Source organism: Silurus meridionalis, chromosome 5 (assembly GCF_014805685.1).
Source record: "Silurus meridionalis isolate SWU-2019-XX chromosome 5, ASM1480568v1, whole genome shotgun sequence".
Lineage (NCBI taxonomy): Eukaryota > Metazoa > Chordata > Actinopteri > Siluriformes > Siluridae > Silurus > Silurus meridionalis.
In genome coordinates this window covers 13577577-13649665 of record NC_060888.1, presented here as the reverse complement: position 1 = coordinate 13649665, position 72089 = coordinate 13577577, and the positions used below count along the sequence as shown (strand labels likewise).

Below are 72089 nucleotides of genomic sequence, written 5' to 3'. Positions count from 1 at the left end.
TAAAAAAGTAACTAAAACGTTACTTTTAACAGTAATGCATTACTTTTTGGTGTAAGTATTCAACAAAGTAATTGAGTTACTTTTAAGTATTTTGAGTAACTAGTAACTGTAACTAGTTACTATTTCTTAGTAACTGGCACAACACTGGTTATTATTTTCTTAAGATTTTGTTATATTTGGTTCTTGAGTCCCACTGTGTGTTCTAAAATACATTAATACATTGAAATGTATTTGCAATTTAAGAGTTTCTACATGGAAAGTAAGGGGTTTGTTGGTAAATTTAAAATCTGGAAGGTCTAAGAAAGGCTAAGAAAAGAGTGGGGTTGATTTAGCCTTGTTGCATGAGACCCATATGAATGACTGGGAGCACTCTAATCTTAGACATAAGTGGATTCGTCACATTTATTTTTCTTCCATTACCACGAGTAGTATGGGGTACTTATCCTTGTAAATAGAAATGTACATTTTAGGTTTGTGCATATTATTGTTCGGGGGTTTTTGAATAGAGAGGAGATAACCCTTTTAAATATATATTTTTTCCGCCAAAATTTGCTCCTGAGCTTCTTACTAAGGCTTTTTCCGATTTGTTAGATATTGCATCTGGCACAGTGATTATAGGGGGGATTTTAATTGTTTGCTTTATTGGACTCCCTTCTAAGCAATACAAAATGTTATCTGCTCTGTGTGAAGAGTTAGGCTATGCTAATGTCTCCTTGTAAGTCATATTCTAGGATTGAAAATCTTTTTTATTTCCTAGTGCAATTCTGCAATATGTCTCCAGATGTACTATAAGCAACATTGTTGTTTCCTACTACTGAGAACTGGAGACTCAGCACATTATTGCATAAAGCTAACAAGATTCTTTCATTTCTTAATTCTGACTTCAAGGTATTTTTTGTTCATTAATTCAGATTCGATCAACGATTCATCCTTGTTATGAGAGACTTGTAAAGCCTACATCAGAGGACTAGCAATATCTTATTCTATTCCAAATAAAACGGAAATAAGTATTTATCATACTTAGTAAAGAATAAATTTAGTCCACAATTCATTTCCTCTATTATGAATAAAAAATAAATATTAAACTAAATATTCTCCTGAAAAAGATACTGCTAAGATTTTTTGACAGATTAGCAATCCCTAGTATATCTGACGAACAAAGGAAGGTCTTAAATGACCCATTTCAAAAGACAAAAGCAGTGACAAAATACATGAAGCACTTTGGGTTCATCACGTCAGAAAGAACCCAGAGCAAACTCTGCCCAGATGTTTTATATTGTTCTTCCTTTTGAAGTGTAGGCCGGAGTTATCCTTTAAATGTAAATTAGATGTAGGACATGCATGAGGGAACAACTGGCTGGGTGATTGAGACGGAGGTCACTGTTGTTTACACCTTTGCTGGTGCCCGGCCCCCCAGCAGGTCAGGATAGGGTATTGTTTAAATGATAATCATGGTCTCAGACACCTTTTGGTTAGAGATGGTCCTTGATGGCTTGCTGTCTCTCCCAGACTGATTCGATTGAGACCATGAATAGGATTGATACAACTGAAATTCTATGTCAAACTACATTACTACTTTTGTGAAATTTAAGCCGTTTTGCGGATGAGCTTAATTTGATATAACGTGGGGTGGAATCTGGGTTGAGGCAGTCTGTAATTCTTACAATAGGTTACAAGCCGGTAATTCTCCTGGTCCAAATGGCCTAGGTAGCGAAGTTTATAAAGAATTTGAACACAGGCTAATAGAGCCCTTATTAGCTATGTATGACCATTCTCTTATGATAAATAATTTGCCTCAGTCACTTAGAGAGGCCAATAATCGCTTGTGTTAAAAAAGGGATTAAAAAAATCACAACAAGGGATCAGGAATACTTCCAGAAAACATTGTCAGTGAACACAATCCACTGTGCCATTCGCCATTGCCGGCTAAAACTCTATAGGTCAAAAAAGAAGCCATATCTAAACATGATCCACAACCGCAGGCGTTTTCTCTGGGCCAAGGCTCATTTAAAATGGACTGTGGCAAAGTAGAAAACAGTTCTGTGGTTAGACGAATCAAAATTTAACGTTCTTTTGGGAAAACTGGGACGCCATGTCTTCCGGACTAAAGAGAATAAGGACAACCCAAGTTGTTAGCAGCGCTCAGTTCAGAAGCCTGCATCTCTGATCATATGGCATGTGGCATGGGCAGCATACACATCTGGAACGGCACCATCAATGCTGAAAGTTATATCCAAGTTCTAGAACCACATATGCTCCCATCCAGACATCGTCTCTTTCAGGGAAGACCTTGCATTTTCCAACATGACAATGCCAGAGCACATACTGCATCAATTACAACATCATGGCTGCGTAAAAGAAGGATCCAGGTACTGATATGGCCAGCCTGCAGTCCAGATCTTTCACCCATAGAAAACATTTGGCGGATCATAAAGAGGAAGATGCGACAAAGAAGACCTAAGACATTTGAGCAACTAGAAGCCTGTATTAGACAAGAATGGGGACAACATTCCTATTTCTAAACGTGAGCAACTTGTCTCCTCAGTCCCCAGACGTTTGCAGACTGATTTAAAAAGAAGAGGGGATGCCACACATTGGTAAACATGGCCTTGTCCCATCTTTTTTTTTTTAGATGTGTTGATGCCAAATTAACTTATTTTTCCTTAAAATGATACATTTTCATAGTTTAAACATTTGATATGTCATCAATATTTTAGTCTGAATAAAATATTGAAATTTGAAACTTCCACATCATTGCATTCTGTTTTTATTCACAATTAGTTGTGTCCCAACTTTTGGAATCGGGGTTGTATAATTGGACGAAACGGTTCACTAAAGGTAGAAGTTCTAGTAACAATATTAGACGGCTTCGTAATGTCCTTTAGCTTTCTCATAATTGCAATATTGACACCCTGCTCTAAAAAGATGGCACAAGAATTTTAAGCAAATGATTCCCATAGAATTCTTAACTTGTGTTACTCATATGTCTACTGAAGCTTTGCATCAAGTCTGGTCTCCATACCTGGATGTCTCTCTAAGCAATATCTTGAATCTGTAAAACTGTTCTTTTTTCTCATTATCTCATTGTAAAAGATAGGTTTTGTTTGTTGGTTGTTTTGTCTTTGTTTGATATAAGAGGTTGAAATGTTCACAAAAAGATAATTCCTTTTAAAAAAAAGTGATGTGTAAAGGTTTGGAAAGACTTTCTCTATAAAATTGATCAGAATTTATGCTGCTTAACTGATTTGGTTCTTAAGTTCATATCACTAATCCAATGAACTTGTCACTGTTTAAGCCCATGTCTGCATTTCTTTCTGGAGCTGTTGTGTGAAACTTATTACTCACTCAGTTTATAATAATCCAGACAGTGTTTCAGTTGACGATACAATGGTGTCAAATCCTTTACTGTATACAGTATGCATAATTTCATTTCATTTAATAAACTGTTCAAATGTATTTATTGTCTCTTTCTGTATATGCAATAATTGTTATGATTATTGATAATGATTGTTGTTACATGTACTGTAGCTATTAGGGTTGCACAAGCCAGTGCATTCTTAGTGCTGGTCCCAAGCCCCGATAAATAAGGAAGGTTACTTTAGGAAGGGCATCCAGCATAAACATGTGCCAAATCATATATGTGGATCACGAATCAGAATTTCATAACGGATCGGTCGAGGCCCGGGTTACCAACGACCGCCACAGGTATTGTTAGCCAACAGGGTACTGGTTGAAATTGGGCTACTGTTGGCCGAAGAAGGAGAAGAGGAAGACATCTACAGAGACAGCAGGAAAAGAGGGAGGGCAGTGGAGTTGTGCAGTTGCAGGGAGCAAAGGTGATGAAGGTGGATGTACCTGGGGTCGACAGTGCAAAGTAATGGAGAGTGTGTTAGAGAAGTGAAGAAAAGTGTGCAGGCAGGGTGGAGTGAGTGGAAAAGAGTGGAAGGAGTGATATGTAATAGAAGGGTATCTGCAAGAGTGAAAGGGAACTTTTATATGATTTTGGTGACACCTGCTATGTTGTATGCTTTAGAGACAGTGGAATAGACAAAAAGACAGGAGTTGGAGCTGGAGGTAGCAGAGCTGAAGATGCTGAAATTTTAATTGGGAGTGACGAGGATAGACAGGATTAGAAATGAGTGTATTAAAGGGACAGTGCATGTAGGATGTTTTGGAGACAAAGAGAGGGAGGTGCGATCGACAAGGTTTGGACATGTGCAGAGGAGTGACACGGGGTATATCGGTAGGAGAATGCTGAGGATGGAGCTGCCAGGAAGGAGTAAAAGAGGAGGAGGCCAAGGAGGAGGTTTTTGAATATGGTGAGGGAATGCAGGTGGTTTGTTTTGAAAGAAACAGATGTAAAGTAGAGGGTAGTGAGGAGACTGATGATCTGCTGTGGTGACCCCTAACAGGAGCAGCCGAAAGGAGAACAACAATCCTTTACTTGTACTTAAATACAATTACATAAATGAAATTTTACTTAAATAAAGTATTTTATTACTCTTTCCATCTCTGGTGCAAATCAAATCAATTTTATTTGTCACATACACATACATCCAGAGTACAACATGCAGTGAAATGCTTTTTATGCTTAAATGTTGGACAGTCATACAAAAGAAATAGAATTTGAGGATAAAAATATAAAGTAAATAAATAAAGTATTGCGGATTGCCCGCTGTTACTGGTGATTGTTATTGACCACCGCAGAACTCTGGTCAGGGAGTTGGAGTCATCAGATAAAATTTAGCCATTTATTGCACAAGAATAACACTACACACAGCGTCATGTGTGCGAGGTAGTTTTTAGGAATGAAATAAAGAAACAACCGCTTAACAGACACCAAACAGGAAGCAATAGTCTTAACTATCAATAAGTAGCTGAGACAACATACTGCATAGTGCACTGAATTATTAAGAAATAGATGCTTAATACAAATCACAAATAAACCATCACAGTAGTTACCGAACACCATTGCACAAATGTTACATGCCGATGGAAAAAAACTGGTAGCATGTTTAGGCATATAGCAGTGGAGGCATATCCTAGTGGTTTTGAATTGAGGATCCCCTCCACCTCCACTAGAACCGTAAAAAAAAACATCCTCAGTCACTGCCTGACCACCTACAGCTACCTGAAGAGCACTCTTCACTGAGCGGACCTCCCATTCCCATACACCACCAAAATGTGGAGCACCTGATGGGTTGAACCTGAAGCTGATTTGGTAGTCTGCGAGGTGGTTCTGGGGTTCTGACTCCATCCTAGAAAAGGCTTCCAGTAATTCTCGTTCTGCTCCACAGAAGTTGGTGCCACAGTCTGACCGGATCTCCTTTGGTCGACCCCTCCTGGTTATAAACCTATGGAGTGCAAGAAGGAAGGCATCCACATATAGTGCATTCAGGAGCTCAATGTGAACTGCTCTTGTCGTGAAACACTTAAAGATAAGGCCCCAGCGCTTCTCATTACACCTTTCTATTTTAGTCAGGTATGGGCGGAAGCAGTCCACTCCTGTTGAGTAAAATGGTGGACAGAGCAGTCGGAGGCATTCTGGTGGCAAATCAGCCATTTTTAGGACCTTCAGTTGGGCTCTCTATCGCTGGCAGGCCAGACAGGTAAGTTGATGATGCTTGATCGCCTGATGTCCCTTGAGAATCCAATACTGTCTTTGTATCTCAGCAAAGACTTTCTCGGCACCTGAATGTAATAGCCGCTCATCAAAGTCTTTAATAAGGAGCTTTGTGGTTGGTTGTTTAGGGTCCAGCACAATGGGGTGAATTTGTACCAGTTCTAAGTTGGCCAGCCTCTGTAGTCTCCCCACAACCCTGATCAGCAAGTCCCAGTCAGGAGCAAGTTTTACCAGACAACTGTGCCTGGGAACAGGTTTCTGGGCTTCCAAAGCTGCTCCTGCTTCTGGAAAGCTCTGAGCTTGGCATGATCTCAGCAGAAAAACTTCAGCTTTCCTGCTAGTCATAGGTACATCACTGGATGTGGTCAGCCCCTGACAGGTCTGTTGATTTGCCTTCAGCAATTACCACCAGGTTCTGAATTGGGTTGCATCTGGACGACTAGAGTTAGCATCAACTGCCATTATGTAACTTTGTGTAACATTACTGCAATTAGTAACAAGATGAGCCTTTCAGTTCAGACACCACTTTAGAATGGGTGACTTCTGGTCTCTTAGGCCAGTGTACTGGGTCCTGCTTCAGAAATGAAGGGCCTCAGCTCAACTGGGTTCTGACAGTCCTTGGAGAGTTTTACCCCTTGTTATGTCATCTGCAGGGTTATCCTGTGTATTAACATATCTCCATGACCTGTGGTCTGTTAGTTCCTGTATCTCAGAGACTCGTGTCCCCACAAACACCTTGTACCGGCAGGAGTCTGATTGAATCCACTCCAAGACAGTCATAGAGTCTGTCCATAAGATTGTCTGATCGATGGAGAGCGCCAGCTCCTCCCTCGCCACTTTACATGCCGTTTGTTGCTGATCTCCGGGACTTGCTCTATTTGCACAATATTCTGTTAATCCCTTGGTCACTGATCACTTTATCTTGATTGCTGCTACCATATTTTTTACACTATTATAGAATTGCAAAATTCTGTTTATATTTGTTTACATTTCTGCTACTGTGCACCTTATCCTGTCACGACAGGTTTTACTGGCGGAGCTACTGCTGCTTTTATTTTTATATTTTGTGTATTGTGTATTGTCCTACACTGTCCTGTGTTGTCTTGCACTGTCTTGTGTTGTCTCTTGCACTGTTTGCACCAGTTGCACACATGCACTTTATGTGGCGAGGATCTTAGTTCCTGGCCCTGTGTTCTTCTGTTCTGTGACTGTTGTTTTATGTTGTTTTATGTAGCACCTGGGTTCAGGAAAAACGTTGTTTCATTTCACTGTATACTGCATCAGCTATATATGGTTGAAATGACAATAAAAGCTTCTTGACTTGACTCTTCTTGACTTTGGCTAGTTGAGCCCCAGCTAAGGAAGCACAAAGCTCCAAGCGTGGTATGGACTGCTGCCTCTTAGGAGCAACTTGAGATCTGGCCATTATAAAGGAGACATGAGTGTCACTGTCCAGGTTAACCATCAAATATGCCACTGCCCCATATGCCCTTTCTGAAGCATCACAGAACATAAGGAGAGAACTGGGCTGCACCACTGCAGCTAGGCATGCTGGTGAGTAACAGCGAGGAATGGATACCATACTGAGATGTACAAGTTCACTCTCCCAGTTAGTCCAGGCGGTCCGAAGGTTTGGCGGTAGGTCTGGATTGTCCCAATCTCTCTTTTTAGCCCATAACTGCTGAATGATTACTTTTGCTCTGGTGGTAAATGGTAGGATAAATCCCAGTAAATCATACTGGGATGCCAACACCTGATAGGCGGCTCTCATTGTCAGTGCTTTGTGATTAATAGGCCGATAATGGTAGCCGAGAGTATCAGCTGCACAGTTCTACCTGAGGCCTAATGCAGGCTCCAGCGGGTCATTGTGGGTTTGCAACAACCACTGCTCTGTAGCAGAAGACCGTGCATCAGATGGAAGATGAGCTACCACCCAATCCTCCCTCTGCTAACATGCTGCGTAAATGAATCACCGCCTGCTTGGCCGCGGAGGCCGTAGGGAACCTGGTCATGCAATTATCCACGTAGAAGCTTTGATGCACTCTCTGTTGCAAACCTGGATATTTGGCTTCCGAATTGTATGCATGATGCTGCAAGATCACACAGCATGGACTGCTCGTTGTGCCGAATGGCAGAACCTGTCTGGAGTGTTTTCACTTTGCAGGTCTCTCCAAATGAAACAGAGAAAGGGTCTATCTGTAAGCAGTAGACGGACCTGATGAAACATGCCTTTGATGTCTAAACTCACTGCAACCGGATGTTGTCTGAACCTTATAAATACTCCTAACATTTATGGTCCAAGGGTGGGACCAGACAGGAGTTGATCATTCAGGGACAGAAGACCAATCAGAACTTATTGTTATGACACACCAGGTGATGTGGCAAGTACCATGCCAGCTGTGCTGCTTCCCTCTGGTCAAGTTTAAATACACACCCTGCCTTATGTGTTTAGTTATTTCTTCTGAGTAGATTGAGGCCTTCTCAGGATCCTTACGGAGTCTTCTTTCTATACTTCTCAGATTTGCAAGCACGTAGTGCATAGACCCTTCAGGTTTCGGTGCACCCTGTTTCAATAGAAGAGGGGTGGCATAACGTTGTATTCCATCTACCGTGACTCAAAACTCTAAATTCGGGACTCCAGCAGCTGCATTGCCTCCTTGTCTTGCCTAGACCGGATAGCCAATTTCTCATTGTGAAATGGCAGCACATCCAGCTGCCATAATCTTTCCACATTCCTGTAAAGAAGATCATCTGGGTGTGTAGTAGAGTTGAAGAAACACTGCTGCACTGGTGCATGGTCTGTGATATCCATTTCCGCCCCTGTAAGTGCCCTTGATTTTTTTATTTGTTATAACCGTTGTTAATGTGCAAGGTGTGTGTGTAGGCGGAACCTGTGTTCGGGATCAGATTAATCGGAGGAATTTTTCGATGATGCGCACGTTCACAGCATGTGCCTTTTTTTTGGTTAGCTGTTAGTTTTTGTCTCTGCATGCATTTTGAGAAATAGCGTGGATTACATTTTTGTAAGTTTTCATTTTTGAACACTGGTACTGGATTGTCGGAGTTTAGCAAAGTTTGGTAATGTTTTGCACCCTTGGTAAAGCGGAGCGAGGTATGTTTTTGTTTTAATGTGAATCTGGCTTTGATAGCTTAAAGCTTATCACTGTTAAGTTTATGATTTTTAATGAGTGAATGTCCTTTGTTTACATTTGAATATTTGTGTATTTTTCTTTCTTTAATTTAAGTTTCACGGTGGTGATTGGTGTTGAACGGTGATCGATGGATGCTTCATGTTAAAGAGTACGAACTGAAGACGTGTTCCAATAAACGATCTACACCCGTATAGAGACTCTCTGTTCATTTATCGATGCCAAGGGCTGCTACAGTGAAACTCGACGCTACGCGTGGCTAAAGTAAAGGTCGTCGCTACACGTCGTGCCAGTGCCATTCAGTAAGCAGTATACAACCTGTTGTCCACCACGCTATCGTTTTGGTCACTCAGCTGCAGAGACTTCGGAGAACACACGTTAATGCTGATGCGAGCTGCAACGTTGAGTATACAACGAGTTACCGTAAGTCAAGGTCATTGTCATCTCATGAGGCCTTAAAAAACCCATTTTAGCAAATTGTCTGATTTTACATTGTTTCTGTGTTGATTTCTGACATTTTCTGTTGTTCCTACTTGCTTACTTCTGTGTTTTCCTGATGTGTAAATGTCTGATGTGAGTGGTAATATATAGTTTTAAGGATACGTTAAGGTCACCACTTCTCAAATTAGAGTTCCGACATACACTTTGTTTCATAGTATAAGCAAAGTACAGAGCAACAAGATGTCGTGTGTTGACCAATCAGACAGTTCTTCCGAAGGAAAACAACTCAGATCCAGTTCTCGTGAACGAAATCTAACTGAGAAGGGCCAAGAGATGCATGAACAGCAAGCAGCCAAAAATGAAAAGGCATTCCACAAGGCCTATGATCTTTGGAAGCAGACAGCAAAAGAGATTAGAACAAGATTGAAAACTTTCTGCTCAGCTGAAGAACTTGAAGGAAGCCAAAGGGACATGGGATCTAAACAAGCCACAGTGAAACAACATTACGAAGCCATTCAACGCAACCATAGTACTACGTCTAACATTGTTAAGAAAATGGATGCATGTGTCACTTTGACTGCAGGTGTCTGTGATCTTGTCAGTAAAAGACTAGAGAACATAGAAGAAGAAGTGAGAATGGTACTTAATAAGGATGAGTACGAGTCTGTCTTTGGGAAAACAGATACTGAAACGGTAATCTCAGAGTTAAGGTCAGACCACTCAAATGCCACCTCCTGGTCTTCCAACAAACATGCAGATGCTAAAGCAGACCTGGCTGCCAAACAAGAACAAGCAAAGGTTATGCAGTTACTACATGCACAACAAGCAAGAGTTGATCAACTGGAGAGCGAATGGAAACTCAAAGAAACACAAATGCTGGCAGAGATCAAGAAAGGTGAAGCCGAAACAAAATCAAAACTTGAGCAGGAAAAAACTAAGTTACAGCAGCTACAAGCAGATGTTGAAGTAAAGGTAGCAGCAGCTCGTGTAAGAGCATACAATAATTTTGGTGCCATTAAAGGGGGAGAAACAGATCTTAAGTTCCTGTCTGATTACCAAACCAATGAACCTCCATCCTCGTTGGACCCACAAGCTATACCATTCCTGCCACGTCCTGCATCACCATCTATGTCAGCAACCCAGGAAGAGGTCAATCTGGCCAAGGCAATTGCAAGCTCATTCACTCTGAGCCGACTACCAGTCCCAGAGCCAACAAAATTCTCTGGCGAACCTTTAGAGTTTATGGATTGGAAGACATCCTTTAATGCCCTCATTGGCCATAAGGTGCTCCCTGCTAATGAAAAATTGCTCTATCTTAAGAGTTATCTTGCAGGTGAAGCACGCAAAGCAGTAGAGGGATTCTTCTACCAAAACTCGGAAGAAGCATACAGGAGTGCTTGGACAGTTCTTGAAGATCGGTATGGAAGTTCATTCATAGTACAAAGAGCCTTTCGAGACAAACTTGGGAAGTGGCCAAAGATAGCAGCAAATGACCTGATTGCACTGAGAGAGTTCACTGATTTCCTACAGGGATGTGCTGCAGCTATACCTTATGTTAAAGGATTGGCGATTTTGAATGACTGTGAAGAAAATCACAAGCTCCTTAAGAAACTGCCTGAATGGGTGGTGCGCAGGTGGAGTCGTATAGTTGTGGATAAATTAGATCATTTCGGTGAATATCCAAGTTTTGCAGACTTCACAAAGTTCATGGAAAAGGAAGCTCGTGTAGTATGTAATTCAGTAGCCTCTCCTTTCCTAATTAACACCAAACCCACAGATGAGAGGGTGCCAAAGAGAGCCAAAGCACTTAACACAAGCACTCACGTAAGAAATCCTATACCAGCGTCACCTGAAAAGCTAAAGCCACCTTGCTTAAGTTGCAAGGATGAAACACATGGTGTTGCAAGATGTCCAACCTTTGCAGCAAAGACTGCAGATGAGAAAAAGGCCTTCATTTATGAGCATCATCTTTGTTTTGGATGCCTAAGAAAGGGACACATAACCAAAGAGTGTAAAAGGCGCCACACCTGCAGCACATGTGGTAAACGTCATCCAACCTGTCTACACATAGAGAGAAACGTAAAACCTGAGCAAACTGCAAGTAAAAATCCCACAACTTCAGGACATGGTGCAAGTGAAGAAACCCACAAGGTTATGACCCGCGTATTGACACGGAACGTTTCTGCTACCTCTAGCATTGTCCCTGTTTTTGTGTCATCAACATCAGAACCTCAGAAAGAAATTCTCACATATGCTCTTCTCGACACCCAAAGTGATTCAACCTTCATCTTGGAGGACTTAGCCTCAGAACTAAATGTGAACATGCAGTCAGTACAACTCAAGCTCAGTACTATGACAGCTGTCAACTCAGTCATAGCAAGTAAAACTGTTAGTGGTTTACAAGTTCGGGGACTGAACACCAATGCACATGTCAAACTGCAGCAAGCTTATGCACGAGATTTTATTCCAGTAGATAGGTCTCATATCCCCACCAATAGCACAGCACTTCAGTGGTCTCATTTGAGACACCTGCAAAATAAGTTACCCTCATTGCAAGATTGCGATGTAGGATTGTTAATTGGCTATGACTGTCCATCAGCACTAGCTCCCCTAGAGGTCATCATAGGTCATGAAACCGAGCCTTTTGCTCAAAGAACTGCACTAGGCTGGAGCATTATAGGAACAGTTAACCCTCTCTTAGATAGACAGGGAAGACAGAGTTTTGTTCATCGAATTGCTGTGAAAGAGATACCTGTGCCAGCTGCTGCTGATGTGCTGAAGATCTTAGAGTCAGATTTTAATGAGAGGAGTTATGAGGAAAAGTATGCATCCCAAGACGACATCTGTTTCATACAACTCCTAAGCGACAAAATAAGACAGAAGGAGAATGGACATTATGAGATGCCACTTCCTTTTAAAGGCAGTAGTCCACCTTCACTTCCGAACAATAAAAGGCTAGCCACTGTTCGGCTGCAACACCTGAAGAAAAGGTTAAAGGCTAACAGACAGTATTATGACCATTACATGACCTTCATGGATGAAATAATCAAAAGGGGTGATGCAGAGCTAGCACCTCCAGCATCCGAAGGCGACACTGTTTGGTACATCCCACATCATGGAGTGTACCACCCAAGGAAGCCAGATAAGCTAAGAGTAGTCTTTGACTGCTCAGCTAAATTCTGTGGAATCTCTCTAAACGACACCCTACTGACGGTCCAGACCTTATTAACTCACTTGTGGGAGTCCTGTGTCGCTTTAGAAGGCAAGCAGTAGCTGTGACATGTGACATCGAAAGGATGTTCCACCAGTTCTACGTCTCTCCTGAAGGTCGCAATTACTTGAGATTTCTCTGGTGGAAGGACGGACAGTTGGAAACTGAACCTCAGGAGTATAGGATGACAGTCCACCTTTTTGGCGCTGCATCTTCCCCAGGGTGTGCCAACTTTGGCCTTAAGTATTTAGCGCGACAACACAAGGCTAACTACCCTTTAGCCTCAGGGTTTGTAGAGAAAAACTTTTACGTGGATGATGGATTAACTAGTGTTTCAACAGTGCAGGAAGCTAAGGACCTGATCCTCCAGACACAACAATTGTGCGAAGTGGCAGGCCTACATCTGCACAAGTTCAATTCAAATCAAATTGACGTCCTCTCTTGTGTAGCTCCCTCAGAAAGGGCAGTGTTCACCGATTCCTTTAATCTCCATCTAGATGTGATACCAGACAGACATGTGCTTGGCATCCAATGGTTAATAGAAAGTGACTCCTTCACTTTCAATCTAGATACAAAGGACCACCCTTCAACTCGCCGTGGCCTCCTATCGGTTATTGCCTCTCTGTTCGATCCACTTGGTTTTGTGGCTCCTTTCACTTTAATGGGAAAACGTATCCTACAGGAGCTGTGTCGCCGAGGCATTGAATGGGATGATCCAATTCCTGAGTGCATGCGCTCACGGTGGGAGCAGTGGAAAAATGGACTCCAAGGATTAAAGGAAATTGATATACCAAGGTGTTATCATCCTCATGACTTTGGACTGACTCTCAGGTCGTGCTGGCTTACATCAACAACGAAGCACGGCGATTCAATGTGTTTGTGGCAAACCGTGTTCAGCTAATAAGAGAGTGTACAGACCCAAATCAATGGCATTACGTCGACACGGCACAAAACCCAGCTGACCATGCCTCGAGAGGTCTTGAGGCAGGAGAGATCTCTTCAGTTAGTTGGTTATCAGGGCCCAAGTTTCTATGGGAACAAGAGGTGCTCACACCACCTAAGCCCTCTACCGAGTTGCTTGTTGGAGGTCCAGAGGTTAAGTCAATTCGAGTATTTCTAAGTCAGGTCAGTGCGGTGGAAGATATTGTAAGCCGATTGAGTCGTTTCTCCAAGTGGACAACAGTTGTTAAAGTTGTTGCAAGAATTAAGAGACTAGGGTCCAAACTAAAACAGCACAGTGAATTTGTCACTGTTGAGGAACGCAAGAGAGCTGCTAAGGTGATAATTAATCTCATCCAGCAACAGGCCTTCCCTAAAGAACTAAATATTCTTAAAGGTGACCTTAAGGAGGCAACTCTTCCAAGGTCAAGCCCTCTTTTCCGCCTTGATCCCATTCTGAATGAAGGACTGCTTCGTGTTGGGGGAAGACTGAAAGGGTCAACTCTCAGCCAAGAATTAAAACATCCCATTATTCTGCCCAAAGATAGCCATATTACTAAGTTGATTCTATCTCACTACCATAACCAAATCCATCATCAGGGACGAACTCAAACCCTAATGGAGCTCAGAGCTAACGGATTTTGGACCATCGGTGGAAGCAAATCAGTTGCCAAGCTGATCCACAAATGTGTGGTGTCGGAAATTAAGAAGACCGGCCAAGAGCAAAGAATGTCTGAACTTCCTGTAGAACGCTGTGAAGCCTCAGCCCCATTCACATTTTGTGGAATGGATTGCTTTGGCCCCTTTGTGGTTAAGAAGGGTCGCAAGGAGCACAAGAGATATGGACTTATCTTCACATGCTTGTATTCTCGAGCAGTCCATATTGAAATGCTTGAGGATATGTCCACAGATGCTCTCATAAACGCTCTAAGGTGCTTTGTTAGCCTTAGAGGAGCTGTTAGCCAACTTCGCTGTGATCAGGGTTCAAATTTTGTGGGAGCTAAGAATGAGCTCAAGGAAGCCCTTAAACAATGTGACACAAAGGTATTGGAGACTTTTCTGGCAGATAAGCAGTGTGAGTTTGTTTTCAACGCTCCTTCTGCAAGTCATGCAGGTGGCATTTGGGAGCGTCAGATTCGGTCCATTCGAAGTGTGTTGAATGTTACAATTGCACAATGTCAAGGAAGACTAGATGAGGCCTCTCTCAGAACACTATTTTACGAAGCAATGGCTATAATAAACAGCCGTCCATTGCATGTCGATGTAATCAATGACCCCATGTCACTAGAGCCATTGACTCCAAATCATCTTATCCTGATGAAACCCAAGACTGCCTTACCCCTCCTGAAAGTTTGTTAAGGAGGACATGTATGCTGCAAAAGGTGGCAGAGTACAATACTTGGTTGAACAATTCTGGAGCCGTTGGAAGAAAGAGTACCTGCTGAATGTTTCCTTAAGACAAAAATGGCACACACCTCGGTGCAACTTGAAAGTGGATGACATAGTCATCATCAAAGAAGACTTACTTCCTAGAAACGAGTGGCGTCTTGGAAGAGTGGTTGAGACCACGGAAGGAATTGATGGTTTAGTCCGGCAAGTGAAAGTACAAGTTGCAGAGCGCAAGATGCCAGGGAAAAATTACCATCATTCCAAGCCCTCAGTCATTGAACGACCTATCCAAAGATTGGTTCTTTTAATAGAAAGTAAATAATTGGTTGTCAACTTAAAGTACACTTGCATCAGACATGTTAGTTTAATCGTTTCACAAGGGTGATATCTGCCTCATATATATGAAACCTACTTTACATGTAGCCACTTTGTATAAAGAAGAAATCATGCATGATTATCTGTTTGTTGTTTATCATAACATGATTTGGTGGGAGTGTAAGTGCCCTTGATTTTTTCATTTGTTATAACCGTTGTTAATGTGCAAGGTGTGTGTAGTTGGAACCTGTGTTCGGGATCAGATTGATCGGAGGAATTTTTCGATGATGCGCACGTTCACAGCATGTGCCTTTTTTTTGGTTAGCTGTTAGTTTTTGTCTCTGCATGCATTTTGAGAAATAGCGTGGATTACATTTTTGTAAGTTTTCATTTTTGAACACTGGTACTGGATTGTCGGAGTTTAGCAAAGTTTGGTAATGTTTTGCACCCTTGGTAAAGCGGAGCGAGGTATGTTTTTGTTTTAATGTGAATCTGGCTTTGATAGCTTAAAGCTTATCACTGTTAAGTTTATGATTTTTAATGAGTGAATGTCCTTTGTTTACATTTGAATATTTGTGTATTTTTCTTTCTTTAATTTAAGTTTCACGGTGGTGATTGGTGTTGAACGGTGATCGATGGATGCTTCATGTTAAAGAGTACGAACTGAAGACGTGTTCCAATAAACGATCTACACCCGTATAGAGACTCTCTGTTCATTTATCGATGCCAAGGGCTGCTACAGCCCCCTGGAAAGCCCAGTCAAGAGCTGTACGAATGGCTATTGGTCCCCCTTTGGTGCCTTGGCAAACAGGTGCTTTGGCAGTGATGAGATGAACTTGGTCTGAACCTATGAGCACTAATGGACGGACCTTGCGAAACGGCTGTAGAGGGACCCCCCTTAAATGTGCATATTTCTTCTGAAGTGTCCGCACTGGGTATGATTGTTCCACTAGATCTTGACCAGAGGCTGTGAATGCTTCCAAGACCTTATATCGTTTCTCTAGGTTACCTCTTGGAGAGATTTCAAAGGTCACTAAGGTAAGTGGTATCTGGTCGTACAGTGCAAAGGGCTAGAGTCTCATATTCGCCATGCAGCTGAAGTCTCCACTGTCTTTGATTTGTGGTGCAGCAGCACTGGTAGCACTTTCAAAAGCACTCTGCCTGACAAAATAGAGGGTAAGAGGTAGACACGGCTCTCAGAGGTAACTGCTGATGTATGGGTTGTGTGACTTTGAGCCACACCATGAAGTACCTTGAGGTGAATCCCACCACAGTCACTGCAGGGTTTTTTTAGATTGCAAGCCTCAGGTGTGTGTAAATGAGTACATACTCAGCAGCGCTTACCATCTGAAATCCACTTACTAAGGTCCGCCTGACTGCTCTTAAATACTGCTGCATCGAGTGATGTAGTGCTCTTTGCTACCGCAGAAAAGGAAGTTGACCCTAGGTATGGCCTTTTTATGTAATACCTGTGGAAGGGAAGAGGCTTTGGCCTCTGGAAATGCTGCACCATGATACAATGCTGTACTATGGCCTCTAAGTTTTGCTCCACTCTTCTCCTTCGAGCTTATAGATCTCTCGTTCTCTCTCGTAGCGTTGTACTAACTTACTAGAGAGTATTTGCAGGATGGCTTCACGTCAAGGCCCAGTAACAAAGTCCTGTAGGTTGTACGGATTTATGCTAAGGGAGTTGAGCTTTCCTTGTAGCTGGAGGTACTCTATGAAGCCATCTCTTAAGAAAGAGGTGGACATGAAGCATGAAACCCTGAAAGCTGCATGCATCATTTGGTTTCACCTCTGGTGCTGTAAGGATTGCTGCAATCTTACTTTTGGCCAACTGATGGGGCTGGCCATATTGCAGTCGGAGAGCCTGCATAGCTGCTGAGTAGGGATATGGATGATGGCGACAGGATTGGCCAATCATTTGGGCTTCAGGTAGTTTGAGATGTTCCAGCAAAACTTGTGGTACTTATATTTCTCATCCAGCTCTGCATAAGGTTCAATAAGGTTCTCAAATGTTAGTTTGAGGTTAGCAAACTCCTTCTCACTGTCGTTAACAAAGTCTGAAATCTTTGGCTGGGGTGCAGCATGCAAAGGGTGGTGAGGCTTTGAATATCCTGGGTGTTTAAGGGTCTGGCTGAAAGGCTGAATGCAAGGGGTGGCTAGGACTGGAGCTGTAACATGCCCTTAAAGAGAGTGCAGCTGGTGAATGTATGTAAGGCACGATGAGGGGCTGAAAGGCTGGTATTGGAGCATGCAGCAGTTGGTGCACTTGGCACTAAAATCCTGCTCCAGAAACATCCTGCTGCCAGGTACGCATTAGCGGTACAGTCCCTCTTCCTGTAGCATGCTGCTGTTCAGGCCAAAGAGAATGCAGACTATCTGACGAAACCGGTGTATATCTGGGGAATGTGCTGGCTGGCTGTATAGGTACAAAGTCAGGATTTGAGTCCTCCACCATAGGCTTTCTGGCCCCTACTGGGGTGGCACACACATTTTGGTTGGCATGCAGCTCACTGCCTGGTGATTGTGGGGTAGAAGAATGCCTTAATGATTAAGGCGAGCGTAGTGACATTTCTGGAGGTGATCAGGTAGGTGACATGGCAAGATTTACACCTTGATCCTCCTCACCTTCTTCCCTCAGAAACGATGTTATATGCTCCATCAGCTTATTCCGCCTTCGTAGTGTTCGTAGTGCTTAAGCTTTCTCTGCAGCGCAGCCATGTCAGCGACCTTGTCCCTTTCCTTATCAGACATAGACTTACGTAATTCCAAGATCCAATTCCAATTACATAAGTCCATAGGGCTTGTAGTTGGATGGCCATCCTCTCTGGTAGATGTTTGCATTTCACTAGTCATGCTCACTGCTGCTGCAGCTCCTCGCTGATCCTCAGACACATCTACTGCAGGCTGAGAGGAACTGCCCCGTCGGTGGCTACAGTCAATAAGATAATACTCAAGATGCTTGGGTGTGCAGTGCTGCCTGGAGGGCCTATTTAGTGCTTCAGCATGAGAGACCGAGGCTGCTTGCTCCTCTGATGACATCACTGCGGTATTCAATTAATCCTGCTCGAAGGACCACTTGTTGCTGATTGCCCGCTGTTACTGGTAATTGTGTTATTGACCGCCGCAGAACTCTGGTCAGGGAGTTGGAGTCATCAGATAGAATTTAGTCATTTATTGCACAAAAATAACACTACACACAGCGTCGTGTGTGAGGTAGTTTCTCGGAATGAAATAAAGAAACAACTGCTTAACACAAAACCTGACGTCTAGAACGAACATTAGCCAACTTGTACAACAGACACCAAACAGAAAGCATTAGTCTTAACTCTCAATAAGTAGCTGAGACAACATACTGCATAGTGCACTGAATTATTAAGAAATCGATGCTTAATACAAATCACAAATAAACCATCACAGTAGTTACCGAACACCATTGCACAAATGCCACATGCCGATGGAAAAAACTGGAAGCATGTTTAGCCCGAGCAGCGATGCTAATGAGCAGCTATGCTAGCGGCTAACCTGGCTATATAACAGGTGCATCAACCACAGTTAAAATACAAATTATATATATTTAACATCCTGTAGCCAAATGAATATCACATAGTAGTCTCCTTTAACAATCTTTACGATTATAGAGGAACAGTGGAGCACTTACAGCTTTACAAACTTTATCCTGCGCTCTAACACGGCATCACCTATAATGCATCAAGAGTGCCACTGCGTCCTGACTGCGCAATTTGTGCACTGCTGCCTATGCCCAGTTCACCCTTGTCTGGGAAGCCACACTCGAGATGCTGCACATGTGCGACTCCCGCTGAACAGAAGAGAATTCACAACAAAAAGACTATAGAAAATATGAAAATATCTATATATACATGAATGAGTATGGCAGATATTGGAAGTACAAATGCTGTTCAATTCCAGAGTTAAGTGACAGTCCAGATTTAATGTGTCATAATAGTGCAAAAAAAGTTGATTGACGATGGATAGAGAGGTCCAGTACTAGATCCTGGTATTTTCCAGCACCCTATCCCTTATTTAATTTTGCAACAGTACTGAATACAAATCTAGTATTATGCTGGTCTTTTATGAAGGTTGAGAAATATGTTGATATACAGTACAGACCAAAAGTTTGGACACACCTTCTCATTCAAAGAGTTTTCTTTATTTTCATGACTATGAAAATTGTAGATTCACACTGAAAGCATCAAAACTATGAATTAACACGTGGAATTATATATGGAATTATATACATAACAAAAAAGTGTGAAACAACTGAAAAATGTCATATTCTAGGTTCTTCAAAGTAGCCACCTTTTGCTTTGATTACTGCTTTGCACACTCTTGGCATTCTCTTGATGAGCTTCAAGAGGTAGTCACCTGAAATGGTCTTCCAACAGTCTTGAAGGAGTTCCCCGAGAGATGCTTGGCACTTGTTGGCCCTTTTGCCTTCATTCTGCGGTCCAGCTCACCCCTAAACCATCTCGATTGGGTTCAGGTCCGGTGACTGTGGAGGCCAGGTCATCTGGCGCAGCACCCCATCACTCTCCTTCTTGGTCAAATAGACCTTGATGCCTTCAGTGTGACTTTACAATTTTCATAGTCATGAAAATAAAGAAAACTCTTTGAATGAGAAGGTGTGTCCAAACTTTTGGTCTGTACTGTAAGTACAAAGAGCTTTTCAATAACTCACGATCAAAGTTTGAGGCCATTTAGGTTCTAATTTCCAAATGGCCTATTTTAAAGTATATGTATGCTCCTCATTTTTTTTCTCTGTAAATATTTTTTTTTTAAGTTGTGCTACATTATTCAAAGTGTAGTTAAATGTTGTATGTAGACATTCAGTAGTCCAGTCAAGCTTTGTGGGTTCAGACAGTGATCCATTTTTTTTTTTTTTTACATATTTGTTGATGTTAATTTTAATGTTTAACAGGGAAATGTGGGGAAGTACATATACTAGGACTGAGGCAAATTTTAAATGAGATTAAAGCAATGGTCTGAAATAAGTTCAGACTCTTGACTACTTTTTTCATATTTAATCCAAACGTTAGCATTAAATCAAGGGTGTGTCCACCACTATGTGTCCTGAATCTGGAAAAGGACTTAAAAAGAATCATAGGTCTTCCTGAAAATCAAAATAAATAATAAATTATTTGTTTAAAGAAGTATGTAGGTTTGAAAAAAATCCACAAATTCTACAGAAAAATCAGAATAAGGCCCTGGGGTCTAAATAAAAGTTAATGGATTTGACTGACTAGATATCTTTTTGAAATCTACATACATATATTTAAATATATTTGTGTGTGCTGCTAAGATTACTATTATAAATAACTGACACCACCTCCTCCTCTCTTATACAGTAAATAACTATGCCCAGGATGATTAGCATCATTTAATGCAAAATATTTGTTTGGTTTAATCCATGTCTCTGTTAAACACTATTATAAATGGAATTATTAATAATCAGGAGTTTAATGTAGTGCTTTTGACATAAGAGATCTAAAATTTACCAGTTCAATGTTGCTGACTGTGCATTCAGTCTTATCAGTAAAATGATAACCAGGCCAGCCTTGCCCTCAAAATTGCTACAGATATGTATAAAGACCACATTGGTTTTGGAACACTGCATGAGACCATAACATGCTGTAAGCTACATCTCCATGCCCCATTGGGATGAGGCCAGAGCATACCACAGCATCACATGTTGTCATTACCCACTCTTTCTCCTGCCCTGAACACCACCACACTGAGCACTGGTGCCCCTCAATGCTGTTCGCTCAGCCCACTGCTGTTCACTCTGCTGAATCTAATTCTAATCTCCCTCCATCATCCTGACCATGTTCAACAGAGGGGCCATCAAGAGCATCCTTAGCAGTACATTTGGGAACTGTACAATTTCGGATTGTAATACCCTACAGAGGATAACGAGGACAGCCGAGAAGATCATTGGAGTCCCTATCATCTCTCTCAGGTACGAGATCAGGTTCGAACCTGGGTCGATAGAGCGAGTGACAGACACTCTAGCAGTCTGCCACGGGGAGGTGTTGGAACAGCTCAAGAAAAGTGACCCAAAAATATAACAGGCAGAGTGGGTTTACCAAAACAAAATAATAAACACAAGACAAATACAAATAAGTAATTACAACTTGACAAAGAATTTCAAGAAGACCAGAGACTTGGGAAAATGGAATAGCCAGGAGACAAGGGAAGAGGACTCAAAGACAGGAGTACCCAGAATCTATAGAAGACAGAGTAAGCCAGGAGACTAGAGAAAACGCGAGAAAAGCAGCAGACAAAGATTTTAAACAAAATAGAAAGGCACTCAGAACAGAACAAACCCACACATCCAGATTCATGCAAATATCAAGACGAATCAACCACAACCAAAATAATGACAAATATAATGAACCAACAAAGACTAAGGCAAAAAAGGGGCAACTTTAGTAGACAACACTAACAAAGAGCAGGTGGGAAACATTAAACAGTTAGGGGCTAGGGAGTAGGGGATAAGGGCCCAGTGGTGGCATCTGGTGGCCAAAGTAAAAACTAACCCAAAAAATGTCGAGACCCTAACACACCTCTTTAAAAGACATTTACACCACACTTTGCACTCGCAAGCCAACAGTATTGGGGACGACTCCACACATTTCTAACACACACTCTTCAACCTCCTAACATTAGGAAAGCATTCAGGCCAGACTCACAACCAAACTGTGTAACAGTTTTCTCCCTCAAGCCATCAGGCTTCTAAACACAAAGAACTGAACACCACACACACAGTCACTTAACTGTGTCTTAAGCCAAGAACCACTTAGAAGGAACTTCAAAGAGACTTGGAGGCTACAAGTATAGTTGTTATGGACAAAACAATCGGCTCCACTGCCACGACTTCCAAGCCCGCTCACCCTAGAAGGCTTCATTATTAAAGAAAAATCATGATAAAGTTCTAAATGTTGTGTAGCAAACACAAGCAAGTTTAATTAAGCTTAAACATGCCCATCTCAATGCTGCCTCCAAGTCTTCCTGGAGCTCTTTGTTACAGGACGTAATGGATCATGCGATCGACGGTTGATTGCTCATGCCTTGTTGTTGGTTTTGAGGCTAGTTGGACTGCTCTGTTGCAGATAAAAGTTGCTGAGTTACACTCTCGTGTCTGCCTTTTATTTATGCTTATACTGCTGCATAAACATGGTGTCAGAAGATGCCTAGCGCGTTTTCTTAAGTTGACGCTGTGTTTGCTAATTCCGATCTAAGAAGTTTAGCGATTATGGACGCTAATAATGCTGCGGTCGCGCTTCGCCCGCCGAGCGGCGTACCGGCTAATATACCTCCGCCATTACCGATGAACATGAACGGAGACTGGAGCGCTAACTGGGACTTATTCAGAGCCGAGTTCGAGGATTATGCGCTGGTCACTGGCCTGGCTGAAAAGACCAGGGAAGTACAAGCTGCTACATTGAGAAGCGTGATGGGATCTGAATGCAGACATGTTTACCGGCACAATCTGAATCTCACAGATGAACAACAAAGAGACATTAAAACCATCCTAGATGCATTGGAAGCATACTTCAAACCTGCCAGAAATGTCATTTATGAGAGGTATGTGTTCGGCTGTTGTAAACAGGAGGAAGGGGAATCCATAGAAAATTTTGTGACCAGATAGAGAGAAAAAGCAACAACTTGTGATTATGGTGGATTAAAGGATGAAATGATTCGTGACAAAATTGTACTGGGCATTATAAATGAAGGAACCAGACGCAGGTTGTTAAGTGAAAAAAATTTAACGCTGCTCACAGCCATTGAGATGTGTCGCACAGCTGAACAGACCGCTATGCATATGAGAGCGATGGATGCAGCATGCATGCCTACTGTAGCCGAAACTGTTCACACTGTTGCTAGAAAACCATTCAGGCCTAATCAGCGGATGCAGAGTAATTCGCCAAGACTCTTGGACACAAGCAAGACATGCCGATACTGTGGTAATGTGCATTCAAGAGGCCGGGATTACTGTCCAGCATATGGCAAAACATGTAGACTTTGTGGAACTGACAATCACTTTGCTAAAGTATGCCTTAAGAGTAAAAGCAGATCTACGGAGGGGAAGCTTCACTGCATTGAACATTCTAAGGAGCCGGTTGGGGACAGTGATGATGATATTTACGTAGTTGAGTCCATTAGCATGGTGCACATGAAAGGAAAGAAATGGTTTGTTTCTCTGCAATTACATGGCAAGTCACTGCGTTGTCAGTTAGATTCAGGAGCAACATGCAATGTGATGAGCTACAAGGACAAAGTAAAGGTGGCTCACACACACCACTCCGCCCTAGTAGCGCCAAACTACGGCTGTACTCAGGCGAGTCGCTGGACTCCATGGGCGTTTTTGATACAGAATGTGTGGTCAAAGGAGAGAAATATCAGCTGTCTTTTGAGATAGTAGAATCAAGTCAAAATCCACTTCTCTCAGGCTCAACTTGTGAACAGCTAGGCCTGATGCAGATCACAATACCAGATGACGTGCTCAAAATTGGATATGAACGGTCTGAGCCTCTGACTAAGGAACAGTTAATTGATAAATACAGTGATGTGTTCAACTTGCCTGTGGAATCACTGCCTGGTGAGGTCCATTTTGAGCTGGATCCCAGTGTTACACCGATACAGTGTGCCCCAAGAAATGTTCCAATTGCTATGAAAGCAACAGTAAAAGCCCAACTGGACGCATATCAGGCCGAGGGTCATATTACAGATGTTACAGAGCCAACAGATTGGATCAGCAACATGGTGATAGTAAAACAACCAGACAAGCTGAGAATTTGCTTAGACCCAAAGTTTCTAAACAAAGCTCTAAAACGCTCTCATTATATCATGCCAACCCTGGAGGATGTTTTATACAAATTGCCTAAAGCAAGGATCTTCACGTTGGTTGATGCCAAACATGCATTCTTACAGTGCAAGCTCGACCAAGAGAGCAGCTTCATGACCACATTCTGGACCCCATGGGGCAGGAAAAGGTGGCTAAAACTACCATTTGGTGTCTCAGTGGCACCTGAGGTCTATCAACGGAAACAGCATGAACTCTTAGCAGGTCTAAAGGGCATTGAGCCCATCGCAGATGATATTCTTGTTGTTGGTTGCGGTGACACGGACCAGCAAGCTGAAAATGATCATGATCACAAGCTGCAGGCCCTGTTGGAGCGTTGCAGGGAGGTCAAGCTACGGCTTAGCTTAAAAAGGTTGCAATTTAAAGTAAACAAGGTGAAGTTCCATGGTCATATTCTTTCATCCATGGGCTTGAAGCCTGACCCAGAAAAGGTGAGGGCCATCATGGACATGCCCTACCCTACAGATGCTAAAGGTGTACAGCGTCTCATTGGCTTTGCTAATTATTTAGCCAAATTCATGCCCCACTTGTCTACTGTTTGCGAGCCACTGCGGCGTTTGCTCGACAAAGACACCCCATGGCACTGGCTACCCAAACATGAAGATTCAGTCTGCAAGCTGAAAGCCATGGCCACATCGATGCCTGTGCTACGCTATTACGATGTTGCCAAGCCTGTCACAGTACAAAGTGATTCCAGCCAAAGCGGTCTTGGGTGCTGCCTTATGCAAGAAGGACAGCCTGCGCCTTTGCTTCAAGAGCACTGACTCCCACTGAAAAAAATTACGCACAAATCGAAAAAGAGTGTCTCAGCATTGTCTTCGCTTGTCAAAGGTTTCACCATTACCTGTACGGACGAGAGTTGGTCACAGCAGAGACAGACCACAAACCCCTGATCACTATATTCAGCAAACCACTTCTCAGCGCACCCAAGCGGCTTCAAAGCATGCTCATGACACTTCAAAACTACAGTCTCAAAGTTGTCTACAAGCCAGGGCCTAAAATGTTCATCAGTGACATGTTGAGCAGAGCAGCTGCTGACTGTACAGGCAAGGGAGCCATTTACCAGAGGCATGCCATATGTCATTTGCAAAAAGAGCAGGAAAAGGTACAACTCATCAACCAAGCAGAATACTTGAATGTGACGGACCAGCGGTTGAGGACAATCAGGGAGCATACTGAAAGGGATGAAGCGTTACAGGCCCTCAAAACCATTGTCCTGGCAGGCTGGCCTGATGAGAAAGAAAGGACAACACACATCATCCGAGAATACTGGCCTTATAGAGATGAGATAAGTGCGCAAGATGGTATTTTGTACCGAGGTCAGAAAGTCATCATTCCCAAATCACTACGTCCAGAGATGCTCAAACGCATACATTCAAGCCATATAGGAGGCGACGCATGTTATCGTCAGGCCCGTGACACACTGTATTGGCCTAGTATGCAAGCAGAAATCAAAGACTTTGTGAGTAACTGTTCAACTTGCAATGAATTTGCACACAACCAACAGAAGGAAACCATGCTATCTCACGACATCCCCAGCAGGCCATGGCAGATTGTCAGCATGGACTTATTCAGTCACAGACAAAAGGACTATCTTATAATTGTGGACCATTTCTCAGACTTTTGGGAGATTGAACTGCTTCCTGACCTATCTGCAGAGACAGTCATCAAGCGCTGCAAGGCTCAGTTTGCTCGACATGGTCAGCCAGATAGAGTTATCACAGATAATGGCCCTCAGTTCGGTGCTCTGTTTAAGCGCCGCCTCCAACTGGGAATTTGAGCATGTCACTTCTTCACCAAGACATCCTAAATCAAATGGAAAGGCTGAGTCAGCCGTCAAGATTGCAAAAAACCTTCTGCGCAAAGCCATGCACGACAGAACTGACCCTTGGAAAGCAATACTTCATTGGAGAAACACCCCAACTGAAAATATGGACAGTAGCCCTGCACAAAGGTTGATGTCGCGGAGACTGAAAACGTCTCTTCCAGTAACAAACAAGCTTCTGGAGCCATCTGTGGTCACGGGGGTTGTTGAGAGGCTTCAACACCGAAAGCAGCAGGCAAAATCCTATTATGACAGGTCAGCTTGTGATCTGCCAGAGCTGAACATTGGTGAGAAGATACGATGAAGCCCCTTCCACAGAAAAACCCTGCACTCTGGAAGGTCGGCACCTGCCTTCAGAAAGTAGCACCACGATCTTATCTTGTTAATGTGGATGGATCCTTATATAGACGAAACAGAGTGCACTTGAGAGTGGCAGAGTCAACCGCCACACAAGCATCGGACACAAGTGAACCCGAGATGCCTCTTATGCCGGAGAGTAGCGTTACAGGAGCCCTTGCTGATTCATCTCTTGTGAAGCCTTCGCCACAGGCTTCACCTGACCTTGTCAAACTCTCACCATCAGATGGACACACGTATACTAGAGCTGGCGATTGTCCAAGCCACGTAAAAGGCTGGATATTTAATGTTATAAATGTTATTGTGGCAGTTTACTTAAAGCAAAGCCCAAAGTCATATAGTATTTGTTCTTATTTAGTGTAAAAAAGGGGATTCCATTTGTTCTTATTTGTAAAGGGGGATGTTACAGGATGTAATGGATCATGCGATCGACGGTTGATTGCTCATGCCTTGTTGTTGGTTTTGAGGCTAGTTGGACTGCTCTGTTGCAGATAAAAGTTGCTGAGTTACACTCTCGTGTCTGCCTTTTATTTATGCTTATACTGCTGCATAAACACTCTTTTCAAGTGGCTCTTGGCTCTTGGGCTACTCTTCTGACTAACCTTATGGGCTACCTATCAGAAATCTTTCAAGGAGCTCCTGTAAATGGCCAGTTGATGGTGGATTGATGCTTCTTCAAATCGGATATAATAAGGTTTTTGCCATGTAAACACTATCAGAAGCCCCGAGCTACATTTACAACCTAAATTCTCATATTTGTTCCATGAAATTGTATTAATTCATTCCCAACAGTTTATTCTCTTCATTTCGTAGCGTTTCTCTTGGCTGCACTGCTTCCTTTTCTTTAACCAATCAGATTTTATATTCGCCTCACAGGGCCAGCTAGCTGGCTCAGAGTAGCGTCAGCATTTTTCCATCCTCTGATTGGTTGGTCATAAGTAAACTGTTACAGCCATGTTCGACTGGCAATACACGTGTTAATACATCTAAGTTAGACATTTTAAACCTATGCAGGAAAAGAAATTGATTTGGTCGCAGACATACTTAAAAATAAATTTTCAAGAAAAGCTAGACATCATGAGGAGAGGTCGGCCAACCATGAGCTTGTATCAGCCCAGGAAAGTGTTTGCTCTCCACTTCCAGACCAGTCAATACGAGCTGTACCACTGGCTTACAGCCTCTGAGGAGTGGTGCAAATTATGAGTATGCATCTCTGGTGAGTAGGTTGTATTTCATTTACTTTTTAATGTTTTTGTCATGTTATTAGACAAATATTAATTCTGAACTGCTCCAGATCCAAGATGGTGCCGGTGAGGTCGGCTGCCGTCACGACTGCTCTGGCTACGTTTTCTCTTTTTTTGTTTATTTTATACTTTTATTTAATTACAATTCCATCTACACAAGATGGACATCATTAGGTATGACAGACCCATGCTGGCCGAGCGAGATCCTGAGGGAGAACAAAGGACGCAACCCGTACCGGCGCCCGCGAGGGAAACGAGCCGGCGTCAGGAACAGGCTGAGGGCACGCGCACCCCGCGCTCCCTTACCTAGTATCCTGTTAGCCAACGTCCAGTCACTGAAAAACAAGCTTGATGACCTCAGGGCAAGGGTCAATTTTCAGAGGGACATTCGGGACTGCAACCTTTTCTGCTTCACCGAGACATGGCTGAACCCAGCGGTACCGGACCACGCCATCCAGCTGGCCGAGTTTTTCTCGGTTTACTGCATGGACAGAACACTGGAGTTGGGGAAGTCAAGAGGAGGTGGAGTGTGATGGTGAACAACCACTGGTGCGACAGCACGAGCATCGTTCCTCTTTCACGCTCCTGCACACCAAATCTGGAACTACTGACCATCAAATGTTGGCCCTTCTATCTACCTCGGGATTTTAGCTCGGTCATAGTCAGTGCCGTTTATATTCCTCAAGCGGACACGGACAGTGCAGTATGGGATTTACATGAGACACTAGCTCTTCACCAAACACAGCATCGGGACGCTGCGCTCATTGTGGTAGGAGATTTCAACAGTGCCAACCTCAAGCGCGCACTACCAAACTTTCATCAGCACATCACCTGCCCCACCAGGGGGGAAAGGACACTGGACCACTGTTACACAACATTCAAGAACAGCTACAAGGCACAGTCACGTCCACCGTTTGGGAAATCGAACCATGCCGCCATCTTCCTCATGCCTGTTTACAAACAAAGGCTGAAACAGGAAGCTCCGGTTCAGAGGAAGGTTGTGCTCTGGACTGACCAATCAGTGGCCGCTCTGCAGGACGCTTTGGATGACGCAGACTGGGACATGTTCAGGCGCAGCTCTGATGATGTCAACATGTTTATCGGAAGCGGTTGTGAGATTCATCGGGAAACTAGGGGATGATACGTTGCAAAAAAAACACTATTAGAACGTTTCCCAACCAGAAGCCGTGGGTGGATAAAACTATCCGCGACGCTCTGAGATCCCGCTCTGCTGCCTACAACACGGGGCTCGCCATTGGGGACATGGATGAGTACAAGGCTGCATCTTACAGTGTTCGCAGAGCGGTGAAGGATGCAAAGCGGTGCTATGGGAGGAAACTAGAGTCACAGTTCCAACATGGTGGCTCTAGGAGCCTGTGGCAGGGACTAAGAACAATCACAGACTATACAACACCATCTTTTAGAATGGTGAATGCGGACGCTTCTCTGGCAGACGAGCTAAACACCTTTTACGCTCGTTTCGAGGCTGCAGCTAACCACGCTAGCAGCGCTAGCGGCACAACCAGTGTGCACGCCGAGAGAGCCGGAGAGGTAAACACGTTCACCATCTCGGAGCATGACATGAGGAGGGCATTCAAGAGAATGAATACCAGGAAGGCAGAAGGACCAGATGGCATTCGGCCTGCGCTGACCAGCTAGCACTGGTGTTCACTGATATATTCAACCTCTCACTATAGTCTATATAGGAATAGTCTGTTGTCCCCTCATGTTTCAAACAGTCCACATTGTTCCTGTCCCGAAGAAACCCCAGCCCGCCTGCCTTAACAACTATCGCCCTGTAGCCTTGACCTCATTAGTGATGAAGTGCTTTGAGAGACTGGTCAGAGACTTCATCACTGCATCACAACCAGACCCACTGGGCCCACTACAGTTCACGTACCGTCAGAGCCGTTCTACTGAGGATGCCATTGCTCATCTAATCCACACCACGACGAGCCACCTGGACCAAAGAAATGGGAATTATACAAAGATGCTGTTTGTGTACTACATTTTTGCATTTAACACCGTAATTCCCCCCACACTCACCTCTAAGATGGAGGTCCTGGGACTCCTGCCGCTGTGCCAATGGATCTCTAACTTCCTGACAGACAGACCACAAGCCGTACGGGTGGGAAAACACACCTCATCCACCCTCACCCTCAGCACTGGAGCTCCCCAGGGTTGTGTTCTGAGCCCCCTGCTGTACTCACTGTACACATATGACTGTGTGGCCACTTCCAACTCCACCACCATCATCAAATTTGCTGACGACACCGTTGTGGTGGGCCTGATCTCCTCCAACAACAACGAGACGGCCTACAGGAGGTTAAAAACCTGGAGAGATGGTGCCAGGAGAACAACCTACTCCTGAACGTCAGCAAGACTAAGGAGTTGATTGTGGACTTCAGCACGAAGCAGGAGCGGTCATACCAACCGCTAAACATCAGCGGGACCCCAGTGGAGAGAGTGGACAGTTTCCGGTACCTAGGTGTTCACATCACACAGGACCTGTCTTAGTCCTGTCACACCAACACCCTGGTGATGAAGGCCTGGCAGCGTCTGTACCATCTGAGACGCTTAAGGGACTTTAAACTTCCCTCTCAGGTGCTAAAGACTTTCTACACCTGCACCATTGAGAGCGTTCTGATGGGTAGCATCACTTCCTGGTTCGGGAACAGCACCAAGCAGGACAGACGAGCCCTTCAGAGGGTGGTGCGTTCAGCTGAACGTACCATCCACACCGAGCTCTCTAACCTGCAGGACATCTACAGCACGCAGTGCAGGACCAGAGCCAGGAAGATTATGAAGGACCTCAGCCATCCCAACAATGGACTCTTTTCTCTGTTGCGGTCAGGGAAACGCTTCCGCTCTCTGAAAGTGAACACAGAGAGAATGAGGAGGAGCGTCTTTCCGCAGGTCATTTAGAGTTTAAACCAGGAAACACCCAGGATCTAAAAACTGGCCCACTCTCTCCATCATCACACTTCTTCTCTGCACATATCTCACCTTTTGCACCACGACACTTTAAACTCTGGGCTCGCACAGCACAGTGCACTTTATATTTTATACCACACAATACCGCACACAGAAAATTTACACCACACTATTCCGCACACGGACATTTTATGGACACTTTACACCACACCATACCGCACACGGACACTTTATGGACACTTTACACCACACCATACCACACACGGACACTTAATGGAAACTTTAAACCACACCATTTGATTTGATTTGAGATGATGTAGGTGCACAGTTGCCATGGAAGAGTAGAGGTTAGGAGTTGTCTTAACTGGGTTTTTTGCTTTAGTAAAATGGTATTCACCCTCCATATGCGAAATGCCTCTCTCTCTATTATGTCACGTGTTGTTATATTGCATTTTTGTATAGTATCGATGGTTTCTTTAATTGCGACATGATAGTGGTGGTGGTATTAAAAGGTGGATTAAGTCCCTGAGAACTGCCATGCAACTTCATGAGGCTAGACCCCGAGAACTGCCATGCAAAAAAACAATAAACTTTTTAAACTGAGGAGAGGATCTCTTTAATCTGAGGAGAGAAAGACATTTGTTCAGCTGCCCTCTCACCCATCCTTGAGCTCCCTCTTTTCCTCCTGGGGATATAGTTGGGTCATGGAAAGGTGACTTAGAAGTTTCCGGAATTCAAACTACTATACTTGCATACTGTAATAATTACATTTTAGGAATGTATAAATGTTACCGTTACATGTTTGATATCATTGTAAAGGTCTCAGCACGATTGAAATTATGATCTCGGTCCCATATCAGTAGAACAGACCAAAAATAAAGATCTTAAGTTTGGGGAAAATTCTGTCCTGCTGATGCAAGGGTTTTCCCGGAGAAGATCTTCATCAGTTGTTGGTTTTTTCCCTAGGTGGTATTTGGTTTTAGGTCACCCCTTGTCCCAACTAAGGGTTTGCAAAACTTTTATTACTTTGAATTTACAAGTGTTTATGATGGTTTGGGTATTGGTATTGGCAAAACACTCAGGAAAGCATTTTGTAGTTAGAACTTCCAACACACTCTCTATTGTGTCTCTAGTGAAAGGTACAGTGACTTTTTAACAATTATTTTGTAAACTGCATTGATAAAATATTTGGTTTTATGCTGATAATGTTGTGTAACTTTCTTTTATTATTTGTTTTAGATTTGACATTTGTTTATTGATTATTGCCTGTAAAATTCTTGATTAAATTTCCTGAAATCATTTATGTCTAGTATGTAGTCTGGTGTTCCTGCAAATCTATGACCAAGATAGTACAAACAGAAGGCTCAAGAATGGATGAAGCATAGAACAGAGCATCTGGACCTTCTGATTTCTGACTATCACTGACTTAGAAAGTTATAACAGACTCAATTGACTATTCTTTATGCATGAGCAAGCATTGAGTGGTCTACTTAGTAAATATTAGTTTACAGTTATATCCTCTGACTAAGATTCGGACTGGCCAATTTGCCTCCGTGAGCAGGTATGGTTAGCCAAGCACAAGGCTCTAAGCGGCTCCTGGTCCATAATGAATAATTAATCGAAAGGACGGAATGATTAGAATAATCTTAATCTAAAAGAAAATGAAAGAAGAAATACAAACAATAGAGTGATCAGCTTGAAACTGGAGTCTGATTAGAGGTAAAAAAATTGATTCATGTAACAAATTACAATTCATTTTAGTATTCTGGACAGCACAAGAAAGGCTAGCTCACAGCATACTTCACCCTTGCCAGTGAATTCCATGGTTGGGCCATTGGGTGGGTTACTTAACAGCCAAATGTCACACAATACATTATGGCAAAACATCTCCCATTCAGTTTCATCTATTTAAATGACATTGTGCTAGAAGTCTTGTGGTTTATTAAGATGCAACTTTGCAAACCTAAGCTATGATGCCATGTTTTTTTTTTTAAAGAGGCTTTGACAACTCTTCCAAACAAATCATACATGTTCAGTATTCTTTTAATTTTAATAAGGTTTTACTGAGTTAACTGAGGCCTGTCTAAGATGTAGCTCTTGGGTATATTGCAATTTCTGCAGCACTGCAGTCTGACCTTCCTGACACTCCTAGAAAGACTGGCAATTGTCTTGAATATTTTCTACGTGTGAATAATGTTCCTTGCTGTAGAATGATTATTTTTTATTGTTTGTAAATGGGCCTTATAACCATTTGCAAGATTGATGTTCAGCAACAATTGGTCCTATAAGATTATTGCTGATGTCTAATTCTGTTGCTGATGGTTACACTTGCTGATAATAAATTAATTAAGGGCATTTACTTAGCAGTCTTTTATCAATTTTGAGATACATACATTTTCTATTGTTTCTATGCAACAAACTAGGTAAAAGGCAAAAACACACATGGATTGGACAGTGAATGACTGGAGGAAAGTTCTGTGGATGGATGATAAATTGACTTTTGTTATCTAACAGAAGAACTTATGTAAGAGGGAGAACAGGAGAGAAGATGTTACCAGACTGCCTCACCCTCAGAGTCAAACATGGAGGTGGAAGCTTAATGGTTTTAGGGTGGGGAAATTTGTAGACTTCCGGTTGAAAGGCATACTGAACCAACCTAGCTACCATTCCATACTACTGCACCATGCAGTGATATCTGCACGTTTTTTTCTTTTTGAGTTCTTATAACCCAGAATTTACACATTGCTGCAGAGACTATCCCCACAAAGACAGCTTAAAGTAAACCATAAGATTCATGTGCATGGTACCCCATTCAAACCATTAAGGTTTTGTAAATTTTGATGCATTTTATAAAACATTATTATAACAATTTTTAACTGCTTATTGAAACATTTTCAATAGGGATTTTTATTTTTGGTTTAAATTACGTTTTGAAATGATTCTTTAAAAAACAATAGTTGAATTTAAAGGAAAAAATGCAATATATGTTGCAGTAGAAAATAAAGAGATTGGAAGTAATAAAGTACAAATACTTTATAACTGTACTTAAGTAAAATGTTCTTAGTATTATTTATTTTTCAGGGAACATTTTTCTTTCACTCATTACATTTTTATTCAAATTTCTGTACTTTTTACATTTTCAAATCAGGCTCGTTACTATAGTTTTAATCTATTTTGTGATATTTTTTCTTCTCATTGTGTGCCATTTTCAGCCAATCAACCTATTTCTTGTGAAGATAAAAACATTTGTAAAAAAGAAAAAAAAAAGAAGTATTGGCTAACGTGGATGTAAAAGAGGTAGTCAGCGGTGTAAACATGACTGAAACAGAGACATTGCTGATCACATGATCATTTTTTCTCTGCTTGTAAAATTTTAATTTAATAACAAAATTAGATTTTGTTTTTGTATTAATATATTAATATGATGTGAGGTCCAGTTGCCAGCATGACACTAAAACAGGTAGTACTAATGGATACTTTTTACTTAAGTACATGTCAGAGCCCAATCTTCTTTACTTTAACTTAAGTGAAAAAGTGTAGTCAGTACTTTAACTTTTACTAGAGTTTTTTAAAAGATGAGTTTCTGTACTTCTACTTGAGTAAAGAATCTTTGTGAATGAGTTTTTGTTCATAATGGAGAACAATGTGTATTAGTGCATGTTGTTCAACAATTCAGCTCTGTTTCCATTTTATTTATTGTGCAGTGGATGTACAGCTCGCTCTCTCTCTCTCTCTCTCTCTCTCTCTCTCTCTCACACACACACACGCACGCACGCACGCACGCACCCGCCCTTTTGAGTTAGTGCGCATGCTCAGTACGCCTCTAGTTCCTCTACTTCTCTCTATAATGGCTGCGGGATGGAACGAATAGAATCGAGGTCTTCGTGTCTCTACTCGCTATGGGTGTCGCTTTTCTGAGTCCGCTATGCGCTATACTACCCTTCAAACATGGCTGACATTCGACCGGATAAATGTCGCGAATCGTAGCCTAGGGGAGTTGCAGTAGTCATTGATTCTGTAAGTGGACTTTTTTTTTGCTTCTGAAAAAACGGTTGATTCAGCAGGGACTAGCAATGCTCCCATGTTTAGCTTTGTTAGACGACTAGGTTACTAGAGTTCATTTGAGCATCTCCATATACCGTTATAATTGCAGTATAGTCTGAACGTAATCAGACCACTATATTGCAATTTTGCTTGTGCTTAATATGGTTTTGTATTTACAGAGTGTTATTCTATTGTCAGTATTACTTACGTGTAGATCCTCATTCTTTAAGCTAAGTCTAAGCTTTAAACGCCAACACAGGAGGCGCACTGGTTTGTCTTTCCTTCCTTTTAACACGAAATGTGTTCAGCATATTCATATATTATATATTGTTACAGCATATAATATATATAGCTGTAATGTGTATATATAACATATATATAGCTGTAATGCACACTATGTTCATAAGAAATACTGCAACAGGCGTATGCTGCTTCAGATGCCCATATATTTAGATAGTTGCACCTCATGAATTTTTTATGAGCTCGAGGTTACTGGAGTTCATTGGCATTTTGTAGCTATGAAGCCCAAGGCAGCAGGTACTGTAAAGAGCAATAATACTCTGCTAAATCCTCAGAGTTAAAGCTCTACAGTGTGGCATTATCACTAGCCATGTTGATTTAACATTTTCAGTGCTCTTATCAACCTGGATGGACACAACTGATGACGGAAGGTTCTAACACTTTCGGTGTTAAAACTCATTGCACTTTTGCAGCATTCTACAGCGTGATGGTGCATTGTGTTAAATACACTTTTATAATGTTAACCAGCTTTACAAACCTTGAAAAACCTGGAAGGGCAGTGGTTGAGAGGCTGTAGTACAGATGGAGAGGCTGAGATTTCAAATCCCAGCAAATGCACACTGCTGGAGCCTTGATCAAGGCCATTTATTCTTGCTTTCTAGTGGTGTAGTACTCTGGCCCTGACAACAGGCTCTTTTTGAATGACAGTATATCATCATTAGGGCTGTAACAAACAATTATGTTGATAATTGATGAACCGTACAATTATATTTTCCAGATTAATTGTATAAGAAAAACTATAAATTTTTACAAGAGATGTTTTGCTTATTATAGCTACATAAAAACCTTTATTGTGACCCCTTATAAAGCTTATAGTGGCTGCTTGTTGAGGAGTGCATTGGGGAATTTCTCCTTGATTTCTCCAAATTTACTCATGCTCGGTTGTTACTTTCTGTAAACAAACAAACAAACAAAAAACAGCATTTGAGTATGCAAGGTGAAGCAATTTGTGTAAATCAACATTTGTATTGTTTTTAAAGATAATTGCAGATGGCAAGTTGATGACAACGCTTAAAAAAACAATATTAAATATCATTCGACATTGTTTTGACAATTTGTTTCATAAAACGCACAGACAATTTTGTTCATTTGTGAACATATATATATATATATATATATATATATATATATATATATATATATATATATATATAGCTAGAATATATAAATAATTACATTTTGTTTAATAATTAAATGATCTCTAAGTAAGCAGTAAATAATGTTTGAAAACATAAGTTAACTGTTGTAGTACACAAATGCTGTAAAAAGGAATGGAATGGAGAAATGCAGCAAGTTAACAGGCTTGATTTAAAAAAAAAGGAAAAATATGCATCGGTGTACAAATGCTGAATCATTCGCTGAAAACCCCAACAATGAATAAAAAAGTGATCGTTAACTGCTGATGTTATTTTCCGCTTTCATATTTATTTCGTTTTAATTAGATCCATCACTATGTTGAGAGCGAGGTGATTGTGCAACCTGATGCCATCGAGTCATGACAGAACAGATCCGGTGCGACTGTCCTGAAATTAGCAAACAAACACTTTTCATAATAGCACTTTATTAAACTATTCATTTTCACATGATGAGGATATACAGTTTTTGCTTACTGTGCTGATGTTTTGCCTTCATCCATTACACCAGTGTTTTTTCTTTTAATGTGCTTATGCATCATTGTGGTACTTCCATCCCACACAAGTGCCGCTTTGCATAACTGGCAGGTTACAGTCTTCTTTGTTGCGTTTAATATAAAATGCTCCCATGCCTTGAATAACTTGGGATGCAAACTTTTTTTTTTCTGCTGCCGGTTGACCCTGTACTCTCCACCATTTCTCACACGGCTGTTATCTTGCTGTCACACTTACCCGTAACTTGAGCAGCCCAACTAATCGATAACGGCATCCGTAGACAACAAATTTCATTATCGATTTGTTATTGCAGCCCTAATTATTATTATTATAGTGTAAACAATTCTTTCATTTTTACTAATCCTTACCCCATTCTTAACCCACCCTAAATTTTTTAAATTCCAGATTTATTATATACGATATACTATATAATAATATCTACTAATAATCTTTATATCTGTAAGATGTATATGTAATGTAAGTGACAAAAAAAGATTATTTCTTGTACTGACCTACCTGTTTTGTAAGAAGTGCTGTGCCACACATACAGTAGTTGATGTGACTCATGCAGACATAAGGCAGAGGGCCTGGACACATGACTGTGTGAATGCAGAAGCAGTGGCAACGCAGTCACTAAATGAAATGTCAGAGCTGTCCACTGGGTTTCAGATTGTAATATGTTTAGTAATTTTTTTTGCCCTATTTCATATAAAAAACACTAAGTTTACATTACTTTTAGGATGTTTGAAGGTTGCATGCTAGATGGTAAGGAAAAACATTTTCTTATATAGAAGGTGGTATCAAAATGTTTTGAGACTTGCTCTGTTTACAATAAAGTCCTTTATTTATCCACATTTACACACTAATACCTTAGAAATAGTCCCCCTGCACAGCAATACAGCATTCCTAGCTTTTCTGCCAATTCTGAAATGGGTCTTCTTTTGAAATCATGTTAAGCACCTTCTGCGATTTGTGCTGGATCTCCTCAGTTGTGTCATAAAGGCAACTTTTGAGCTGGATATTCATCTTTGGTAAGAGGGTGAAGTCCTCTGGAGCCAAATTTGGCGAATAAGGTGGGTGCGGATGTGAGTTTTTGGCGGGAAACTCCTAATGTGGCACAGTGCTTATAGAGGTCCGTGCTTCCTGTGACTGTGCATGCAACTTTTTTGATACCACCTCTCTTATGTATATATTTATATATTATGGGTTACGGGTAAGCATGACGGTAAGATAGCACAGCTGCTTGCAAAATGGAGGGGAGTACATAATAGAATTTGGCAACAGTACGGCAACAGTTAACTTCTGTTTTTAAACGTGATTTACTGCGGCTTTACTGCGTTCAAATGCATGTTTTCAATGTTTGTATATTTAACTTATGCATATATAATTTAATTATTAATTGAAATTAAAATAATTATATATTCTAGATCAGCGGTCCCCAACCTTTTTTGCACTACAGACTGGTTTAATGTCAGACAGTATTTTCACGGACGAGCCTTTAAGGTGTGGCGGATAAATACAACAAAATAAAATTATATGACCGGCATAAAAACTGGTATTTTTTAAATATAATAATAAATGTTAATCCACTGTGGTGTGTGGTTTTTTTTATTATTTATTTTTCCCCCATTTTGCTAGCTTGGGGGTTTGAATTTAGCAGTAATGTAATATGTGTTAGTGGCCAGAGCAGCCCCTTTAAGAAGGAAGAAGGTAGTGGATGGAGGTAAAACATGTGACCGAGTATCATAACATGCATCAAGAGTGAGTCATAGACAGATGTGGCGGAGAGAAGCCGGTAATTTTCCAAAATAAAACAATCAGAATGAGATAATAAATAAAACAGAAATAATGTAAGTTATGTATTCTTTCTGTGCAGCCCGGTACCAATTGATCCAGAGACCGGTCTGCGGCCCGGGGGTTGGGGACCACTGTTCTAGACGCTTATATCTTTACAACTGAACAAAATTTATTTTTTCAACGAAAATTGTCAAAACAATGTTGTATTATATTTTATATTGATTTTTAAGCATGTTTGTCAACTGCATTTATCATTAAAAACAATATAAATGTTGATTTACACAAATTGGCTTGCCTTGCATACTCAATTTATTTTAAATATATATTATATAAAATGTAATCTGCCAATTAAATGCACTAAATGGGTTTAGTTTTCACAGATATCCTTGTATGCAATTTTAGAAATAAAATGTAAAATGTTCTAAAAGGGAAACAAATTACTTGTTCAATTTAAGAGACCGGTCTTATACTATCTTGTGTATTTAGTATTGCTCTTTAATAATAATTTTTAAAAAGTACTTCTTATGAAATTAATCGATGAAATGATCAGTAGAATACTCGATTACTAAATCGATTTCTACAGCCCTTATTTTTTTAATATACTTTAATTGTTGAGCTATACAAGTGCAGTATTTTTGGTGATGGATACTAGAAAATATCAAATTCTGAAATATTATATAAAAAAAAAATTATTTATTACTAGCTTAAATAAAAAAAAAAAAAAGAGGTTTCTCTTTCCACCCCGACTGTGAATCAAGCAAACCTTAGATTTGAGGACTTCTGCCTTACATTCATATATTTTAAAAGTTATTGTATGTGCTAGTTCTAAACACCAGTTGATAAATATTCTTTATATCCTAAATCTTTTATGGAAACAAATTTTTCCAACCCAGTTCAATCACTGTTCTCAGTTATTCATGGTTTCAGATGGTGATTATGATCACTCGTTGTTTTTCACATAGCAGCAGCACATTGGTGCATTGTTGTTTAAAGTAATTTGATTCTCTTCCTGGAACACGATTTCACTGATGGGTTGTAAACACAATTTTTTCCCAGCATTTCTCTGTCCGGTGGCTGAAGGACATGACTGTAATCATTACTGTAAATCTAGATTTTTCTTTAGCTAAGCGTTATCAGCATTATCACCACATGAAATAACGCTATGTATTAACAACAGTTTGTGACCCTGAAACAGAGGATAAAAATATTCATGTGCTTTTAATGACTTATTATTCAATGACTTCTATAATCACAGAATTGTATCGTTAAAATAACAGTTGATATGGTATAGATTATTAAATAGAAAAGGGTCTGGGTGACGTCTGTTTTTACAGGTGCGTTGCTCAGTCTTGTTTTATTCCTTTTCCTTGAATTGTGTTTGAAATTATTTTTTTCTTCTGAAACCACTTTGAATTTATTCACTAAATATGTTGTTCTCCCTGCTGTGAAGAGTGCACCTAAGAATGGATTTTTGAAAAAAATGGTGGTGTAGCACTATATTCTTTGATACTGGACAATTTCTTATTATAAGGAAAAAGTAGCAACCCTATTGTACAGCTTTTTTAATCTCCTGGTGCCTGTTAAATTTTATGATGCTGGACCACCTGATGGCTGGATAAAATAAACAAACTTTTATAATCCATGTGTAATCAACTGGCTGGTCTTTTATAATAGGTGTTCATAGATTTTGGTGGGACTGGACATCAGCATATTTTGCATGTTGGTCTTAACTATGCTTTATCATACTTGGGGGAAAAAAAGAAATGGAAATAGTAAATATTGCATAGGCTAAATATAGATATTAATAATATATCAAACATTTTTGTTATTCCCTATTAGGGTGGAGAGACTTGTTTAAAGTATTAGCAACTTAATTTCTTTAGTTACAAAAGCCCTCTTTCTATGTTGTTTGGAATATTAGTGCGACAGAAGTCATAAAGTGATGTGATCATTGTATCAGATGGTATTTTGCTTATTGTGAAGCTTGAACCACAAGTACTGACTCCAACATTTGGTCACCAGTCATCTTTGTTGTGTGGGGTCAGACTGTAATCCGATCAAGGTTGCTAATTCTTATTGATAAAACTCTATGATGATGTGAAAGTTTGTCACCGTAGCAATGACAAAGTACATCGAATATAACCAAGACAAAGACTAAGGCAACAAGGGTTCATACGAAATGCACAAATTCAGAATACCACCATGGGGGTGGTAATTAGTAAAAGCAGATTTTTTTTTGCTTATGTATGGTATGTCAGTATTAAGAATTTAAAATGTGTTTAATTCTTGTCCAGGTTTTGGTGTGTTGCTTCTTGCGAATTTTGTTATAACTGTGAACCCTTCTCGGCTAGTTAGACCTGAGTGATGTATGTATCTCGTGGGTCTAACTTAATTTAATACTACATATTTATTAGGTTTAAGCAATGTTTATTTTAAATGTAGTAGATTAAAAGTCCTTATCATTAATATACTGCAAGTCCAAAACAAAATGTAAACACTATTATTCCATTGGGCTTCTATTTAGCTTTGATTACGCTATTCGCCATAGCATCGTTTCGATAAGCTTGTCACAACATTTATTCTTGTCCAGAGTTGCAGTCATTTTTTTTTTACCAAGATCTTGTATTGATGATGGGAGAGTCGGACCTCCAGGACATCTTAAAGATTCCTTGATGTGGATAAGGTTGGGACCTTGTGGTGGCCAATCCATGTGTGAAAATGATGCTCCCTGAACCACTCTTTCACAATTTGAGCCTGATGAATCCTGGCATTGTCATCTTGGAGTATGCCTGTGTGATCATGGAAGAAAAAATGTATTGATAGAAAAACCTGGTCATTCAGTATATTCAGGTAGTCAGCTGACCTCATTCTTTGGGCATATAATGTTGCCGAACTTCGACCTGACCAACTGCATCGGCTCCAGATCATAGCACTGCCCCCACAGGCTTGTACGGTAGGCATGATGGGTGCATCAGTTTATCCGCCTCTTTTCTTATCCTGATGCACCCATTACTCTGGAACAGGGTCAATTTGGACTCATCAGACCACATGACCTTCTTCCATTGCTCCAGAGTCCAATCTTTATGCTCTCTAGCAAATTGAAGCCTTTTTTTCCCCCAATTAACCTCACTGGTTTTCTTACGGCTACACGTCTGTTTAGTCCCAATCCCTTGAGTTCCCTTCACATTGTGAGTGAAGAAATGCTCTTACTTTGACTTTTAAACATAGCCGTGAGTTCTACTGTTGTTTTTTCACGATTTGATTTCACCAAACATTTCAGTGATCGCCGCTCACGATCATTCAAGGATATTACACAAGGATATACTTCCTCTTCCTCAGTGATGGTCACTACTTTTCCACTTTTTAATAATGCGTTGGACAATTATGTAGTTTCTGCAATCTCCTTAGATGTTTTCTTTGCTTGATGCATGACAATAATTTGACCTTTCTTAAACAGATTAACATCTTTTCCACGACCACAGGACGCATCTTCCGACATGGTTGTTTAAGAAATGAGAAGCTATTTACTGCATCAGTTAGGGTTAAATAACTTGTTGCCAGCTGAAACATAATCATCCATGCAGTAATTATCCTCACCTATTTGCTCAGTTAAATCCAGGTGGTGACTTTTATTTTTGGATGAGTAGTGTAGTTTCATAAAAAAACAAAAATTATTAAAACACGCAGAGATAAGAGAGCATTTTATATTCAGTAGTCCTTGCTTAGGATCACATGTGCTAGCTGTGCATTTTGTTTGATTTAAGTTTATTTTAATTTCGTAACTAAAACCAAGCTTTTTGAGCACCTTTTTGCTTGGTGAATAGACACAGTTTTAAAACAATTGAGCAGATGGTGTCTGCTAGACACAACTCGACTCACCTCGACTTTGGACCGTTGCACATCAAGCATGCCTTGTCTGGGACTGTGAGACTATATTAAGAAGAAAACGAAGCAGCAGCATCTTATTTGGGATGGATTCTCTCCCACCCTGATAGGCCAGGAATGTTATCAGTTAAGCCCACACAGCACTAGCTAGTCACCCAGCAGTTTAATAGACATAACCTTCTGCAAACTACATTGCAATGCTGCACTGGACATCACTTTCATTAATTTTCACCCAGTCATGTTCAATAATATTTTGACAGTGGCACAAGTTTCAAAATATTGCCTTTGTGTACCACCGAAATAGATTTGGAAGCAATCAATAAAATGGATCAATCAAGCTCTCATTGAAGTGTAGGCTTTCAGCTTCAATTCAACAAAAAATTACAATGAACCATTGGAAGAAGCCGTTTAGGAATTAGTCATTTTTTATTTTTTTAAAAATACACACAGGTTATAAAGTGTATTGTACATGCATAGTACAAAACTACATACATAAAGACTGATTTTACTTTTGATACTTTTATAAAGTGTTATAAAGGCTGTGTACAAGGAACTGTAAATGGTCACTTTGATCTTTTTCCATTCCTAGGAAGATAATTGCCCACCCACTGATAGGTTTATCATGGTGGAATGTAATTGTGGAAATTAAAAGAAATGTTTAGTTCGTTCACAACATGCAGCGCAATACAATAATAATGCTAAAATGAGGTTTCATGGTTTTATAGAGATATAATTCTCATGTTTCTGCATCAGTTTTACTGTATTTTAAGAGTTATTTTTGTGCCATGCTCACAATTATTTGTTTTCTTTGTTTTAAAGAAGAGGTGCACATAGTTGGACAGCAGAACGGGTGTACTGTTTGCATTCTATATTTAAAATTTAGTTTTACTGTGAGTAGACACAGAAATAGACTTTGACTGTTTGGAATGTCTTCCGCTTTTCTGTATGATTTATAAATAAGTTTTTAAACTTGTTACAATTGTCAGGAGGAAAAAAGACGAAGTGAGAGCCACCCACCCCGGTCTACTTCTAGGTTTAAGCAGTATATTTTTGGGACATTTTATCTCTGCACTGTGTAGTGCTTTCATCTTAGTTTGGCAACATTTAAGTAAAGTTTTCCAAATTTTAGCTCTGTATACTTAAGAATTCAGCATTCCATTTCTATCAACAGTCACATCAGTAGTAAACACTAGTGATCCAATTCAATTGCCAACAGCCCTACATGCCCATGCTACAACACTGTCTTTGGTATACAAGTTATAGTGGTTTCCTTTGTTTAAAAAATCTTGATAAGAAATGGGTTGGGCTACTTTACGTGTTACCACTGGTTTGCATCTTCAAGTCAAGTCAAGAAGCTTATTGTCATTTCAACAATATATAGCTAATGCAGTACACAGTAAAATAATACAACATTTCTCCAGAACCCTGGTGCTACATAAAACAACACAGAGAGACATCAGACAACATAGAGCTCGCCGCATAAAGTGCATTGTGTGCAACCAAGTGCACACAGACAACACAAGACAGAGTGGGACAGATACCCAAAACACAAAATAGCGCCGACCAGTAAACCTACTGTATATTGTTGTACAGTACAATGTGCAAAAGAGAACTATACACAAGAGTGTACTTGTTAACATAAACACAATGACACAAAAACAGCAAAAGCAGCAGTCAAGAAAACAGTAAAATAAACTGTAAACAGATTAAATATAAATAAAGTATTGGTGGTGGAATGGAGTGAGATGAGTAATAAATGTGTGTTGAGTTCCGGTTGTGCAATTCAGTAACACACTCAGTTAAGGAGGCTGTTTGCTTGAGGTGTAAAAAAAAAACAAACAAAAAAAAAACGGTTACACACTCTGAATGTGAGGCCCGTATGCTTCGTAACCTCTTTCCTGGTGGCAGAAAGGTGAAGAATGTGTGTGAGGGGTGTGTGATGTTGTTCACAATGCAGTTGGCTTTTCGGATGCAGCGTAAGGTGTAAATGTCCGTGATAGAGGGGAGAGAGAAGGTTCTTGCGAGCCGAGACAGTTCCCAAACCAGGCAGTGGTGCAGCTGCTCAGGATGCTCTCGATCATCCCTTTTTCAGAACATGATTAGGGGTAGATAGAGGGGAGGGAAATGGGTTTTCCTCAGCCTACTTAGGAAGTAGAGGTGCGGCTGGGCTTTCTTGGTTAGGGAGCTGGTGTTGAATGACAAGATGAAGTTCTCCACCAGATGTACACCAAGAAATTTGGTGATCTTGACTATCTTCATAGAGGATCTATCAATGATCAGTGGAGAATGGCTGCTCTGTGCTCTCCTGAAGTCAACAACCATCTCTTTGGTTTTGTCAACGTTCAGAGACTGGTTGTTTGCTCTACACCAGGCTGTTAACTTCTCTTAGTATTCTGACTCGTCGTTCTTGCTGATGAGATCGAGTCATCAGCAAACTTGATGATGTGGTTTGAGCTGCGCATCGCTATACAGTCGTAAGTAAGCAGAGTGGACAGCAGTGGGCTAAGCACACAGCTCTGAGGGGCCCCAGTGATCTGTGTGGTGGATGCTGTTCCTGAATCTGGACTGATTAAGGTCTTCTACTCATTAAGTCCAGGATCCAGTTGCAGATGGAAATGTTCAGGCCCAGTATGCTCAACTTCCTAATCAGGTGCTGAGGGATGATTGTGTTGAATGCTGAACTGAAGTCTATGAACATCATTCATTTGTATGTGTCGTTATTGTCCAGCTGGGTAAAGGGGCCAGATGGATGGTCATGAAGACGACATTGTCTGTATAATAGTTTGGATGATTTGTTTGGCACGGGGACGATGGTCATCATCTTGAGACATGTAGGAACAATGGTGCTGCTCAGGTAGATGTTGAAAATGTCAGTGAAGATCTATTAGCTGTTTTGCTCATTCCCAGAGCTCTCTCCCAGGAACGTTGTCTGGTCCAGTAGACTTCCATGGGTTGACTCTGCATAGAGTTTTCCTCATTTATCCGTGGATAGACGGCGCACCTGATTGTTGGGAGGAGGAGTGGTCTCCCTCGCCTCCACATTGTTCTGCACCTCAAACCGGCCGTAGATGTTGTTCAGTGCATCTGGGAGGGAGGCGTCATGGTGCAGGTGAAGTTGTCTTGTAGTTTGTGATAGCCTGGATGCCCTGCCACATGCAGCGGGTGTCTCTGCTGTCCTGGAAGTGGCTTCGCCTCTCTGATGGTTTGGGATAGTTTGGCAGTTTGTTCTTAAGGGCTGTTTTGTCCCGTGCTCTGAAGGCGGAGTCTCTAGATTTTAGCCGTGCATGCACTTTTGCGGTCATCCACGGCTTCTGGTTTGAGCGTGTAGTGATGGTCGCACTTGATGATGTAGCTGATCACTGATGTGTATTTACTGTGTAAGTTGATGGAATCACTTGGTTGCAGCCTCTCTAAACATATCCCTGTCAGTGCACTCTTGCATCATTTCGTGCTTCCGTTCTATTTCTGTCGGCACGAAACCCGGCTAGCCAGTCGAGCTGAATGACTGTGTCTGAAACTCTAAGGTAGGGTTAGCTTTTAGCCTAGCACAGACACCCACCTGCTTGCTGGGCTTTTGCTTCGTCGACCACCGCTTCCGACATCCCTTCTCCTGGCCACCAACATGAGGCGACGCTGAGGGCTGGGGGCCTGGTCTTTGTAGCCGAATTCACAGCAAGCAGAGGTCGCGAAGGTTAAGTACATCATCATGCAAATTAGTTGTTTCTGTAACAGTACCGTAACAGCATCTGGCGGTCGTATGTATGAACACAGCTGTGCTGCGTGCTACTGTGTGCCGCGTGCTACTGCCGTGCCGCCATCTCGGAACATGCCTTGTTAATCTTGACCTATGTATTTACAAGTGTCTTTTGATTGTAGACCTTGGCAATGATGTGTCTATTTTCTAAGGAGTGTTGTTGACTTGACTAGATGTTGTGAAGGAGGTTTTTTTTTGTCAAGAAGGAAGGAATTCAAGGATCATTTTCTTGTGTTGTCTTTCATAAGATTCCAGGGCTTCTGGTGTAGCTGAACTTGCTGGTGTAGCTTTTTATTGATTTTTATTTTATTACATTTTTTTCAATGTACCAATTTTTTGATTTGTCAAATAAAAGCTTCCATATATATTTATATACTTGGAAGAAGGCTACATTTAGGCCACACTTGCCTATTAAACTGTTCAGTTACTTTTGAGCCTCTAAAATCTGGGTGCTACAGTGGGGGAAAAGTATTTGATCCCCTGCTGATTTCAGAAGTGGGAAGTAACAAAGTATTTTTCTGTTTTTTCGGATGTGTACCTTGTGGAAACCTTGATCTAACCAACTGCCTTGATGAACTCCTCAGGCAACAGATTGAGCTAAAATCGTATTATCGCTCACTGTTTTCACTTCTTGCCTTTATAAGATATAGCTTCCATGCTACAGTACAGAACAGTAGCTATCTCCTGAGCATGTTTTTGAGACATTGCATGTCCCTACAGACTTTACATGTGAGGATTGTCCATTTAGCCGATTTGGTTTTGTAAGCAGCAGATGATGGTATTTAGGAGTAGATGATATAACAATTTTAGATGCGTTTGCAACCACAATTCCAAAAAAGTTTGGAAAATGTTAATAAAAACGGAACACGACGAGTTTCAAATCTCATAAAGTAGTGGTCCCCAAACTTTTTTGCACCACGGACCGGTTTAATGTCTGTATACATCTGTAATCTGAGGAGAACAGTTGCTGAAGTTTTGGTAGAGGAATACTGGGTTCAAACTGCTTAAAATTCTTGAGTGTTCTTTGTTGTAATCTTTTTTTTTTTATGATGCAACAAATGTTTTCAGTTAGTAAAAGGTCTGGCTTTAAAAATGAATTGTACATTTTGAATGGTTAGATCACATTTTTCCAGTATGCTTTTGTTCATTATTTTGTTTTTATTGTGTATTTTAAAAGAGCTTTTACCCCAGAGAAGATGGTGGAGTTTCTGGATCATGTTCACATATGGCTGGTTCTTTACATGATAGAGCTTTAACCTGCATTTGTTAATGACATGGTGAAGTGTGTTTACAGACAAATTCTGGCGGTGTTACTAAAGCCATTCAGTGATTTCCATTTCAGAATCATATCACTGCATTTTAAATGCAGTGCCACCTGAGGGCCTAAAGCTCATGGGCATCCAATCCTGATTTTTGCCCTTCTCCCTTGAACACTGAAATTTCTTCAGATTCTGAATCTGTTCTTTATGTAATGTAGATCATAATATATTCAAAGTTTTTGCAATTGTATTTTGTGGAACATTAATCTGACATTGTTCTACAATTTAAAGATACAGTTGTTTGCATATTGGTGAACTTTGAATATCTTTACTTCTGAGAGACTCTGACTCCCAAGGATGCCCCTTTTAAACCCAATCATTTTACTGACCTGTTGCCAAGCAACCTAATTAGTTGCGCAATATTCCTGTTTCCTTTTAGTAACACTTGATTTTTCGCAATGCTTTTGATAGGGAATGTTAATGGAACGATTGCAGCCATGAATTTTACTTTTTGCTTTAAAAATTTTTTTTTTTCTTTTCTTAAAATGGTACATTTACTCGTTTTAATATTTGTTTATATTTTTTCTATTTTATTGTGAATAAAACAATGTTTTGAGATTTACAAAGATTTGAGATTAATTTTTTTTTCTAGCTTTTTGGGAATAGAGTTGTAGATTGACATTCTAGAACGTACAAGTCTGTAAATAATGGCAAGCCATTCTAGACCCAATGCAGCAAAGCAGCCCACTATAAAACTGCCACTGCAGGCTTCACAGTGAGAATAAGGTTCTTGTGTTGCTGTGTTTGTTTTTTGCTGATTGTAGTGCTCTTTATTTAGAACAGAACTTTCTAGTTTGGATTCAGTGGTCCACAAAACATTCTGGTTCATCCACATGGGTCTTTTTGGAGTTTGCTGCATTCCCTTGTGCTAATCAGTTCTTGTTTAGCGTTTGCCTGTTTGCCCCTAGCCCTACAGCAGATCAAGAGAACACAAAAACGTCAAGTGGCTAATAAAATAAAAAAATAATTATAATATAACAAAATACACCAAATCTACAATGCTATAAATAAAAGACAAAACCTCGTTGAAGTTTTCTTTGATTTCAGATCACTTAGATCATCCCCATATCAGGAAACTCCAGACCTGAGGATCCACTGCTACTTTCATTATGATTCTGTTACTTGTTTATTAAGTGTTGTTATGAAACTTCTGGACAATCTAACCCTACTCCCTTTTTTTCCCCCCACTCTATGTATGAGGCTATTCATTGGTAACGTGAGGGTGTATGCTGTGTGTTTAGTGCGAAAGCCAGGTGTGCAATGGCAGTAAAGGAGCGCGTAGAGTCTGTGCTGAATGTGGGCCTGCGGGTTCCCAGCATCATGCTGCTGGAGGTGCTTTATCGCTGGGATGTGAGCTCCTTCTTCCAGAAGATCCAGAGGAGCAGTATGAGTAACAACCCCCTCTTCCAGTACAAGTACCTAGCCCTCTACCTGCATTATGTAGGTGAGTCCAATTTCATGAATTTATGATACCTTTTTGAAATCGTATGTATTGCTTTGCCAATGCGTAAAATCCAATAAAATGTTCTAAATATATTTACTTTGTACAGAAATACAGACAAAGAGACTGTTTAGAGCTTAACACTATTTATTTTAAATTCCATTGTGATCTTGTGATTACTTTTATTCTTGTTACTTGAGTTATGCCTCCAGTTTCCTCTCTATTTTCAGTGGCTATACAGTAAGTGAAGATCACTGTCCAAAGTCTATCCAGAGATTAAAAAAAATAAATGGATAAAGTCTTTTTTTTTTTTTTTAACAAATACAAAAGATGAACAGAATGGGAGTCAGTGTTGCCATTGTTTCTAATGAATGTGGCTGATCTTGCTCGGGGTATGTGGATAATAGAGGTGAAACAATTGCAGAGGTTACTGAACAGTAAATGAGGGGGGAAAAAGGATGGCAGGATTCCAACTTTATATAAAGCGGGTAATGCTGCAAATCAGGTCATGGCATTATTTTTAGTGTGATGTGATGTGGCTGTCTACACTGTCTATCTTCCTGTCTCCCCTTTTCTTTCGATGTCTCTCTCTCCTGCTGCCAGTGCACCTATATATATATATATATATATATATATATATATATATATATATATATATATATATATATATATTTTATTTTTTTTCCTTTTCCAAGTATTTGATGCATTAAGCTCACCCAGTCAGAAATGTATAAATGTCACTTTGTCACAGCTTTGAGATGACATTATCTTCCACCCTCAAACACTCAAGATCAATATAATAGTCCCAGTGAAAAATTAAAAGCACCTTATTGGCAAAATCATTTCTTATTAAAATCAAATCTTATGCGTATTTCAAATATTGTGTATTTCAAATATTCTTTCAGTTTGAATTAATAATATACTGACAGAGTACATCATTTTATAGAATTGCAATAGCAAATTCCATTTATATAATAACACATGCAGGAGCTCAAATTATAGGCTTCAGTCACCTTATTTAAAATTACTTAATCATTTGTGGGATACAGATATTTTGCAGAATTAGCTGGATTTTCATGAATAGCATATTTCTTGTGCAAATACTCCTGCAGATGATTTACAGAAAAATTTATTTGCATCCAGCTTGATAAATGATGCCGTTATGTGAAAGGGAATAAAACGGTGTACGTGGCACTCGAAAGAATGTTCCAATTAACTGTGTAAAAGGATGTTTTTTCCCTGCCTTTCTAAATTGCCCATGGTTGTATTGTTTTTATTCACTTCATTCACACTCAATTTATTTCTCACACTTAATTCACAACCTTGCAATTAGCAGTTTTTTTCTTTCTTTCAAGAAATGGACAAAGTGTGCCAAGTGTACAGTTATCTTTTTGTTTGTTTTTCTATATGCTTGTAGGTCAGCACGTTTCTGGTAGCGTACATATGAAACCTTCGTTTTCAGTATGCCATCTAAACGCGAAATACATTTTTAAATCCTCAGTAATTTGACCTCGGAGTAAAAGTAAACCAAGCCCATTTAGTCAACATATGAACACCAGTCTCTAATATTGTGTGTTATGTGCCTTTCAGGTATGAAAACAAAGCAATAGCATATGAATTGCACCCTAAGCTTGAATTGAGCCAGAATCATTAAAATGGGACCAATAGAAATGCTATGCAGCGAATGCATTTGAGGTCGTTACGATCAGTGATTCTTTCTTAAAAACTAAGGATACATTGATCTTTTTTTAGACCAAGTAGCAGTGCTACTTTTTGGAAGGGCTCTAATAATACATTAAGGCATACATTTCTTTTGATGGTGGTAGGATGAATTCACAGGCAAAGAGACAGACCTTTATAGAGACCGAATATCTTTAGTCAGCGAGTCTACTGCCGCTCTCTGCTTCTACTGTTTGTTTGTTTATGAGGTTGCCCATATTTCATGTTCTCATTTAGTACAGTAAATTATTTTAATGCTTAGTTACTCTGCTATGCAGGAAGTTAAATAATCCAGAATAATATATTGATAAAGTATGATTTTTTTGTTCTTTTATTTTTTTGAGATCGTACTCTTGTCATCTAACAGGTTTTTTTACTCACAGCTTGTCATATCTATATTGTCTTAATACATTGTTGTTTGAATAGAGTTTCCTTTTTTCTGTTGGTCTGGTTTCTGTTCTCATGCTTCCTTCTCATTTTACCGCACAAGCAGTGTATTCTTATGAGCATATCTGCATATATGTCTGAGTGTGCAGGATTGTGAATATCAAAAAAGTGGGGTTAGGCAAGAGGGTGAGCGGTTTAGACAAATCTCTAGTGTTACATAACATGACAAGTCAGGCATGGTGGTGGAATAATAAAAATCGAATCTCTTGCTTTACAACCCTCACATACATGCACTTATTCATGCTCGCATGACTGAACAAATAGTGACAAGCTGTTTCCTTCTCATAAATGCTGACATACACACAGGTACATGCCCTGCATAAGCAAACACCCGTTTACCTTATTTTATGATCTGGAACTGAAATGGACATAATTGGAACTAATATGAATATGAACATACCGTATTTTCCGGACTATAAGCCGCTACGTTTTTCCCACTCTTTGAACCCCGCGGCTAAAACAATGAAGCGGCTAATTTATGGATTTTTCTTGGGGTTTTCCTGGTTTCACAAGCTTCAAGCCAAAAAACTGAGCCCCATAACATTAGACCAATGAAATTGCCAAACGGTTTAAGGTAAACCAATGAAATTCTTTATATCAAATCAGATGCTTTCCCATTGAATCGGACCATAAATATGGATAAGGCTCCTCTGACGTTTGACCTGACGCTCACTCGCACTGTCAACAAGAAATGCGAATCATTCGTCACGCTGAAAACAACCGGGCATGAAAAAACGCACTTCACCTGTGTTCTAAGCTGCATGGCTTCGGGAAAAAAGCTTCACCGATGGTGATTTTTAAACACACAATGCCAAAAAAAAACTCTCAAGAGAAATTGTTGTAAAAGGAAGGAGGAAGACAGTGAACAATGACTTTCTTGGTAGGCTACTGTTTAGATACAAGCTGTGTAACAGACACTGTCTTTCGTTAAAGCCTGTGTAAAGTTCATTAATTCAGTGTAGGCACCTGCAGCTTATAGACAGGTGTGGCTTATTTATGTTAAAAAAAAAATCTTTGTAAAATTTGGTGGGTGCGGCTTATATTTGGGTGCACTTAATAGTCCATAAATTACATGAATCTACACATAATGCTGAACTACAACTGAAAAACAGTTTGTAGAGCTTTTTAAAACCAATTCAAAAAAAGGTTGGGAAGCAGTATAAAATGTAAGTAAAAGCAGAATGCAGTGATTTGCACAAACTTGTAAGCCATGTTTTATTCACAATACAAAACATAAATTTTTCTATAAATGTATATAGAAAAAAAATAAGGTAACTTTAAATAGCCATAACATGTCTTAAAATACGTTGTGATGCAGCAACAAAAGGCTAGAAAAGTAGGTGTTACTAAAAAGAAACATTTGGAGGAACATTTTGCATCTAATCAGGTTTATTGGTGCACAGGTCAGTAAATGGATTGGGTACAAAAAGAGAGGCAGAGTCTCTCTGAAGTAAGAATGGGCAGAGTTTCACCAATCTGTTCAACATAAAATTGTGATGAGTTTAAATATCTAATCTACAGTTCATCATGATCATACGATTTCAAGAATCTGGAGAAATCTCTGTGCTCAAGGGACATGGGAGAAATCAATATTGGATGCTTGTGATCTTTGGGCCTTCAGGCAGCACAATCATTTGAAACAGGCTTGATTCTGTAATGGAAACACATGATCCAGAAATGTCAAAGTCTTCTTTGGGCCAAAGCTCATTTAAAATGACCTGATACAAATCAGAAAACTGTTCTGTGATCAGACAAAGCGAAAATTTTTATTCTTTTTGGGAATCATGGATGCAATGACTGTGGATTAAGGAGGAAAGGGAACATCCACATCAGTTAGCCTACATCTCTGATGGCATGGGAGAATGGGTGGATTGCATATCTGTAAAGGCACTATCAATGCTGAATGCTGTACGGCATCTTAAAGAAATGAGTACACACCTCACATTTCAGCAACCATTTTATAGCATGGTATAGATTTACTGTTCTCTAAAAATAACTCAACATACAGCCATTATTGTCAAAATAGCTGGCAACAAAGGTGACACTAAGTAAAAATTTCAAAGCTGTGTCTAAAGTGAAAATATTTTGTGTGAGCACTGTCGTTATCTAGCAATGCTGGTGACCTCTACTTTATACCACAAAATTCTTGTGTAAATCCTATTTGTCCAGAAGCATAAGCCAGGTTCAAATGGGTCATGCAACAATACGGCAGCAGATTGACCTCTGAATAGCTAAAAACAAAAAAAAAATCAAGGTGTTTGGGCAAGTCCAGACCTCTACCTCATTGGCAGGATCTCCAGAGAGATTTAGATAAACGAATGCTTTTAAAACAATTAAAGTTAAGTAAAGTTGAAAGGGTGAATAAAATTTTAATTTTATTTTATTATTATTATTTTTTTTTTAATAATTCAGATTTCCTGTTAATGTTTAATTTTTGCATTGTTAAACTACTGTACCTATAAGATGTTCTAAATGTTTGTACTTTTTGGGAAATATATCTACACAGTGTTTTTTATTTTATTTATTTATTTATTTTTTGTTTTGTTTGTTTTGGTTTTTGTCCCCATAGATCTTGGTGAAGACCATACTGTTGTTATTTTGCCATGATGAATGAAAGTTGAGTTAATGGAGGGTGTAGTTTTTCTACGTAAGTGTATGGACCTGTGTGTGTGTGTGTGTGTGTGTGTGTGTGTGTGTGTGTGTGTGTGTGTGTATACTTGTTTACTAGTTATACTAGACAGATTAGGTATATTATATATGAATATTGGTTGCTAATTTACCATGTCCCAATTTGAACATCTGGAGACTTTTTTGTATGTGTGTAACAAATGACCTCTGTAATGTCCTTCTTTGCTTCCGCAGTCATTTTGAATAGGTTGCTTTCCATAGCTAGAGTTACGTGTCCAACAGACAAAAGCTCATTTAAGAGCTTGTATATAGGGATTGTATGCTTACAAATTTTCTAACATAGCTCTCTCTCAGGCTATATTCTGAGTTTGGTTCTGCTGACCCTGCCTCGTCAGCGTTTGGTTCAGCTATACCTGTATGTTGTCACTGCTCTTCTGCTTTTCGCTGGACACCAGATTTCAAGGTAAGGTCCCAGGACATACATGTATCATTATTAAATATACTTTGTATATACCCATTTCCGACCAATTTCACCAATTAATAAGAGCTCCTATTCGTCTTTGCTATGGCATCATTAAACTGAGCTGCAGTGACGGCTTAGACTATTGCCCTATTCAGGAGCTCCATAGTCTCTTAGTCAAATAGTGTGCTACGAGGTTCTGACCATGGAAACATGGATTTGCAAAATGCAAACTTGGCATATAAAAAAAAGGACTTGTTGCTGCCATGGATTGTACTGCATAGTTTATTAGGGTGGCAGAAATATATAAACCCAGAACTAAACATAGTCATTTTCATTATATAAGGTGCCTTGCATACGTATTTACTTCCTTGAACTTTTCCTGTTACAGCCTGAACTTAAATAGATTTGAACTTTGATTGTGTAATGAGTCTTCATAAAAAGTGTATTCCAAAGATCAAGTTTGAGCTTGATTCAAAATTAGCTGGAACTTTTACAGTTTTTTCCTGCCAAACCACAACTGATCATTATAAAGCTGGGCAGATTGAAAGTGCCCTCCATGGTGTATTCCTGCCTCATATCTTTTTTTTTTCAAATTAGCTCCACATCCATAGCAGATGCAAATTGATAAAAGTGGTTGCTGAATATAAATGAATGAACGATAAAGGCGTTTTTGTTTTTATTTATTTATTCTATTTAATTCAAAAGAAAGACTGATTTATAGAGAATTTATGTTAAAAGTTGATTAGGACAGAATATCCGATGTACGATTTTCTTATTACTTGATACAAATGTCGGACACAGCTTTTTAATTTTTTTTCATTAAATTTTTTTAACCCATTTCCTTTAGCATTTAGGCTAACCCAAGTGTGACAAAGCCATAACAGGCAAATTGTAGCTTATCCTTCTGCCTCTATTAAATTCATTGCCACTCCATACAGAGCTTAATGTAGCTTGCTGTGAGTGTTTTACAAGTTTAACAATTTTGCTGTTGGTCAGAGAATCTGAATAAAAAGCTGAAGTAGCTGAACTTTCATAAGAGGTAATTGTGCAGTCCGAGAAATCAAGTCAGCAAAAATGTCCTTATAAAAGAAGTGATGCTTAATGGTGTTTTTGCTGGTGTAGGCAAAAGTTTTCGGTTCCTGGATGACACGTGTTCAGTGCTGTATGTTCTTGGTTTTAGCGACTAAATGTGTCCTATGCATTATGTTCTTGGTTTCAGGGATTATGTACGTGGGGAGCTGGAGTCTGGGTATGAGGGCCCACTCTACTTAGAGCCTCTGTCTATGAACCGCTTCACTACGGCTCTGATCTGTAAGAAGCTTTTCAAAATTTTTCCTTTTCACTGAGGTTCACATTAATTGTCATCTTGCTCACATAACTAGTGTCCCATCTGTTTCATCTGGATGATCTCATTGTTTCAAAAGAAATTAGTTTTTTTTTTTTTTTTTTTTTCCCGTACCACGAATTTTAGCTGAAAAAGGTAGCCAAGCTCATTTTCTGTTCCTTCTTAAACAAATGGCTTTCTCCCAAAACTTCCCTCTTTGATCATTTTATTTGTATTCCCAGATTTCAACATTTTCACTCACTGACTTTTGTCTTACTCTTTATTGTTTTATCAGGCACTTTAGTAGTAATCTTATTGTTTTCAATTTCTAATGAACTCGAATGCAGTGCAAATAAATGTATTTAGAACAGCTTTTTTATAAAGCTCAATAGATGAACAACAATATGATAATGTTAAAATAAAATTAATCATTTCATCCTTCCTTTGCTTTATTTTGAATGTTTCTTTTGTGCAGGCCAACTGGTGGTGTGTACTCTGTGCTCCTGCGTCATGCAGACCAAACGGATCTGGCTCTTTTCAGCACACTTACTCCCCCTGGTGGCCAGATTGTGTCTCGTGCCTTTGGAGACCATTGTGTTTGTAAATCGTTTCGCAATGATTTTTACCGGACTGGAGGTCATCTACTTCCTAGCCTCTAACCTGCTAGTGCCGTTCAACCTTGCCAAGACGGCATACAGGGAGTTGGCACAGGTCAGGGAGCACACGTACTGGGACAATCAATCACTTCACAATAAATACCTCATGTTCAATAAAAATTGTTATTTTAAATATATTGAAGAACATATTGCACATTATATGAATTTGCACGTACAGCACATGGTATAATATTGACTGAGAGCCCCAATATTCTTGTGTGGTTTCAGGTGGTGGAGGTGTATGGGCTCCTGGCCCTTGGCATGTCTTTGTGGAATCAGCTTGTTCTGCCCGTACTGTTCATGTGCTTCTGGCTAGTTCTGTTTGCTTTACAAATGTACACGTATTTTAGCACCCGAGACCAGCCTACTTCAAGGGAAAGGCTGCTTTTCCTTTTTCTTACCAGGTAAATAGTGGTTACCCTTTATTTTTTATATGCAAAAAAAAAAAAAGTAAATCAAATTTGTGATTATTTTATTGGGATAAGTGGAGATATTATAAAGGACAAATTGCTTCAGTCTTCCAAATGGTCTTAATTCATTAATAAACTTATCATATTTTGATGCATGACTTCAAACATTTTGGTCAGACATGTTTGTTTCTTTTTGTTTTGCAGTATTGCAGAATGCTGTAGTACTCCCTACTCTCTGCTTGGACTGGTGTTCACTGTGTCGTTTGTAGCTCTGGGTGTGCTCACTCTCTGCAAGTTCTACCTGCAGGGCTACAGGGCCTTTATGAACGATAACACAATGCACAGGTTTCTTGCTGTTTTTTGGTCTTTGCCCTATTTTTCCCATCCATATATATATATATATATATAATGTATGTGTGTGTATATAAAATATGCAGTTGTGTGTAAAAAAATTAGGGCATTTTTTAAAAGTGTACGTGTTCTTTTTTAACATGTTTGGACATATGGAAATTTAATAAATATAACAATACTGAAAGATTCAAGAAATATAACTTAACAATTAAACCCTAAGAGAAAAAACTTTAAAAAACTTTCTGTAAAATGTGCTTTAAAAAAAATCACTATTTCTGGTGAGGATTAAAATCAGGACATCCCCAAATTTATTCCCACTTCAAATGGCTAAACACAGGTTTACACACAGGTTTATCACATCAGGTACACATGATTAGAACATCGTTACTAAGCTTTTATGAGGCTTGTCCTATTTAAATCTCAGACATTTTGGTTGGTGTGCTCCTGACTGTTGAAGTGAGAGTGAACACCATGGTGGGATCGAAAGATCTCTCTGAGGCCTTCAGAAAGAAGATTGTAGCAGCTTATGAGGCTGGTAAGGGATTTAAAAAGATGAAGAAAAAAAAAATTGAAAACATGCCTAGGTCTGGCCGTTCAAGCATGTTCACCCCGAGAGCAGACCGCAAGATGCTAAAAGTGTTGATGTGAGAGTGCATGCCTCTACAATCAAAACGAGACTACACAAGTTTAACTTTCATGGGAGGTGTGCAAGGAGGCAACTTTTTGCTCTCTAAGAAAAATATGAAGGCTGGACTGAAGTTTGCCAGAGAGAATGTAGACAAAGACTAGGACTTCTGGAATAATGTTCTTTGGACAGATGAGTCTAAAGGTTAATTATTTGGACACCGGAACAGAGGACACGTTTGGCGTAAACCAAATACAGCATACCAACTGTGAAACATGCAGGTGGAAGTGCCCTGGTCTGGGGATGCTTTGCTGCAGCAGGACCTGGCCGGTTCACTATCATAGAATCCACAATGATCAGATGGTGCTTGAGGAACATGAGACCATCTGTTAAAAAATAAAATTACAGATGAAGCTGGATCCTGCAACATGACCACAACCCAAAATGCACCAGTAAATCCACCAAGGACTGGCTGAAAACTAAGAAATGGAGAGACCTGAAATGGCCAAGCCAAAGCCCAGATCTTAATTCCTTTCTGATGCTGTGGGGTGACTTGAAACAGGCTGTAAATGCAAGAAACCCCTCAAACATCTCACAGCTGAAAGATTCTACGTTGAGGTGTGGGGCAAACCTTTCTCAGAACGATTTCAGAGACTGGTAGAAGGCTACAAAGTGGGCAACACTAACTTTTAGGGGGCAGGGTGTCCTAACTTTTTTTCTTAGTTAAAATATGCATTTTTGTTTATCTTTTGTTTAATGAGTAAAACAAGGTTATTTTTTGTCATATACCTGCAATATAATCACTTTCTTTTCCAGAGAAAAATAAAAACAATATTAGTCATTGATATGTGAACATTTCTTAATAAAGAAATGGGGGTGTCCTAATATTTTTACATGACATATATAGACATATATATATATATATATATATATATATATATATATATATATATATATATATATATATATATATATATATATATATATATATATACATACCTCGGAGCTCATGACCTCAGCGCTCGCGACCTTGCATGCTCGCGACTTTCATTCCGACCGGCGACTCTCATTCAGACCGGCTTGTGAGCAACCGCGAGCTGCTCAAAACGCTAGTTTCAACCCTTTCTAATCAAGGTTTATCTCATTAAAATTGTCTAAAAATGCTTTAAAACTATTTTATTATGTAAATAGTGAAATAGTGTTATTTACTCATTTAAATCGATTTAGTATAGTGTTCTTTGGGTTTTACTGGGTTGGAAGGGCGTATCAAAGGTCGCGAAATTGAACTCATGACCGGTCTTGGTCCCTAACCCTCATGAGCTCCGAGGTTCCACTGTGTGTATGTATGTATGTATATATATATATATATATATATATATATATATATATATATATATATATATATATATATATATATATATATATATATATATATATAAAAATGTATTTATTTATTTTTTAATTGAAATTTGAGGCATATTTGTTTCTATTAAAATGGTAGTCTAGTTCCTTATTATACATTGTGCATGATGTATATGGTTCATATTAGAAAATGTATAATATATATAATCTGCAGTTACATTAACTACAGACATGTTTATCTTTAATAACTACAGTTAAAATTAAAATAAAATACCATTTTTATTTAAAAGACAAAACCACAATCATCCCTATTAATCAAATACTAAAGATATCTACATATACATTTCTTTGTAAAATGAAATCTCAAGATGCATTAAAGCACTACCAGTAGGGGAAAAAAATGGGAAAATGCTTTAGTACTGCCTCACAATATTCCTTTCTGCCAAAAAAAAAAAATTCAAATAACAAAGCAAAACAGAGTGCACAAATTTGTTTGACACAAATTTTCCCTCTCTCTTAGGGGCATGACTGAGGGAATCACACTTTTGATTCTGGCAGTCCAGACAGGTCTAATTGAGCTCCAGGTTATCCACAGAGCCTTCCTTCTCAGCATCATTCTCTTCATTGTGGTGGCTTCTATTTTGCAGTCGATGCTGGAGATTGCTGACCCCATAGTGCTGGCACTGGGGGCATCTAGAGATAAGTAAGCTATTTCTCACATCCCAGAGGCCTCAAGACCAATAGATATAACTGTCATAACAAACCATTTCCATTCTGGTGTGAGCTGGTTGATTTATGTGACTGGGTTTCTTTTTTTTTCATGTGGTACATTGCTCAAGGCTGGAAAGTATAAACTGTAGTAAAGTAAAGTCCTGAACATGTCCTGCATATATAATAAATGTGGCAGCTGTTAAAATGCACCATATGCGGACAAAAGAATTCCTGACTTTTCCAGTCATCTGTCTTTCTTCCAAACTATTACCACAAAATTGGATGCACACGATTGTACAGGAGGTCTATGGAGGTTAAATCTTCCCTTCATTTCATCATAAAAATAAATAAATAAATAAATAAATAAATAAAAACTCCAGCATGACGATGCTCCTATGCACAATGTCAACTCTGTGAACATGGTTTGGAGGGGAAGATCTTGAGTGATCTCCTACAGAGCTCTGACCTTAGCCCTGTTGTACACCTTTGGGATAAATTGATGACTGCACTACAGGCCTCCTCACCCTAAAACATGAGTATCTGACTTTACTAATCCCCTTGTGGCTGAATGAGCACATGTCTCCACAGGCACACTCCAAAATCTGTGTGAGTTTAATATAAAGTAGTAGTGAATAGAACTGTATGTTCAAAAGGAATATACTATGCAATGCCACTTAGTTTGATTAAAATAAAACACTTATTTTTTTTACAAAAATCTTTTTGATGCCTGCCCTGAAGAGAATAAGACTTTTTATTATTATTATTTGTAATGTTTAGAATGTGCATGTGTGAACCATGTCCAATTACCTGGTATGGGATGAAATAAAAGGGGAGATTAATTATGGGTGATTCCTTAGTGGCAGAAGACTTGTGCATTTTGCAGTAAGTTTTTCTAGAGTTTTCTGATCCACGTTCTGCTGTAACCTAAGTATTGCCATCTTCAACTTTTTAGGGTTTCCATTTTTATCCAGTTTATTTTTTTATTTCTTTTTTTCCTTAAGTAGCATCACTTGTATTCCCATCTCCAGAGTACAGATTGAAAGGGTTCCACTTGAGTGAGATTTTACCTGTACATTAAAACTTTTCAACCATTTTTGTTAGTTCATGGCTGCCTGTCATTCGATTTGAAATACTTTTGTTCTGATAAGTTGATTTATTTATTTTTGTTTTGTTTTGTTTTGTTTTTGCAGGAGCTTGTGGAAGCACTTTCGTGCAGTCAGCCTGTGCCTGTTTCTACTTGTATTTCCAGCCTACATGTCCTACATGATCTGTCAGTTTTTCCACATGGATTTCTGGCTTCTCATCATAATCTCCTCCAGCATTCTTACATCTTTGCAGGTAGATTGTGCTTTTGTTTATACACATACACATCGATATTTGTATTTGATGATAATTGATGTGTGTGAAAATGTTTACTGCAGAGGCACAACAAACTGTTCATGACCGTGACCTGATGCTTTGCAACAAATGTCTCGTCAGTTCCTGCTATTATTGCTACCTACTCCAAATTTTGTCCAGTTTTGACAGTTTGGTCAAATCTTGAAGCCTGTCTGAATATTTTGTTCATATAGAACTTTCCTGCTATCGAATCTTTTAAAAAAAAATATTCCATGTGATTGCATAGGAAGCAGTGGTATGAATGTGCAGTTCAGAGTCAGGCTGCTTGGCCATTGAAAATGCTGTTAAATGTGAATTTATTGTAACTAGCAGTTCAGATTTGAAGCTGATCAATGTAATCTGTCACAGCAAGGTCAAATGTTTTGTGCTGTGTGCCCCATTTTTGTTACATATCTCAAGAATGAGTTGTTGAATGCTTGTGGGAAATATATGGAATTTTTTCTTTGTCACCAGCAGAGGAACTGATTTCAAAATGAACCCTAATAACATTAAAGGTGTTACATTAAAGGTAACATTAAAAGTTTTTCTCAATACCAGCAAGCAAGAAGGAAAGGACAAGACATTTCTTTCTTTTTTCTTTTTTTTTTTTCTTCACTTCTGTGATGTTTTAATTGGACTGTCAGATTAATATTCAGCTTAGTGTAATGCGATGTATTCATTATTGTACAATTTGTCCATTGCGTATCTTGCATTCCATTTTTATTTCTTTACACTTGGATAAAATGCTTTTTTGAGTTCGTGTCTGATGTTCAAACAAATAATTGTTTCTAAAGAGTTTGTTTCTAATTATCTTTTGTCTATCTCTGTCCTTTTCTGTGTTTGCCAAGGTGTTGGGCACATTGCTGATCTATGTGCTGTTCATTATGGAGGAGTTGCGCAAGATGCCAATGGAGAACATGGACGATGTAATATACTACGTAAACGGCACCTACCGGATGCTGGAATTTGTTGTGGCTCTGTGTGTCGTGGCATACGGTGTTTGTGAGACAGTGTTTGGTGAATGGACTGTGATGGGCTCCACCATTGTACTTGTGCACTCCTACTACAACGTGTGGTTACGGGCACAGCTAGGTTGGCAGAGCTTTTTACTTCGTCGTGATGCTGTCAACAAGATCAAGAGCCTACCTACAGCCTCTGAACAGCAGCTGCAGCAACACAATGACATCTGCTCCATCTGCTATCAGGTAAGATCATGCATGAAGTCATATCATTAGTAATTAATATTTGAATCATTGAAAATGATTATGGTATTGAAAACGTGTTTTGGGTTGCTAATGTTGTGCTGAAGGATATTTGAATTGATGTAGATCCAATTAAAATTAATTGAAAAAGACTATGAAGTGAAGGCAGAAGGAAAGCAGTTATCTTTCCGGCTGAAATGTGCTTATGAGAACACATGCAGGAAGACTTTATTTATCAAAGACAGGAAACTGATTGCAGCAACAGAGAGTAAGAAGTAATGCAGATGTTGGCATTAAATCGCTAAGTGACCTGTATTGTAACTATATATTGTGCTGAACTTAGTTGACCACTTTAGAAATACTGCACACCTCCTATCAAATAAAATCTCACGTAGTCATATGATAATGCCACTGGTTATAAACTGTTTTCTAAAGAGCAATATAGCACAATATTGTAGAGATGGGAATTGATGGTCCTAAAGAAAACACAAAGAAAAACAAAATCATGAAATGTCTCCATCTTGTGATCAAAAGAAGAAATGCAGACTGAACTTTAAAACCTCTATGAAGACTTGAGGCACCATATCTGTTTTAAGGCCAAGAGAGCACTGCATCAAAACAGATACAGAGGTTTTACCGCCAAATGTAAGCTTTATTAAAGCCTCAAAAACAAAACGACAAAGTTGACCTTAGCCTTGTCTAAGAATGTTGTTCTAAACCATTCCTGTATGCAAAATCTAATCTCTAGAAATTAGAGTTTGCAAGCAAGGACCGATTTAGAACAGCTTCCTAAGGACTGAGACAAATGTCAACTTTAATATATGGGAAGAGACATGGGATATGGGGATGAGAAGGAACTGTTCATGATTTGAAGCATATAATTTCAGCCGTGATGTGATTTGCACATGCATGTCTACAGCAGGATGAATTCTGAAGTAGGAGAAGATCAGCATGAGATCAAAAGTTACTGAAATACTTAAAACAACTGTTCTGGCACCATCAACCGTGACCAAAGTCACAGAGAAACACATCTTTACCTATTTTACTTCACTATATGAACATTACCACAAGCTTTTTTTGCATAAATCCCAGATGATCTGTATGAAATGTAGTCAACCTAGACATCTTAGAACATACACATATATGCTCTATACCACCCTGGAATATGAAGAAACCAAATATCCTAATGGATCTGACCCAGTATAAGACAACAGCGACCCAACCAATTAAACATAAAACAGTTCTTGGATGCAAGATGCTTCTTTCCACTACATAAACCTGTATATTTGAAAATGGATCCAGAACGGGCAACTGCATGTCTGAAAAACCAGCTATGTAATATCCGTTCTCCTAGACGAAACTCAGGTTTTACAGCCGAGGCTCATGCCTTGCTCCTAGCCCTAGTGCAATTAGAGAGCAAACATGGACGGAATTTCTTCAAACACTCGAATCCCTACAAAGAAAAAACTTTAACATATTATTTTGCTGGATTCGAAGCCATATGGGAACGTATGACAATAAACAGGCAGACATTGCTGCTATCCTTAGCCCTCAACAATGGAGTCACAGAGTGAAAAATTCCACCATCAGACCTCATACCAATACTAGGATGGATACAGGATAGAATTACAATCAACAGTTTGCTACAATCGCTTAGGACCACAGTTTGCTTGAACAGTTCTACATTTAAGCAGCCATCCACCAGCTACGTCAGATCAACCCAGCTATAAACGGGAGACATTCCTCAACTTCCGTATCAAATCCAGATACTACCGGATCATATTCACAAGATTCCATACTCCAGGCTCCCACCTGCTTTCCTGCTAAATAGAGAAGCACCTCAAAAATGAGACCACTGAACAACAAACATGTATTTATGGACTGCGATACTCAACACAATGCAGTGTTTTTACACAGAAAATAAAAAAAATGTCACTAAAGAAAATACCAGGATTCTGTATTGCCATTAAGTATTAAAATGAAGGATATATATATAATCAGTCAAAACATTTAGGCCTCTTTTGCCAAACGTAAAATACCTTGATCTTGCAATGAGAATAGCTATTGATGGTGACATGGAATTAAAGAAACAACAAAAACACGAATAGTTATTGCATAAATTCACGACATGTATGTTCTATTCAAGTGGCCAATAAGCGTAGTTGGTATCTCCATTAGATGCTTCTACTGTAGTGATGTGCTCTTGATAACAATAACTAAATGTAGTGTAACTGTCATTTACTGCACACTGTCTGCAGTCTAACCTATTATTTATTTATAATATAGTTATATGATTTTCACTTAAATTTCACATTGATACTGTTTGGGTACGTGCAGCTAGTCTCATGTTCCTACAAAGCAGATTGGGTGCAATCCAGAGATCAAATACTCTATAAGTTATATGTGTATGGTTCCCTCTGAGTGTCATCTTGAAATACTCACCACTTATAGTGGTTTTTATTTTACTAAATTTTTTTATTTAGCCAAAGTAATGCTTTTTTTGCCAGTGATGTTTAGCTTTGTTTTAGAGTTTTGCCCTAGATACAGTTAAAATCTGCATACTTAATGTTGGGTCAAATTTCGAATGGCTTACTATCCACTACATAGTACACATTATATAGCCTACAGGCAATGTAGAATGTGTAAAATTTTGAATGCCAATATGAGATTCAGCAAAGACAATTGTGCACCTTAGGTGTGTGTTCGTTTAAGCAAAGGAGTGTTTATTTTAGCAAAGATACAGATTAATAGTTGATAAAATAGTTGTCGCTATTGCTTTGTATTAAAGGAACATTTTATTAATTGAGTGCGATTTCAATATGATCTTCATTAGACGTACCACAATGTGCAACTATCACTAACAAATAAAATGCATTATATGTCTAAATAATGTTAGTGTTACAGTATATGACCCTTAATGTCATATGACGACCAACAAAAGTCACGTGAAAAACAAAGAAATGAAATACTGTAGGTTAGGGGGAGATAAGTGGAAACTCTTTCTTACAAAAAACATCCAGGTACTTTAATATAACATTAGTCCATTGGTGCTCATGATTGTAAAACCAAGTTATTGTGTTTTTTTTTTTGTTTTTGTTTTTTTTCTTCTCTAAACCATTTCAATATGTTGTTCACTTCAGATGTGTTAATTGCTACATCACATTAAAGTTGAGAAAAACATTATCTCTTTTTTTGCCATAATACAACATCTGCAATTATATCTCAAGGTGTATAGACTTTATATCCACTATGTTAAATGTTGCCCTGTCATGTGCTATTCTGCTAATCTCGGTAGTTGCGGAAGGAATTATGATAGATGATTGACATGATAGATATATTTTTGCATTTCTTCTTTTCGTTTAGGACATGACGTCAGCTGTCATCACACCATGTAATCACTTCTTCCATGCCGGCTGTTTAAAGAAATGGCTGTATGTGCAGGAGGCCTGCCCTCTCTGCCATAGCCAGCTAAAGAGTTCAGCACAGCGGGAGGCAGGTATGGAGTTACAACCTGATGCCATCATCCATGAGGGTCCAGCAGAGGCACCCATGCCTGCCTCAACCTCGGCTGAAGTGAAAAGTGTTGAGCAACAGGAAGTAGAGGCCAACAATCTGGATGAGACTGACCATCCTCTGTCCTCTTCCACAGGCTAATGGTTTCTCTTGCAAAGCTTTCAGACCATAATCGAGCCAAAATCCTTTGATGTCATACTCAGTAAATGCTGGTGAAAGGAGGAGGAATATTTCTATGGATTTGGTGGATTGCATTGTTTCTCATGTGGTAGCTGTAGGACCTTTTGTTCCTACAATCAAATGCTCCATATTACTTTGTACTCCTTTGCAAACCTGTTGCTGCTTTTATAACTTCCACTTCTGTTCATTGCAGTGGCATTTTGCTAATCGGAATGCCTGAACACCCAAATTGCTTGCAAACCTGCACCACTTCCATTTCAGTCCAAGGCCTAGAGGACTTCAAATAGGTTCTAGACCTTTCCAACCTGAATGTGACCATTCCTGTGTCCCTTAAACAGTGCATTGGTGCACTATATGCACCCAGTACATATTCACTAGCACGCCTTTAGTACCCTCAAAGAGCAGTATCTGTTTATATATATATATATATATATATATATATATATATATATATATATATATATATATATATATATATATATATATAATTTTTTTTTTTGTTTGTCTTTGTTTTTTTTGTATATCTGTGTATGTATATGCCACTGCGTTTGCACTAATGTAACACAAAAGCAATGCTCCAAAGTTGTCTTGTCAGGTACCAAATATTTTGGTGTATATGCGCATTGGAACGTTATAGATATAATACATAGTTAGTACATAGTGTAAATGTCTTTGTAAAACTGTTTTGATATACAGAAGTACAGTGTTGCGCAGCACCAGGGTGTATGAAGTGGCTAATGCTTGCATGAACACTTTAATGACCTTGTGCGGTCAAAGTGGGAAAAGCTAAAGGCCATGGATGTGAACTGGTGACAGTGGAAGACCAAACTCCCTTTCATCAGTATTATTTGGCATTAATTGCATTTGTGAGCATGAATACATTTAACGATGTATGAGCAAACTAAGCAATGCCATGTTTATTTATTAGTCTGCAACTTAAGTAATTTTTTACAAAAGGACACTTGACAAGGAGGCAGAGAAATTTTTACATTTATTAAAGGGGGGGGAATTTTTTAAAGAATGTTTCAGACATATTTTGCCACTATAACTGAGAATGAAGAGCCTGATCCTTGCATTATTCAGATTTTGTTCTCTATGTTGCTATTTTACTACATGAATATGTGAACTGATGTCATGAGCGAGCTGACTACTGTTTGGATTGCAACTGAGCTCAGTAAAATATGCCTGAGATTTGACAATGAATGTGACAATAAATCAAAACCTACCACATGGAACCCTTTTTTTCTTGTTCAGTCATCATTATGCAGCTTTCATATATTGAGATTAAGCAGATAAACATATCTGCAGACACAAGGTGGTGAATAGTGAAGTTATATTGAAGTTATCAAAAATGTTCAATAGAAAGAAACAGACCTGTCTGTCTGTATACACTCATTTTTTGACCTTGGCATACAAAAAAGAAAAAAAAGTGAGCACACACTTAAAGAGGTCCAGTAAAGCATTTTTCAATTCTAGCCACTTTTCATTTTATTTTTATGAAACATTGAATAAATTAAAGGAATGCCATTTGTGGGCATGTTTCCCTATTTAGAACATGTAATATTTAATGTTAAATTATTTCATATCTGAAGAATGAATTCCATGTTGTTTTTGACGACGATGTGTTGCCAGGATGCTGAAATCAAGTCATAAAGCCTATTGTCAAGTTTTCACCTCATCATTACTGTTACCCAGACCCTAAAATATGTTTGCAATTCTCAGAATATGTAACCAATTTAAGGGTTAACACTTAATTTAACAATGTAGTAGTTTTTTCTTAGATTACATTTTACTAAATGTTTACTATGTTTGTATGCATATTTTCAATATAACTACTATAATACATTTAAGCTTCATTTAAAAAAAATTATTTATATATACAGTACAGACCAAAAGTTTGGACACACCTTCTCATTCAAAGAGTTTTCTTTATTTTCATGACTATGAAAATTGTAGAGTCACACTGAAGGCATCAAAACTATGAATTAACATGTGGAATTATATATGGAATTATATACATAACAAAAAAGTGTGAAACAACTGAAAAATGTCATATTCTAGGTTCTTCAAAGTAGCCACCTTTTGCTTTGATTACTGCTTTGCACACTCTTGGCATTCTCTTGATGAGCTTCAAGAGGTAGTCACCTGAAATGGTCTTCCAACAGTCTTGAAGGAGTTCCCCGAGAGATGCTTGGCACTTGTTGGCCCTTTTGCCTTCACTCTGCGGTCCAGCTCACCCCTAAACCATCTCGATTTGGTTCAGGTCTGGTGACTGTGGAGGCCAGGTCATCTGGCGCAGCACCCCATCACTCTCCTTCTTGGTCAAATAGCCCTTGATGCCTTCAGTGTGACTCTACAATTTTCATAGTCATGAAAATAAAGAGAACTCTTTGAGAAGGTGTGTCCAAACTTTTGGTCTGTACTGTATATACAGTATATACTGTGTTTTTTGAAAACCAGTGTCACTGCACCCCTTTTACCAAGAAGTTTTAGAGCATTTCATGCTTCCTTCTGCTGACCAGCTTTTTTAAGATGCTGATTTCATTTTCCAGCAGGACTTGGCACCATGGGCACAATGACCATGGGGTTGGTGTGGCTGAACCCTAAAGAGAATCTATGGGATATTTTCAAGAGGAAAATGAGAAACAAGAGACCAAAAGATGCAGATAAGCTGAATGCCACTTTAAAAGAAACCTGAGCTTCCATACCACCTCAGCAGTGCCCCAGACTGATCACCTCTGTGCCATGCTGAATTGAATTAGTTATTAAAACAAAAGGAGCCCCTACCAAGTATTGAATCTGTAAGTTTTTGTTAAATGTGAGCCGAATTCATCATAATTAAAAGAACCAAAGACTTAAACTACTTCTGTCTGTGTGCATTGAATTTATTTAATACACGAGTTTCCCAATTTGAGTTGAGAATTACTGAAATAAATGAACTTTTCCATGATATCACAAACAAACAAAAGTGCATCTCAATAAATTATAGATTCAAAAAGTTCATTAATTTCATTAATTAAATACAAAAAGTAAAATGTGTATATTATAAAGATTCCTCACACACAGACTGATATATTTCAAGTGTTTATTTCTTTCAATTTTGATGATTATGACTTACAGCTAATGAAAACCCAAAATTCAGTATCTCAGAAAATGTAAATATTGTGAAAAAGTTTAATATTGGAGACTCGTGGTGTTACACTCTAATCAGCTAATTAAATCCAAACACCTGTAAAGGTTTCCTGAGCCTTTAAATGGTGTCTCAGTCTGGTTCAGGCTACACAATCATGGGGGAAGACTGCTGACTTGACAGTTGTCCAGAAGACGATCATTGACACCCTGCACATGGAGGGTAAGACACAAAAGGTTGTCGCTAAAGAAGCTGCTGTTCACAGAGTGCTGTATCCAAGCACATTAATGGAAGTTCAATAGAAGAAATTCAATGTAGTAGAAAAAGGTGAAACAAAGCCCAATCATGAATTTGGGGAGATTCACAAAGAGTAGACTGCAGCTTTAGTCAGTGTTAAAAGAGCACTGACTAAACCACCACGGACAGACCACCATGCACAGACTTATCCATGGGCTACATCTGACGCATTACTTGTGTTAAGCCACTTCTGAACCAAAGATGTCAGAGGTGTCTTACATGGGCAAAGGACAAAAAGGACTGGACTGTTGCTCAGTGGGCCAAAGTCATCTTTTCAGGTGAAAGTAAAGACAATTTTGCATTTTATTTGCAAGTCCCAGAGTCTGGATGAAGAGAGGAGAGGCACAGAATCAAGTTTGCTTGCAGTCCAGTGTAAGGTTTGCACAGTCAGTCGTGGTTTGGGGAGTCGTGTCATCTGCTTGTGTTGGTCCACTCTGTTTTATCAAGTCCAAAGTCAACACAGCCATCTACCAGGTAGTTTTAGAGCACTTCATGCTTCCCTCTGCTGACCAGCTTTATGTAGATACTGATTTCATTTTCCAGGAGGATTTGCACGTGCCCACACTGCCAAAAGCACCAAAAGTTGGTTTAATGACTATGGTGTTGGTGTGCTTGACTGGCCAGCAAACTCACCAGACCTGAACACTTTAGAGAATCTATGGGATATTGTCAGGAGGAAAATGAGAAACAAGAGACCAAAAAATGCAAATGAGCTGAAGGCCACTTTCAAAGAAACCTGGGCTTCCATACCACCTCAGCAGTGCCACAGACTGATCACCTCCATGCCACGCTGAATTGAGGTAGTAATTAAAGCAAAAGAAGCCCCTACCAAGTATTGAGTACATATACAGTAAATTAACATACTTTCCAGAAGGCCAACAATTTAATTAAAAAAAATTTTTTTACATTGGTCTGATGAAGTATTCAATTTTTTAGATTTTTTGTTAAGTGTGAGCTAAAATTGTCTAAATTAAAAGAATTAAACACTTGAAATATATCAGTCTGTGTGTGATGAATCTATATAATATACAAGTTTCACTTTTTGTATTGAATTACTAAAATAAACCAACTTTTATGCATCTGTATGTATGTGTACAAATATGTTTATAGTATTCAGTAATAGCTGGGGGTTTATAGACTATTAGAATTTTGACCTCTTGTCAACAGTTTACCACTCAGTGGTTGTTTTTTTTTAAGGTTCTGTGAAATCTCAAATCGGCCTGTATTGCACCAGTAACCATAGTCACGTTACTAAGATTAGATTTCCCCCACTCTTTTATCAGTATTTGATGTGAACATCTCGTGCATGATTTTATGCACTGCACTGCTCCCACGTGATTGGTTAATTGGATAACATCAGTGAATGACATGATTTAATCAGGTCCAAATGTTTTTGCTCCAAATGCAGTGGCTGATACAGATTCAAAAAATATATGTAGATGATATCTGTTAATCGTGACAAATTTATAACCACATGAAAAACACCAGCCAAAACACAGTTTTTCTGTGATTTTTTTTGTTGTTGTTTGTTTGTTTGTTTTTTCAAATGCTGCAGTACCACAAGTTATGACTTTCATTGTCATTTCACAGTTTGGAAATTGAAGGCTGTTGCAGCTTTTTGGTCGTGAATCCTGATCAATCCATCTCGATACAGGGGCACACAGATTAAAAAATATATAGTATTACCTATTAAAAGAGAACGTGCTATTGTTTGAGCTAGATGACACATGCGAATTTTTCCACCTAGAAATTCAACAGTTCAAACACAACTTGAAGGGCAACATTGACTTAATTAATGTTGTGCTTCCAACATCTGCCACAAGATGGCAGTATGTGCGCTATAATTATCCATCAGCTGTATTTTTGCCTCTTCAATTTCCTCTTACGCTGTCGGGGGTTTTTGTTCCATTTTTTGACAGTTACATATTCTCAGAAATTACCAAGATCTCCTTTTTTTAAGAATAATTAATCATTAACAAATTGCATTTTTAAAGAAGGTGGAGAGTGGTCAAATCAGTTAATAGATGCTATTTAAACCAACAAACAAGCAAACAAATACATTGATATGAAGTTACATTCCCACTGAGTTACAGGAGTTTTCACTAACACTGAAACTCCACTGGATGGTCAGTCACTAATAAATGTTTTGTGCATCAGTTAAATCGAAATTGTTGTAGGACACATTTATTTTTTTTGCTTGTTTGGTTTTTGGTTTGTTTTTAAACGCTTTAATTTTACGAAACCCAAAACTCCATAAACAGAGACTAAAAGATCAGGCAGCTTGTTCTTTAGAGACAGCTTTAGATCCTTACACACCCCCTTGGGATTTGTGACCAGTATTGTTTGTGTGTGTGTGTGTGTGTGTGTGCGTGCGTGCGTGCGTCACAATTTTTCTCTTTCTCTCTCTCTCACACACACACACACATACACACACACACACACAGAGACGCAAGCAGACACGTGGGGGATTAGACGGGTTGAGGGGTCTTTTGTGCAGTACATTAGGTGTGTGTAATTAGCACTCGCGGCTAATATAAATATACGGCGAGCTAAATGAGCTTTGGGCCTGAGAGAATAGCAGCTTATTGGCATAACCTGAGCCAAAAACTGCCAAGCTTTATATTTTGTTGGTTTATAAAAATCTGCTTTTATTGGTCAAGAAAGATTCACTGACAAGGAAAATGAATTGACAGCTGATAACACTAACACAAACAAAACGTTGACATAACACTCAAACTACTGAGAGCTAAACTGGAAAAAACAAACAAACAAAAAGATTATTACAAATATATATCATACACCAAATAGAAACAATTACAGAAAATCCAAGTATCTGCATTTTGATCAGTTGAAAGTGTTTTTCCAAAGAATACATGTCTTTATTTAAATCTCATCAAATAATCATCAAATAATTAGAACCAAATCGTTATTTATTTTGTTTGCATTTCCACTTGCTTGTTTTTAATCCACTAACAAACAGACACGCACGCGCGCGCGCACGCACACACACACACACACACACACACACACACACACACACACACACACACAGAGTAATTAAATGGAATAAAAAATACATGTGATGGTACTCTTCTCTATGTGCATTCAATTTCTAGCAAACATTTACACAAAGTCTGGATTTATCGGTGTTTTTTGAAAACATACATGTGCACATTATTTCCAGTGTTGATGAAATCGCAGTGATCAGTAGT

General features: G+C 39.4%; 1 protein-coding gene and 2 long non-coding RNA genes across 6 annotated transcripts; all 3 read left to right on the top strand.

Annotated features, from left to right (window-relative positions):
- The first annotated feature begins 8504 nt into the window (after positions 1-8504).
- On the top strand, positions 8505-8966 carry LOC124386325. Its single transcript, XR_006925902.1, has 2 exons — positions 8505-8735; positions 8869-8966. It is a non-coding gene; the product is annotated as an uncharacterized LOC124386325 (long non-coding RNA).
- Positions 8967-14968: 6002 nt separating this feature from the next.
- On the top strand, positions 14969-15766 carry LOC124386363. Its single transcript, XR_006925909.1, has 2 exons — positions 14969-15535; positions 15669-15766. It is a non-coding gene; the product is annotated as an uncharacterized LOC124386363 (long non-coding RNA).
- An 18365-nt stretch (positions 15767-34131) lies between these two features.
- rnf145a (ring finger protein 145a) lies at positions 34132-66685 on the top strand. Of its 4 annotated transcripts, XM_046849549.1 has the most exons (11): positions 34132-34331; positions 48283-48485; positions 53631-53739; positions 54959-55050; positions 55539-55774; positions 55948-56123; positions 56334-56474; positions 58988-59170; positions 60369-60516; positions 61404-61760; positions 65121-66685. In XM_046849549.1, exons 2-11 carry the CDS (start codon positions 48302-48304, stop codon positions 65409-65411), a joined length of 1917 nt encoding a protein of 638 aa, XP_046705505.1. In that variant the 5' UTR covers positions 34132-34331; positions 48283-48301; the 3' UTR covers positions 65412-66685. The 4 variants fall into 4 exon arrangements, with proteins under 4 accessions (XP_046705505.1, XP_046705508.1, XP_046705506.1 ...); XM_046849552.1 differs by lacking the exon at positions 48283-48485; XM_046849550.1 differs by lacking the exon at positions 34132-34331 and having other exon boundaries at positions 48346-48481.
- Positions 66686-72089: the final 5404 nt, after the last annotated feature.

Coding starts and splice junctions, on each gene's coding strand:
- rnf145a (XM_046849549.1), top strand. CDS start 48,302: ATGGCAGTAAAGGAGCGCGTAGAGTCTGTGCTGAATGTGGGCCTGCGG. Junction 56,124..56,333: donor CTTTTCCTTTTTCTTACCAG/GTAAATAGTGGT, acceptor TTTGTTTTGCAG/TATTGCAGAATGCTGTAGTA. Junction 56,475..58,987: donor AACGATAACACAATGCACAG/GTTTCTTGCTGT, acceptor CCTCTCTCTTAG/GGGCATGACTGAGGGAATCA.